At 39.6% G+C, this 72,089-nt stretch overlaps 1 protein-coding gene and 1 pseudogene across 1 annotated transcript; one reads left to right on the top strand and one right to left on the bottom strand.

Annotated features, from left to right (window-relative positions):
• Positions 1-26,713: 26,713 nt before the first annotated feature.
• Positions 26,714-27,056, top strand: LOC115727091 (annotated as a pseudogene).
• Positions 27,057-32,578: 5,522 nt separating this feature from the next.
• LOC115727092 (protein ENHANCED DOWNY MILDEW 2-like) lies at positions 32,579-43,366 on the bottom strand. The gene is made up of 18 exons (XM_048278920.1): positions 42,951-43,366; positions 42,768-42,864; positions 41,728-41,781; positions 41,487-41,623; positions 40,201-40,297; positions 40,002-40,100; positions 39,072-39,319; positions 38,903-38,989; positions 38,265-38,810; positions 38,002-38,149; positions 37,834-37,935; positions 37,173-37,265; positions 36,328-36,369; positions 35,895-36,005; positions 34,187-34,258; positions 33,929-34,047; positions 33,798-33,861; positions 32,579-33,715 (listed from the first exon to the last, which is right to left on the bottom strand). The coding sequence occupies exons 1-18, from the start codon at positions 43,364-43,366 to the stop codon at positions 32,579-32,581; spliced, it is 3,669 nt and encodes a 1,222-aa protein (XP_048134877.1).
• Between the last annotated feature and the right edge of the window lie 28,723 nt (positions 43,367-72,089).

Below are 72,089 nucleotides of genomic sequence, written 5' to 3'. Positions count from 1 at the left end.
ACCTCGGAAGAAAAACTGAAAAAAATCAGGGATCTCGCTCGAAGATCCTCATACCGATCGAAGGGTCATAAGCGTTCATGGCCGATTGGAACTCTCTCCGCCTCATTATATCTTCCTCTTACTTTCAGACGCAGATCTCGAGTTTCTTCCATGGTGACCAATCTGCTCGTGAAATCCAGTCGAGCACCTTCACCTCTGGTTGCTTTGAGTTAGGTCATGTCAGAGGATCACGACGAAGCATTCACGAAAAAGCTCAGGGATTTCTTCTCGGGGAAGTATTGGTCTCTTTCGCTTTTCAATACTCATTTTTTTGTATTCTCAAGATGCCGAAGTTGCGGCTGAATGAAGTCGCTCCTGACCTTCACTGATTGCGCTCCTTGTTCTGCTCTGTTTTTTGTTCAGAGATCTCGAAAACCTTGCACTCACTTGATCCTCCTTTGTCAGTTCCGATCACCATCATCGGTGACCCGTCCCCGATTCCTTCTTGTATGTTCAACAGCTGATCGCAACGGCAATCGCACATCCTCAAGGTAAGTGCTCCTCCGTTCTCAGTCTTGTGAAAATCTGCCACGACTGAGTTTGCTTTTATGATATGATTTCATATTATTGCTAATTGTCGTGATTATAGTAGAACCCATACTTTGATTCTGCATATGAACACCTCGGTTGAAGTACACTTGACTTGTTCTATAAAACGATTGAATGACATCGCAGTGCATGCTCGTAGAAGAAACGAGTTCAATAGCTATTTAGTTTAATGCTTAACCAAGTGCGATCTGATCATTGCACTTCTAGGCATTTTTTTTTTCCATGCTTGAGTTGAGAATCGTTATGTGCATTCGGTGCGACTTGTGATAGGCTTTCTTGCTTGAATTGATTAATGAATCATGCTGATTGTTGGCTCAATATACGACTTGAAAACCTGCGTCTCATATAAAATCGAGTAATCAAGTTGATGTTTGTGCACTTGGTTCTGCCTTTTTCTCTATGCCTTATTTCCCTTCCCATCCTTGTAATTATGTACACTCAAAGCTCTGGTTGTGTATGTGTGGCGGCTGGTGAGTGGTGATAATGATCCTGGGATGAGCGAAATTAATCATCAGAATCAAGATGGAGTGGAGAATGTGTTTGATGTTATCTGAATGACGTAGGGGCATCAGTACTCGCTGTTATGGATCTATTAGTGATTAGAACCAGCTTTGATGATGCTATGATTTGATGATGCTATGATGTGTTTGTTCTGGATTGGTAATATCCTCTTGCATTTGGATCATCGGATTGAAATGCATGCCAATATGCTTGCTGAAATTCCTAAAGGAAGTCGTATACACATACGAGAGGCATTTTCCTGAATCCGAGAATCTTGCTGTCTATCACTTGTTGACATTCAAATATGTGCATTCGATTGATGAGTTTTTATTTCTGATTCCTGTGGCTTAGTGTAGGACCGTGACCCCTATATGCCATGCCTGTTTCATTTCTGTTTGATCACTTATTCATTTCGTTTTATACTTTGGTTCGTTAACCTTTCTCTGTGTATTAAGGTATGCCAACTGATGTACAAAGCATGTAAATCCATATCACGAGTAGTGTTGCATAACTGAATAAACCGTTATAACATATTCATGGAATTAAGACTTGTGTTTCCTGGTAGGAGTTCCGTGCTCTTTTTCCTGTAGTTTTCTGCGTACAAGAGCAGGCTGTGAGGTTGGTGCATCTTAGGCTCTTTGTTACAGTTGCAAATTAGTGTGGGGATTGTTTGGGCTGACTGTTAGCTTATTCCATACTTGGCCGTGACCTTCTCTCACCTAGAGTTTGATTGATATTCGTCCATTCTTGATGCATTCTCTTTATTTGTTTGATGATATGCCCGAGCTAAGTTATTGTGGTTCTGTCCCTATTGTCTATCAATGTGAGTGCATGTGAGCATGATTTACACATTTGTTGTCAACATTTTGACTTGATGATGTGATCCTTTTATGATTGAAGTTCATTTGTGCATAAAAATTAGTTCGTCTTTACTCCTTGCTTATATTTTTTCCCATGCTATGTTCCGATGATTTACCGTGGTGGATGGCGATGAGCATGTGGTTTTTGAATTACCGTTCTCAACTTTCATTTTTGGAGGAAGCCCGTCCCTTGAGGTAAGACAAAATCCTTGCTCTTTGTTGACTATTCCTTGGAATCATGTTTTGATCATGTTCAATGTAACTTTTGGTTGGACTTCGCTAAAATAGAATGAAGATGTGCCCAAGTGTTCATGTGAGTAGCTTCAAGGGGTTCTCAGTGACAAATATTAGGTAGCTGTTTTTGCATTTCTATTGCTTTGATTGCTTGAGTGGACACTTTCGATGTATTGCTTGTTATTTTCCTTTTTAGCAGGGTTAGGGCGTAATAGAAAGGTTGTTTAGACACTTAGTGACAAATAATAAAGTTTAGGTACTGAAAGGGCATTAGCTACATAGCTAGTGTAATCAAGTCCCCATTCCTAGAATTCTGGCTGCGTAGAAACTAAAATGATTTTGTTGAGATATAAATGTGAGTTGTACTAGAGAAATTCCACATTGGACAATTGATGGCGGTGCATAGTTGTGAGTGCATTGCGATGACTTGGAGATTCAAGTTGAGATATCTTGACTTGGAGATTCAAGTTTCTTGACTTATTTAGCACTTGATTGAAAAGTTGATTGAAGTCAAATGAGGTTATGTATGAAAAGAAGAAATTAATGATAATCCAATTACGAGGTAAGTCATTGGATGCTGGTATAGATAACTAATTGTGACCTCATCTACAAATCTTGACAACCTACTAGCCTAAAAGTACACAATGCATCACAGTCAGAACCTCTCAACCTTTAAGGTTCTTGATGAAAATCCGGCAATTGTGCTATGTCTCACCATAAGTACTAAGAAAAATAGCTTTTTATCAAATAGTATATGGCCCTAGAAGATGCCAATTCTTGTAGATTTTACCGACGTTGATCTACCTTAGGTACCAAAATCCAACAGATTAATCTCTAGCTAGTTATTTAGTGTATATGGATGGTAGTGGATCCTACTCTTGATGCAAAGCAGGGTCAGGGAAGTGGGGTGGGGTGAAAATACTGTAGCTAGTTGCAAGAACTCATGAACAAAAACTTATTACTCGATTAATATCTTCAAAGGCAAGTCGAGGTACTCCCCAATTTTAATTTAGATGCAAAATGAGACCGTTTTCTAAAGCTAGAATAGCAAAAAAACTAGTTACCGCTTTTTTAAAAATGTGAACATAACTAAACCAATCGATTGTTTTAGGCTTAAAAAGCAATTTTCTTGAAATAGAGTACCCCAATAAGGTAGTTAACATGTCTTTCAACATGTGTTGAACTTGTATTTATAATGTCCACCAAATGAGCATTAAGGTTGCATATGGATGTAATGCAAGTTAATGCTTTCAAAGAACGAAGAGCACTCACATGCTTTGACACTAGTTGATACTAAGATAGTTGTGAACAAACTTCATCGGATTATGAACATTTTTGTTGGCATTCTCAAAGCCATTATATGCTCCTTATACTAGGACTTGCCACGAAAAATTCATTGTTCCTCATAAGCTCCCAACTGCCACTTGTGGTATTCTTCTTTGGAAAGGCCTGCAAGACGACATTTGAAGTGATTATTTTTTTTGTTTGTGATGCTTCCATATGATGTTGGCGATTGTGATGAAGTCGATGGGGTTTAGTTATGCAAGTGAATAGAGATATGTGCTTTTAGCAAATGTTCACAAGATATGTTTCTAAACTGTGATGCATCGAGGTTTAGATGGTGGTAGAAAAGATGAATATTTTATGATCGTTTTCTGACATACGACAACCAAAATATCATTATTCCGAATATTGTTCTTACTACTAAGGCCATCAATTATTACTATAGAATTCTTGATATGGGAGATGCAGTTGAATTCAATGTGTACATATCCACTGGCTAAGAAGATTGCCATGATGAAATAGAAATATTAGCTAATCCACTTGGCCCCCTTTATTTATCTACTTCCCGCTTTTCCGATAAATCCCGACACTTAATTAGCTAGTCAATAGGAAAGCAGGAAGTAGATAACTAAAGGGGGCCAAGTGAATTAGCTAGTAATATAGCCATTGATCTTGTTAGTTTCTATTTCATCATGGAAATCTTCTCAGCTAGCGTAAATATGTCCACGCAGAATTCAACTTCATCTCCCATATCAGGACTTTAATAGTAGTTACTGATGGCCTTTGTAGCAAGAACACTATTCGGAATATTATCTTCTTGTTGTAGTATATCAGGAAAACAGTTGTTAGGATGTTCATCTCTTCCACCACCATATAAAACACGATGCATCATAGTTTAAAAACATATATTGTGAATATCTGTTGAAAGCACGAAGCTATATTCACTTATATAGCTGGACCCATCGACTTCACAACGATCGTCGATGTCCAATTGATGCATTGCAAACAAGAAGATAATTTGCTTCAAAAGTCAACTTGCAGGTGTTTCCAAATATGAATAACACAAATAGCAATTGGAAGCTAATGAGAAGCAAAGGCTTTTTTGTGGCAATTGCTGGTATAAGGAGCCATATAATGGCTAAGAGGATAACAATTACAATGCTCACCATCCGATGGAGTTTGTCCATAGCTATCTTAGTAACATCCAGTGCCAAAGCTAGTTTTTTTCATTCTCTGAAAGCATTAACCTGCATTAAATCTAAATGCAACTTAAAGCTCATATGGTGGACACTGTAATTAGAAGTTCAACACATGTAGAAAGACAATGTAACTACTTTATCAGGTAGTCCAATTCAAGAAAATTGCTTTCTAAGCCTAGAGCAATCTATTGGCCTCATTATGTTCACATATTTTAAGAAGCGCAAACTAGTTTTTTGTTGTTTAAGCTATAGAAAATGGTCTCATTTTGCATCTAAATAAAAACTGTGGACTAATTTGACTTGACTTTGAAAATACGAACTAATATGTTTTATTCATGAGCACTCACAACTAGCTACAATAATTCCATGCCACGCCGCCTCTCTACCCCTTGCGTTGCATCAAGAGCAAGATTACCATCCATATCTACTAAACTAATTGGCTAGAGATTAATATGTAGAATTTTGGTACCACAAGTTAAATGAACGTTGTTTTAACTTGGGGTACCAAGCATCGGAAAGGTGATATACTGTCTAATAAAAAGTCGTTTTCCTTAGTATTTATGGTGACACATGGAACTTGCTAGATTTTCATCGAGAACCTTAAATGACGATCTAAATATGATCCTACACACAAGGGCTGAGAGGTTCTGATTGTGATGCATTATCTACTTCTAGACGGATAGGTTAAGGTTTGTGAATAAGTTAACAATTAGTTATCACTAATATACCAACACCGAAAGACTTACTTCGAAATTTCATTGTAATTAATATCTTCTCTTTTATACATGACCTCATTTGACTTCTACCAATCTTTCGATCAAGTGGTAAAAGAGTCAAGACAACAACATTAGGCATTTTCTATTATTTCTTACCACCCAATTTTTTAGAATGATTTGCTAATTTTCTGGCTCTCGGATGTTTCTTCAAAGAGACTCATTGTCTTTGCAGCCTCATCTTCCGGCACAAGTCGCATCAATTTCTCTAGCTATATGTGCATAACATATAAACAACAAGTCAAAAGTCCAATAAAAAAAACCAGTAATTAAAAAGGAATAGAGCTTATGAACAAAGAGAACGTATATGGAAAAACACAACATTGATTAATGTAGAATGGGAGGTTCATAAATGTAGCATGCCGGATTATCCAGTTCCCAAAATTTTTTGCAAGATGTTGCCAAAATTGATAGATAGGACAATGTTTGGTGCTTTTTCTCGAATTGTTTGGCCTAGGAATATTATACAAAGCCAAAATGGCCAAGCCAATGACACGGTTAGGTTTGTGCACAAGATCATGAGGACATTGAGAGTACAACAAAATTTAAAAAGATCACAATAATGAGGCATACCAGGATCACAACTGAGCCATATTGTGGAAAATTTTTCTTCACCACTGCTCTTGTTGGAAGTGTGCAATAGAAGCCCGATACAGGACTTTTTTCCTAGGGAGATCACCAAAAGAGAGCCTTAGTCTGAACCCATCAATATATCAAGTTGGATCCACCTTCACGCAAATGTTTAAGCTAATGTGTTATGGTTCAACTAGAATATTTATTATTTACTCCCTACCACACTAGTTTTTCGATGTGGGATTTCTCTAACACAACTCACAATCTCTCCCTCACGTATGAACCCTAGTGTTAGGTTTGCTCTCCCTTAAATTTAGGTATCATTCTATATCAACTTATCTCAACTTGAATCTCCAACACGTAACTTCATTCTTGGTTTATTTTTTCGGATCGGACCATGAAGTCTATCATCGGGCCCACGTTGCTACACTACAACTCCCACCTGCCCCGAAACCGTGTTAGTCACTAGATTCATTTCTTGAGAAATTCACCAACGACGATACATATTGTGAGTAAGCCACCAATCAACCATTGGCTCGGATATCATTTGTTGGGAGTATGCAACAGAAGACTAATAGCTTCGCCTGAGGATATGACTAAGAGGGAGCTCAAGTTCGAGTCCTTCACTTAAGAGCTTAATATTTTGATTTATGAACCAATTTGGACAAGTTAATTGCTTCACACCATACCAATTCTTCAATGTGGGACTTCTCTAACACAACTCATGCATGCATCTAAACAATTCTCATACCCCCACCAAAAACATCGGCCACTTCATATTCCAGGCAAATACATTCTTTGAGCTTAATTTATGCATGTGATCGATAGTAATCCCCCCTTATCCTTTCCTCTAGGACTCTTCTACACTCTTATCACTACCTATCACTCTCCCACCACCTTTCGCTAGCAATACAATCGCATTAAGGTCAGAAGCATGGGCGAGAAATGGTCAAGAATAGCCCTCCGGGCGGAAGAGATGGGACTTTCAAGGAGCTTGCACCCAATACCAATTACTACCCCTTGACATCAACATCCGTGCTATGTCTCCAGTGAACTCGAGCGGCCCTCCTATTGGATTGCACCTCTAGCTAAGTACATGGGTGCAAGGGATTTGTTTTAGTAGAACCGAAGATTTAATTAGAAAATAGAGTGATATGATATTTTACGAATGCCAAAGCAATTTGAATAGAATTTGCTTATGTTATATCTAGCAATAGCACCTAGAAGGGGGTGAATCGGTGCTTTTGATAAAAAAAAAAAAAAACTTAATGCGGAATTAAACAGTTTTAAGTCCAATCAGAATGAGAACGGTGAAGCAACGTGCATGTGATCTAACAAAATATCAAGAGTTTAGAGAAAGAGTGTCACGCCCCGACTCTTGAGTACGCAGCATCCCTACCAAATCGCCTCGGGTCATAAAGGATAACGTCCCAAGTACGCTGTCGACCTATGATACCACAATACGTAAGCAGAAATGTATACACTCCTATTAAAACAAATATGATAGGGATAGCAAGTAGGAACATCCATAACAGTCAAATACCAAATACAACTGTCGATACCATATCAAAAGTAGATGGTAATTAATTATATAGAGCTACTGTCATATACAACCCCATTCTTCGGGGTGGCTCTCTAAAATCAACAAAAGGGTAAGGGGTCGGCGGGGGTTAGCATCACTTCCATTCCCAAAAGAAGCTACCTCACCATGGCCTTCGGTCTCAACATCAAAAAAAGGACCCTATACTCCATCATTTCGAACTTGAAAAAAAGTTAACCATGACGAGGTGAGATAAATCTCGGTGAGTCAACGCCTAAGCCCGGCTAAGGTGTTGATTCATCCAGAACGTCCCGTCCATCAACCATATATTGCAGAGCAATCAATCTCAATTGCAGACAACTTACTAGCCGAAAGACCACACGTAATGCGACATGAACAGAGTATAACAATCATATCGGTCTGACTCAATTATCAAGGCACTCAATCATTTATGATGCATCATGTCATCATTCAGACATTGGACACCACACGAAGTCCCTTTGTTATTGACGATGATCGGTGCGATTAGTGCGTTCAACCCGCACAACCGGCGAGGCTCACACTACGGTAAGTAGTATCATCCGGTAGAACCGGGCATCGTCCCATATCCTCTTGGCGACGCGTAGTACAAGCGGTGACCGTACCAAACACGGCGAGTAGGAATTCCAATAAGGAGCATCGGTCCTTCACAAGCTGGGACCGGCATTCGACAATCCATGAACCCCGTACCAGTGGAACATGGAGAGTCGTGCAACCGACGATTCGTGTAGCTTCATGCACTAGGCATGGTACGAGCTCATCGGGCATTGTATCATTGTCCCATCATATGACCATTCAATCCATTCAACAACCATTCCATTTTTATCTTCAAGTATAGCCACATGCTCATGTAGTCATGATCAAGATTCGACATTCGGCCATATTTATGCTAAATCATGTATTCGATGCCAAACATGACCATATGAACACTCAAATTCATCCACTAGACTTCGTAAGTAATCAAGCATCCAATCGATCAACAGTCGATCAACTCACTCAACTATACAATTGATATATCAACTCAAACAAGTTGACCAATTTAAGCATGGACATCCGTTCGCGTCATACACATTTAAGCTCAATTCCAAGGTAATCACTAATAGCTAATTCGATTAGTCAATCATTCATACGCTCGTTTCTAGCTTATCACTCGCTCGCGATCGAGCAAAAGCAACCATTCAATCAATCAATTCAATCCAATTATCCATAGAATCCTAGCTAATCAAGATTCTTTTATTCCTATTCTTTTGTTCCAGGGAACAAAAAAAGAATAAAAATTTGTTTGGAAATGTAAATTGATTTTTTGTTCCCGAGAATGGAAACAAGAAGTAAAAAATAAAGTAGCTTCTTTATTTTTGAGAATAGAATCAGAAACAATGTCATTTTAGAATAAGTCCACCATCGGTCGCCGCCGATAGTACCAAATGTGTTCATGTTCTTTTCTTTTTTTATTTCAGGAATAGAATTTTTGTGTAATTATCAAACGTGTTCTTCTACTAAGAAATTGTTCTCAAGAACATAACAAAAAAAAAAATCATTTCCGGTTAGAAATTGTAGGGGTGAGAGGTTTGAGGTTCCATAAAGGTTTCACCTGGAACCTACCTATCGGAATAGGTTCTTTATGTTATGGAACTTGGAACCTATCCTAGAACTTGGAATCTGGAACCTACAAGTTCTAGGGTTGGTTTCAAATCCATCCAAGTTTCACATGTATTCTTAATTAAAAGATTGAAGTGAATTATCATCTTAATGACCATCACTTGCTGCTACAATCCATTGATCATAACTCACATTTAGACACATAATATGAAATATTAATAACGTAAAGGTCTCAATTATGAATGTCGTAAAAAATGGAAGCTCAAACTAATGGTTTAAGATTATAAACTCATTATCGGATGCATGAAATACCACAACGCTAATATATATACCTTGGAACTTGGAACCGACAGATTCCCTACATGTTTAGTTCCGTATTCCGGGTTTTACCTTGAAACCATGCTCAACCTTAAGAAATTGTTATGGGGAACAGAAATGTTACAAGGAGAGGCACCTACATTGATTATTCTCCTGATTTTTGGCATATTTTTTAATCCTCATTAGTCATTTATCTTCCATTTAGTTTGACAATATTCATCTCATATATGCCAAACTAGCCAGAATGTCAAAATATTTTTCTATAATTGGAAAATATTGATATATTTCATACATGTAATCTTTATCAATTATAATTGATTTTCATGGCAGTTAGCCTGAAAATTATTGGTTCTTACTAGACTCTTGGATATGCACAATCACCTAACTCCTCTTATATTCATTATAATCCTTATTATTCCATCTACATACAGATAGGAATCAAAGTTTGAAATTTTCAAAAAAAAAAAATGAAATTTGCTAGTTCCTCAGAAGTAGGCTTCCTACAGTACATACCAACACAACCTGAGCATGATCGCGGTGTGTGCGAGCTTTTCCGTGTCCAAGTTGGTTGTTCAGAGCCAGATCAACAACCCAGGTGCCAAGTCTAGATACAAGAAGTATAGTTCCTCAGCGAACAACAAATTGAGTACCGAGATCTCGGATGTATTCTAAACTCTTGTAGTAAAACCTCGTTTGCGAATGTATGGTGAATGAGAGCTTCTTGGAGCAACCTTTTACTATTGAACTTGTATTGCAAGATCTCTTTGACGTCATTGAGACTTGGCTGGCTCTCGGCACGAGTCAATTCTGGCTTGGAACCGCCTTCTGTTCGTTGTATGCCGAGCTCTCCCGATTCAATAATAAGGGCTTCCTCGTCCCCTCCTTAAAAATATCAGATTTAATGAAAATCGAAGTACTCTAGCAACAGGATTGATATTCAGCAATAATTAAAAGGCAATCCATATAGGCTTTTGGAAACGTAGGCAACTCTTTATATTCTCTTGAAAGCAGTAAGACTACCTTATTTCGTAAAAGCAATAAGTGATGACATCTCCCTTACGTTGACAAACGGTGGAATGGCAATGCTCACGCCTGTGGTGCCATTTTTTAGATGCTATTATTGGCAAATATATGTATATGTATATATATGTGTGTGTGTATGTACGTGTATATGTATATTTTGGAGCAAGTGGCGACATTCACTTATTCTTCAATAAAGGAAAATCTCGAGAGTAGGTGAAAAGGAAAAAGACAATAGAGGAGCTCAAATATGCGTTTTCAATTCAAAGAGATGTATCACATCATTTTCCATCGAAGGTCCAATTTGACACGGATATAAAGAAGTCTGTCGAGTCAAGAGACTTCCAAAAATAAAGAAAGGACTGTCATCCAATATTGAACTATCCTTTACAATTGTCCTTTTTTCTCCAGATATGATAAGTTCAGATCTTAAATTATTTGTCACGCATCAAACTAAGCCCACTACTTACGCGGAGGTCAAGGACACATTTAGATTTATTTTGGGTGAAAGGGAGAGTTGTAATTTTAGTTAGACCAGCCGTTAGAGGCGAATTATTTGCTTGTGATTGACTGTGGCAACTTCAATATGGCTTTTTTAAAATTTAAGAAATTGTTGTCTTCGTCAGAAGCTTCATCGATGGCCCATGCGCCACTACTAAGATCAAGTAGAAACACCACTTCTAGCCACTTCATACATTGACTAGTTCATAGGATTCCAAATTATGTTGAACTCATACTTATATAATCATCGGGATGGGTTAACACAAGATCGAGATTGAAAAAGATCCTCTCAATCCGAGCTCAGCCGAGGCTTAAATCAAGTAAGACGTTTGGATGATTGATTGTTGTCGACAAATTGAGCCCCTTGCATGGATCAAGAGCCCCACCACCATGGTACGATTAGCAAATTGTTCTTTTTTCTTTTTTAACATCTTGCTAGATCAATGGAGTTTAGGTAGGTTTATCCATTCTCTCCTCGGAGAAACTCGATAGTTTGAATGATTGAAAGCTAATGGTACTTCATGTGCGTTGAAGTCTCAAGGACTTTGTAAGATTCGAATTGCTTAAAAAAGACATGGACATAATTGAAAATAAATAAGGAAATTGCGAGGAGCTTCTATTGAATGAAAACAAATTACGTAAATTCTTGGACGCTTGCTTGGTTAATGACCGGATTTGAACAATGAACTTATCCATGGAAGTCAATGACGGGCATAGAGGTAATAAAAAGCTTAAAATACGCAACTGAAATGCTTTAATAATCAAAGACAAATACTAAACCTAAGAAATCTAATCTTCTTCGAATTTCCAATTCAAAAGTGAAGCAAAATGTAATCCGAGAGATCTTGTGCAAAAGTATGATAGGTTCCTTGATTGATGCTGTACAATTCTGATTCAAAAGTGTATGTCTATGTTGAATGTCTTGAGAGATATATGTGTCATCATTGATTCTTCCTGTTAGGGGTGAGCATGATCCGGGTGGGGAGGGCCTAGATCTAGAACCCGAAACGGACCGTGTTATAACCGGTTCCCGGTTTTTGACCCGAAACTTACCCTTTTTGTCTAGGTACCTATGTTGGATGTCACCTAATTTTTTAGGTCCGATTCGAGGGTCATACTTGAGAACCTTTTTTTTTTCCTTTTTATTTTATTTTTCCAGCAAAATAATATGAGTAGCAATGAAACGATTCAAAGAAAAAGATAAATAATAAAACTCTCTATCTGCTAAAAGCAATAATCCCTAATTGGACCAATATAAATTATAATTCATAAAAAATAACAATGCAAAACATAGTAAGAGTAAGCCACATGATGCAATTAGAGTAAACACTAGTTACAAAACTGGTCTAGTTGCCTGGTGGTTGGAACCGAGAACCGGAATGGATCTAACCGATTCCCGAAAATTAGAACCTATTCCAAGACCAGCTTGAAGAGGAACTTGTTCCCGAGCCTGTTTTTCGAGTTGTCCGGTTCAATTTCCTAGTAAATCCGGTCTAGTTGCACACCCCTACTTCCTATATTTTGAATAAGACATTTTGTTATGCATCTTAATCGTCCTTGCAAGAATCTCTAACCATCATTTCGACTTGTGCGCTGCTTCATGGATGACTTATAACCACTCTTGATCCTTTAGCTACAGTTATCTCTTGGTTGATTGATCCTTCTTGCCTCATAATTTGACTTTATTTCATGTTTTGGGATAATCGATCCTTAACACATGTGATGAACTCCGCTTCCCTTACTGTTCCAATTCTGGGTTTAATTTATTTTGTGGGAATTATTCTATTTAATTTTGGTGATTTTGTAAAAGGTCATCATCAACGATAAAAGTCATTGTATGGATTTTGCCTTAAATAGGTAGTTCATCAATGAAGTGACCAGAAGGACGGCTCGATGCCAGGGTCTGAGATTGGATAAGGTGCAAGAGGTTTTCTTGGGCTGCACAAAGTTAAAGTAAAAAAGAAAAAAGAAAATAATCGTAGGATTTTGTGTTAATCTTGTCATGTTGTTGCCTATCTATAAAACTTAATTTTTTGGTCAATTATAAAAACTTTTCCGATAATTGAATAAGCACGCATTTCTTTCAACTAGCTTACGATTGAGGAAAATATTATGAGAACGATCAAGCTTTGAGGAATTATAAATTCTTATGTGTTGAATATATTAACAGATTCGTTTATATCATATATGCTGGATAAAAAAAAATATTATTCATTAATATGCAACAACCAGTAAAAATATGCTACACGATCAACATTTTGACTCAGTCACAGAATTGGAAAAAATATACCTGTCTCGGCAATTGCAAAGTGATTTGGAAGCAAAGTAAGCTGCGAGACTCCAGCTCCATAAGGGTATTCTTCATTTTCATTGCCATTGCGGAGACCTTTTTTTCCCTTTCTTGTCCTCCTTTTTCTCCTCCAGTTGAATGGATTTCAGTGAAATCGTGGATGAGCGAAAGTTGCTGGTATCGCATTTGATGGTTCTTGTCGGAACTCGAGTAGACTTCTTGAATCTGGTGCTTTGGTGATCATTGGTTGCATCTGTGGATTAATGGCAGGGTCAGATGCTCCGCTAACTCTGTCTGAAGTAATTATCTTACTCAATTTGAAATGATATCATACTCAAGTTGTGGCCCCTTTTTTAGTGAACTAAATCTTCATATGCTACTGGTTGTCATAAGGGAATGAGAAGCAACAAACAAGGTAACATTGGCCACTTCTATGATTGCAGGTTAATTTGATTTCAGCCAAGTAAGATCTTTTTACTCTAAGCATGTCGCACAGTTTGATTTTCTCCGTTACTAGGATTCTGGAGTCTTAGCTACTGATATACCAAAGATGCCAGGATATATTCTCTAAAATCGTCTTGTATCGCCAAAAATCCGTTCATTTGACGATGCACAACTGTAGAGATCCTTGTTCCCGTGGCATTCCAGGCGTGCACTATTTTGGTGCCAGTAAATCATTGGAATAGCAGTATAGAGCTGGTCAAGCTTAAGAATGTATCTTGGAGCATTATTGACAAACTCCCAATTCAAATGTCCCACTATAATCAGATAGGTGTGGAACTTTTGCTTATGTGCTGTCTTATGACAAACTCTATTTAATTATTCCTCGGTGTGCTCTTATGTACTGTAATTGGAGCACATTCATTATGAACTTTTTCCATGTTTGTTGGTTATAGATGACTCTTGCATCAAATAATTAGTACTTGAGTTAGCCGTTTCTTGTGAAGAGGAAATGTCATTCTCTACAGAGTTGTTATGTAGGAAAGTTACTGCCATCTAAACACCAAGGAAATAAAAGGAGGGGATCCAACTAACCTTCTGAAAACACAAGAAAGAGCTGTTATTTCATTTACATCAGTAACATCACTTCAGAGATTACTGAACTTAGTGTTATATTCTGGTATTGGTTAATAGCTAACTACTCTTTCTATGCACCATGTAGCAGATTCTGGGTTTATACCACGGGTTGCTTAAGGGGTATGAAACGGTTGCTTCAGTGCGGCTTGCAGTTTCTTGCATCAGAACGGCGACGCCCTGATCAGTTTTCGGTAGGGTGGACTGCATGTGTCGTTGGTGCCAATTAAGCTAGACAGATATGATGGTTTATGGATCTTGTTTTTGGTTGAAGTCTTTAATTTTGGAACGTGGGGGCTAAAAAAAAAAAGAGCATCACCTTTGGAATTGCAGAGATTTGCTATTGTTCCAGATGTCTCGTGAGGGCCAACAGCAAATTCGGTTGATGATTTGCGCAAAAAAAGCGAAGATTTTTTAGGCTTCCATTAGTATCACCGTTAACGTTGGGCATTCGAGGGGTCCAACCCCTAGAGTCCAAGGTTTGGGCCTTTATATGATGGATTTGCTCTCTCTCTCTCTCTCTCTCTCTCTCTCTCTCTCTCTCTCTTGTCCAGTAATCTCATCTTTCTTGCAATAAAATATCCAGGCTCGATTTCATTGATTAGGTTTAGCTTCTGCAAGTAATAAACCCGGTTTCGGCATGTGGAGTACATACAGTAATTGTATGAAGCAAAGACCCAGTGCTAATCGACACTATACCATGAAGCAAACTTTTAGAAAAAATGGCCATAATACACTTAAAATTATCAAAAAAGTCTTAAGTCATTTTTAGTTTTGTCAATTCAGTCTTAAACCATGAAACAAAGACCCACTGCTAATTGAGGGTAGCCCTTGCTTGAGGCTGGTGGAGGGAAAAATAAAGAAAAGGAAAAGTAAATGAAAAATAAAAGGAAAAGACATAAAGGAAAAACAGGAAAAAGGAAAAAATAAATTAAAATATTTGAAAACATATTAAAATATCATTAAAAATTGTCCACTTCAGTGCCAACGGTGCCATGTAGAATAAACGGCATTCACATCAGCAATTTCCCAATAATAATTTCGATAAGGAAAAAAAAAATAGGACTAAATCAGTAAAATTGGGAAAGGATTATAACTGAATCGGCAAACTTAAAAAATTTAGGACTAAATTGGCAAAAATGCAAACGTTTTATGATATTTTTTTTGACAATTTTACCCTCTTCAATAAAGTAAAGTGTTTAGAGTCATTATTGGTTTAGTAGGAAAAACAAATATAATGAAGTAAGTTTCCCTCCAATTTGGTAATTCCTCTTTTTCCATCATCTACATTTCTTGTGGAATAGTAATATAGTAAATCAGGATCCACACAAGGTTGCATGTCAAGTAGTTTGCTCACCCAAAGGGATGGAGGATTATGATTGCCTGATTTGAACATATGGAACAAAGTATTTTTAGGCCGCATGATGTGGAACCTCATCAATCGTCCATCGTCTTCCCTTTGGAGTATGTGGGTTCACAACACCAATTGTAAATGCACCCCATTTATGCAGCTTGACAATAAGGGCAATATGGCTTGAAGTTGGCGATGTCTTCTTAAATTGCGACATGTTCTATCGTCGGTTACCCTAAGCTCAATGTACAATTACCGAGATACATATACGAGCTCGGACAAGTGAGACCCCCAGTAGAGTGGTGTAACCTAATTTGGACCAGCGGCATTAGCAAACACAGTTTTATTTGTTGGCTCGTATGCAAAGATAGATTACCGACAGCTCGGATCATCTCACAATGGTTACCTACGGTTGATACCCAGTGTGATTTCTATAGGCCTAGCATAGAAGATAGATCACATTTGTTCTTCTAGTATTGCACCGTATCCTAGCTCAACATGGGATAAGGCCCCCTTTAGGAGGGTGGGATGAGGAACTCCAGTGGATGATTGGGGCAACAAAAGGCAAAGACTTGGTGGTTAGACTTCTCAAGTTATCCTTCCTAGCAATCATATATTGCATTTAGATGGAGCGCAATATGAGACGGTTTCATAACAAGTCAACCGACTTCCATATTATTTTGGCTAAGGTGCATAAAAATGTAAGAGGTCAAGCTTCGCTCTACCAAAATATGAGATCTTCCCAGATGAATGTTGTCTTGGCTACTATATGGAGACTTCCTACCTCTGTCTTTTCGAATTATTAGCTTCTTTTGTAATGCTGGGGATGCTCCTGAACTGTTGTACTTCATCTATTTTATGATACTTACATTTTCCAACCAAAAAAAAAAAAATGCTGCCCCCGCCGCTACACATGAATTTCATGGATTTGCACCAAGGATGATCCACCATATCATATTATAACAACCTCACGCAGATTCTCCTTCCTTAACCACCAAACACGATTTTTGCTTCAACTCCATTGCAGATGCTCCAAGATTTGAAGGTATTTTTACTATTGCCTTGACTTTATCCTACGTTCTATATACTCCTGCATTTCATGATTGAATTCATTAACAGACATAATCAATAAGGAGAATATGGACGCACAAGTAATTATACGTTAGACATCTCTTTTATATTGGTATTTCCTTTGATTCGTGCAACTCTTCTGTTTCTTTCCTGCGATATATTTGGTCGACTTTTAAGAAAGAATCTTTCTTACCTGGTAAAAATTGTCAACTTGGCCATCGCGCAATCTCTTATGGACAATGAGGTTGCGGTCGACATTGGAGTTCAACACAATTGGGAGAAAAAGAAGAAGAAGAAAACATTAGATGTAACTTGTATACTTTTTTGACAACAAATACTCATTTTTTTTTCAATTGATCTAAAGAAAATGTTTGTTTACGTACTAGGTGTTAAATGCTTTCAGTTTTCTCGATAATGGAAATAAGTAAATAACTGCTCTTTCAATTAAATGTAGGGTACTCAATTTTCCACTTTTGTTAAATTAAAAGAAACACATAAATAATTGCTTTTAAAAAAACTTGGCCCTCAATTATTCACTCTTACCGTTCGGTGGTGTCTTAATGTATTGTCCCGTCCTTTGTTCATGATCTTTTCTGCTGGGATTTGGCTACTGTTTTGGCCTTTTTGTTTCGGTTATATATATACCGCTGTCTAGCGGTTGTGTAGGTAGATGCTCTGGTCCGACCAGTGTTGTCTTTGTATAGCTCTCCCTTTTGCCTATACAACCTTGCACCTATTGACACGCGTCTGTGTTTCTATAGGTACGAGGGTGTTATATGGTTTTTTTGTATGTAGCGCTTTTGAAAAGTCAATATACACCTTACCTTACCAAAAAAAAATTATTCACTCTTAAAAAAACAAATGGTTGTTTACGAGATAAGCCTCCACAAACCAATCTAAATCTCGATACCAAGTGTCTTAGAGAGAAATTGACCAAGCTTTGTGAACCAGTGGCTCGTTTTATGAGAGAGAGAGAGAGAGAGTGTGTGAGTTCGAAAATTCTCTCACTCTCTCTGATTTGATAGAATGGGCCGGATTCGCAAGATATGAATGCTAAAGGCAATGAGTTTGGAGATAAATCAAAATGAGGAATATATGATGAACAAGTCAACAGCCCCTCCTCAACTTCAGCCTGGCTCATGCAGATAAGTCGGATTCGGTTCCGCAAAAAATTGGCGTCTTCCGGGGCTCCTCCAACAGAACAGCCCTTACTCATTCAAATCAAACCTTATGTTACTTTAACCGATTCTGTTAAATCAGCGAAAATCAAGCTGAATAAGTCCCGAGGTTCTCTCTCCCCATAACCTTTTGCTCCTTGCTGCTCGCTTGACAGTAAATCATCGTAGAGAGTCAGTAATGTTGAGAGCTTACATACGTTCTGATCCAAAAATACCACGCCAGAGCCAATTCCTTCACACGTGCGTTTGAGAACAATTCAGGCTCTTCTCTCTTGCGTGCACCCTCTGACCAGCCGATGCCTCCCTCTCCTCCCTTCGCGGCGGCGACAACCTCGACACTTACAAGTAGTACACACTCTCTCTCCTTCTCTCTCTAAGTTCTGTGCTTCAGTAAGAATTTCGAGAATTGATGGTTAGCCTTGTTTTTATGGTGATTTTCCTGGGAGGACTCAAATCCGACTGCGCACAGAATCATTTGGTGAACGTTCAGTTTCAAAAGAAAGTGAAGCTCCAGGTTTGATTCTTCATCAATTCCTGATTTTTATTTACCGAAATTTCTCCTCATTGCCGTTGGTGATACGATGCTTTTGAGGGTTACAAGCGTAAATTGTGCTCTTTGGGACTTGATTCGATTTGGTTGAAGATGGTGGCTCTCTCCGTGGATTTTAAGCTTGATGAGAGTTATACGCCTGGTAAGATCTCAATGCGCTCTGGTGATGGATTCCACAATCTGAAGGTTTGTTTTTTCTTATTCTTTTTTTTGTGGGATCCGAAGGAGATTTTGAGCTTTGTCATAATTGATTATGGGTAGTTACTTTGATGAGATTTTATTTTGATTATGAGTCTGCTTTGCCGGTAAATATTTTTGCTCTATCTGGAAAGGATCCTCGGTGAGTTCCGAAAGCACATGTCATGTTCCTCTTGTTATGCAATGCTAGTAGATAATTCACTCTTTCTATGTATGATTTGGTATTAAAATGACATCATACGGAAGACGGGAGCATTTTTAGAGGAAATTTTTTAGCTTCAAAGATAGGGTGTCATGTCCCAAAACACCTTTTTGCTGGTGGTTGTTGTTGGTGCCAATCGTTGTTGTATAGAATTATCTCACGATGGTCTCTTTTCCTATTATGTGATCTAGAACTATCTAACGATAAGCTTGCCTGCACATAATTGCTATGATAGAACTATCTAACGGTGGGCTTGCATGCACATAATTGCTATGAATTTGCAGAAACTCAGTTACTTACGACTCCAACGATGGATGTGACAATTCAAGTGAATTGTGATGTCATTTTCTCATATTTTAAATTATGATGTCACATGCCGCTTACTCATCATTTTATTTCCATACTTATTGTACTTGAATTTGGTATTTGCCATGTCTGTTATCTTCTCATCGAATTTCAAATTTGTCAATGTCATTCTCTCATTATGTGTGCATTCTTGCCATGCCATTTCAATGTCATGTTTTTTTCTTATCATATTGAATCTGAATTTGCTATGTCTTTGTCACATTTGCACATATTTAGATTGAATTTTTATGTTGCATTTGGAGTTAACATTTTATTTGCATCCATAGTCTCTCACACACAAATCAAACACCACAAACGAGAAAATGGCCTTGTAATCAATAACGATATTAAATATGTGTTTTGGCAACGTCCAAAAATTTGGAATAAAAATGATGCCTGTTTGGGAAATTAGATCATGAATAAATTTAGCACTTCACATAAAAATAGAGCTTTGATATTGAAAGAACGTCGTCAAATATCCACCCTACAGTTAACCAAATCCTCGTGTTTATATTCTCTAGTTTATTTTTTATTTTTTTTCACACGTACACTTAGGCAGCTGACTTTTCAAGTATTGCCTAAGGACGGTCGTTTCTTTTGTGATTACGTAATGGCTATAGGGTAGCCATGGCAGCTAGGAATTTGTTCTCCAAGTAGCCCAGCTTCGATTTAAACCATCTCGAATATAGTCTTCAATATTTATCTCTTCAGCTACCCACCCCTCTCTTCTTTCTCTCTAGGGTTTGGTCCCACTTGTCTAGATTTTTATTGGCTTATTTGACACCCTAGGATTTCAATCGTGGCCTTAGGATTGATCTAACGGCTTAGATTCTCTTCTTTGGTCCAAAAAATGCCCTAGAATTAGGTCAAGTTTGGATTATGCCCGAAATGTGAAATTAGAACCACCAAAGTTAAATTGAAGGTGCTCAAACCAAATTTCATAACTCACTCAAAGTAAGAAGATGAAATTACAATTAAATGAAATTATTAAATACTTTTTCAGATTTTTCTAACCATATTTGGTATTTTTCGTATTTTTTACCATTTTTAAATAAAAATAAATTATGAAAATACCTAAAAAATATGAAAAATATATTAGTTGATTTTTTAATTTTATTTATTTTGAAATATTTTTTAATAATTAAAATGACCAAAAATCATATGGTAACAATAATAACTTAAAACGTAATAAAAATTAAAAATGATCATACGGCTAAGATGGTGCCATGGTCGCAGTCTCAATTTTCCAGAAATAAAAATTCTGAAAAAATAAAATGTAATGAAAAATTGAAAATTCTTAAAATGTTAAAAAAGATTATCTAATACTACGTCTTTTTCGGCCAACCCGGGCCCATTTGGTCCAAGTCGGGCGCTTTTGGCGCCGGTCGGGTCAGCCGATCCATATAAATTTTCTTAAATAAAATATAATAAATTCGAAAATCATTAAACAAGGATAAAAAAAATAGAAAACGATAAAAAAATTCGAAAAATCATAAAAATTTGGTAAAAATTCTGAAAAAATCATAAAAATTTCAAAAACCTCAAAAAATAGGAAATAGGTAGTTTTATCTATTTTGATCTAATTTTCTTAGTTTTGGACTTAGATTCCCCACAATTGGACAATTTTACCCTTTGAGCAAATCATGCACATATTTGAAATCGAAACCCTAATTAAACATTCTCTAATCCTCTAGGGCTTTATTAATGTCATTTGATGCTTTTTATCCCTATTCATTGGATCCTTTATTGGCACTTATATTTCTTGATTGTGGTTACTAGGAGAATCTCTCATTTGCATGAAAACCTAAAAATTGGATTTTTACCTTGTAAAAATTCAAAAGTGAAAACCTGTATGAACAAGTTAGGAAAACCTTATTAACTTGTTAGAAAAACATTCGATATAGGTTCCAAAAGGGTGTCAGTGTGACACCAGCATAATCAAGTCTCGGATCACATAATCTCTAGTTGTGTAGAATAGAACGGCTTCTCCCGACCGGTCGATAGGACCCCTGCTATGTGTATTTAGGGAAGCCTCCAAGTGAGATGCCTGTGGATGTGGTGTTCCATAGAAATCCAGTCAGCAAATCGAAAGTGACCCACATGGGCCGGTCGGCAAATGAAGTCATGGTGCAATTGGAGAGGGAGGATTTGGAAAAATCTACTTGACACATTTGACGATGGTACTCAAGTTGCGGTAAAATTGTTATCTCAACCGTCAAAACAAGACTACAAAGAGTTTCACACGGAGGTTTGAGACATTAGTGCAACTAGAGTCGATGTGGCATGTTTTTGATCTTCTGGGTTTTCTACTAACAGCAAGGTTTGATACTTTGATGTGTAGGCGCAACTCCTAATGGTCGTTCATCATAAAAATCTCGTTTCACTTATTGGATATTGTGAAGAATTGGATAACATGGCACTGAGTTACGAATTCATGCCCAATGGAAATGTACAGAGCACCATGTTTTCCAATTCTTCCCAATATCGAATAAGTGAAATCAGGTTTTTATGGTGAATGACCATTAGGAGTTGCACCTACACATTAAAGTATTAGGGCTTGCTATTAGTAGAACACCCAGAAGACCATTAGCATGCCACATCACTCTAGTTGCACTAATGTCTCAAACCTCTGTGTGAAACTCCTTGTAGCCTTGCTTTGATGATCGAGATAACAATTTTGCCGTGGCTTGAGTGCCATCGTCAAGCGTGCCAAAGTTAGACTTTCCCAATTCGGAAGTGGCTTTAATGTAGATAATTGTAGCCGTATACATATAAAATGACAGCAATGGAATGCCAATTCTTCGGCTTTATTTGTAAAGGCTTTATTCCTTAATAATTGAAACCCAAGGATCTATGAACTAGTCCATGCTTGACTAGCTAAGCAGACAAACGTCCTTGCGTCTTTTTTCTCTCCCACATTTTGATTTGTACTTTTATTTGTATAAATAGTTCACATTTATGATGAAATGCAATTTATGAAGATCAGTTTGCTGTTTGTTATTCTCTACAAAGGAATGTTGCCTAATTCACTAATTTGTGGGATGATATTGAACTTTTGTATTTGACAAATGCTTTAGGTGGTATCTCTGAAGTAGATGGTGATTGATAGAGTAATCTTTGATTATAATTTCTAGTATGAGTACTTCGTCAAACATGAAACTTGTGATTGATAGTAAAATACCGATTTTCGTCTTGAGACCTAATTCAATCTTCATAGATTTCCTTATCTATTTTCTTACGAAGTTTTGTTATAGCATATATAACAGCCTCTGGTTTAGGCGGACAGCTAGTACTAAACATCCCTCCTATAATTGTACATGCTACCATAGCAATAACACGTTTGGGTTCAGGCATTTATTCATATAATCTCACTAAATAAGGAGCTATTTTCATTGTTACTATGCTGGCTATTAAAATGAGGTCTGCCTATCTAGGACTCGATCTTGGTACCGGTCCATAACGATATGTTCTTCTTAATAGCTTTGAAAAATCCTTTTGCGCGCAAATTGGCTTTGCTAGCTGGCCTCGCACGCTCGGCACGTGCGAGGGCTAGGTGGTCGGTGTCAATCCTCAGCAGGTAAGGCCCCAGTGAACCATTTGACCTTTGGGTGATGCGAATTGGACCTTAATTTGGTCCTTCTCCTCCCTGGGTTTTGTTCTCTCTTGCGCGCTTGAACGAAGATTCAAAAGCCTGTGCAAATTGCCAGCCGGTTCAATGCTTCTTTGACAGTTTCCTGCAAAACTAAAAGTGCAGATCAATTCTAGGACAGATTTAGGACATATCTATGGTAGAATTTTTCCCAATTGAGGTCATTTGGTGGGATCTTTTTTCCTTTTTTCGCAAGCTAAGACCCCAAATGCGGACGATGATGGTAAAGAGAGGGAACAAACTGGAACAATGGGGCCATTTCCACACAGAGACTACCAGAAAAACAGTGAGGAAAAGAAGACAAAGGGAAGGCGAGCCTCGACCAATGCATAAGTAAGTCTAGTCTAGTCCCTAAAATGGGTTCCAATTCAAGATAACACCTTCCTTTCTTCTGGTTGCTCGATTCAATGTGAACGACGAACAGGAGACGATGTACATTGCAAAAAAAACAAAGGGAAAATTCGAAAATACTGCAATCCCCTTGCGGGCATATGAACGAAAGCTTATATGGTTTGCCCAGTCACTTGGCGACATGGCAAAGCTTGCGGCCCAAGATGCAATTGCGCATGTACCAGTATAAATATAAAATCAAACATTATATTCTAAAGATTGTCCCAAAACTCGACACCCAAACCTCTAGATAATTCCGAAAGGCCCGCAACCCCCAAAAAGAAAATTCTAGTTAATTAAAAAGGCCTTCTCTTCGTTACAAAAAATGCCTTTTTGTGAATTCTTTAGGGATACCTTTGCCTTTATTTATTTCTCTCAAGTTATTTATTATTCATTTATGTTTTGCAGTTCAGACAATTTGACATTATTGTAATGCGTAAGACATACGATATTATATAATGTACAACGTAGAACTATAAATTGGCATATTATTATGTAACATGGTCATCTAAATTTATAGTTGATGAATAATTCTTAGTTTTCGAATGTAGGAAAAAATTAGTTTTTTTTTTTCAAAATGAAGATAAACAGCTCTACCCTTCATCTAGCCATATACTTAAATTCTGCACTTAAAAAAAGGAACAAAAAAACATAATTGATTTCTAATGCTGAAAATAAACGTCTCTAAACCCTTATTTTTGCTATTAGCAATAATTAAAACCTGAGTTTATACACATATTAAAGACCTCAATTAAAGAAATAAAGGAATGGAGACATTTTCTAAACCCTCCCTGTCTCGCCCCTCTTGCGAGGATTATTGCCATATTGTGAAAACGCTATTATATTACTATATGTGTAAACATTTTATATATTTTCATGACTCCACATAAATATTTATCTTTTTGCTAAAATTAGGGGTGATAGGTTCTCGGTCCGGTCCGTTCCTAGTCGAAACGAGGGAATCGGACCGAAGGGACTGGTTCCCAATTTTCAGAACCGGGGTCCGGTCCTGGCCGGTCCTATGGAACAGCTCATCTTCCCAAAGCAAATCTTGATCGAGCAAGATTCCGCGACTCAACAATCTATGATCTCTACCTTCCCAAAAAAGCCCATCGCTCGCTAGTTCCTCTTCTTCGTCCTCTCCTCTCCAATGTTCCTCCGAGCAGTAAAGGGCATCGAAAAGGGGGGGTGCTTTGGAGTCGTTCTTGTTCTTCTTGTTGAGAGTTCGACGGGTCGTGTTGATGAAGACGAGGATGGTGGAGTTGATAACTTGCCTCCATCTTCTCCTTCTTATTCAGTGTCGAGGTATTAGGAGATCATTACTCCATCGGAGAACACACGAGGAACCGAGCAGAGGCGGTGAAGCAGAGGAAGGAAAATTGATATTTCTTCTTAGAGTTATGTATAAGAAATTAAAAAATTAAAAAATCTTTCGGTCCGGTCTGGGCGGTTTGGTCCAATCCTATACCTCTGGAACTGGAAAACAGGCCGCCGCCCTCTAAAACCGAAAACTGGACCATTGGTCTAGTCCTGTCCAGGTGGTTCCTAGTTCCGGAGGTCCGACTTGCTCACTTCTAGCTGAAATAAGTGAATGAGGATGTTCCAAACTTCCAAAAGAATATATCCATTTGATTTGCTTTCTTGAGCTGGCTCCTTTTTCTCTAATATTGAAAGAATTAGTACGATATTAGTTTTAGTGTGAAGAATAAGACTACAAAAGATTATCACATGTTTTCCAAGTGTTATATTCCATTGTCTGTATAGAAAAAGTTTATAATTATGTTTGCGCAACCCTCGATTTCACAATTGGGTCCAATCCGAAGATGAGGGATAGAGTGCTTATATGATTCCGATGGAGTCTAGATAACATGAAAAAGATTAGTCGGCATGGACTCCGTAGTACATTGTACGCATTGAGAGAGATGGCTAATTTACGAAAGAGAGAAGAAACTTAAATAATCCATTCATTAAGTATCTAAAAGGTGATTTGGCCAATCAATTTTTAAATGGTATTTGGAAAAAGCCTCCTATAAAGGAGAAAAATAAAAATAAATTTTTTTATTGGAAAAATAAAATATGAGTATTATGGACGGGTTTGAAATATATAATTAATAGGAATTTAATTTGAACACATGATACTTTACCAAATACACATTAAGGCTTCATCATCGAAGCTCTCAAGAAAAAGATGTTGATGATGAAGCTAATAACTGTTGGCATTCTTGCAATTTCTATCATGAAAAAGAAGACACGGCAATTAAATTACTTTTGGGGGCAAAAACATCCATACATAATATATATATATATAAATATATATATCTTAAATCCCAATCGCCTTTTTATTTTGGTGGAAAATAGGAAGAATAAGGATTCAACAGGTAAAAAATTGCAAAAACCTTAATGGACAGCCGGGTTGTCCTGCGGTGCTTATAAATTGGTGGACTTTGCTAGCATAATAATCTTTGGGCAAGTGTGAGAACAATAGTAGATTGCGAGTCACTAATTCTTAAACGAGCGGATTCCACAACAACTTTATTTCATTGTTATTTGTTTCTTCTGTGGTAAAGGTCCCATTTTCAGGGGAGTTCATACTAAGTGATAGTCTTTTCTTTTAAGGTCATGTAGATGTCATCTGTTCAATTTTATGCGGATGAAATGCTCACAAACGGTACACAAACTACTTTCCAACAACAATCATCAAATAATTGGGAAGAAATTGAGCGCTTCCAGTCTGTCTCGACTTACTCAAATATCTCTCGACCGGGTCAAAACAGTTGCCGGCAGCCACCAGCTCAGCCATTACCTGCTCTGCTTGACCTTCGCAGATGCGACGCCTTGGACCTCGGCACTTGTGGCTGAAATCCAAGAACTGCTGACTGCCATCAGATCCAACGAAAACTACTTGTCGCAAGGCGTGAGATCCTAAATGACGCTTAAGGGCTTAAGGACAGCTCTTACAGGTCGAGAGATCGAGAGAGAGAGTGTGCGTGTGTGTTCAGGTCAGTCTCGGAAAATGAAGCATTGTTCGTACCTGAGAAGCTTCCGCAGCTCCGCCATAGCCTCCTCCTACTTGTCGTTTGCCATGTCTTCCTTGAGCGAACATCATGAGAAAAGTCAAAACGAAATTCCGCACAATTCCGCGTCTCATTAACACTAGCACGAGTGCAAATCAATCATTCTCAGGACTCGATCATCAGGCACTGACAGAGATTGCCAAGATCCGATCGATCAGAGATCGAGCTTGTCATAAGCCTCCCTCTGTTTAGGATCGACCATCGCAATTGAGTGATTCATTCAAATTTGCTTGTTTATCGATCTTATGATAGCCTGTTCATTTTGTAGTGAATCTTTGTAATGGTGTGGCTGAACTGATTATCTGCAGCTTCCCAACGTCCGTGTTTTGCAGCTAGAGGCTCGTTGCAGAGAAGATGGCCAATCATCATCCTGATTTGATCATGTGCAGGAAACAGCCAGGAATTGCCGTTTGCGATTCCTTTGTCCGCCCATGCTCTCTGGAAAGTGTGTGCGACGAGTGCAACTATGGTTCTTTTCAGGGCTGCTGCGTCATCTGTGGCCCTGTGAGGGAGTGGGAATCTCCGATGCTTACTTCTGCAAAGAGTGCACGCAGCAGGAGAAGGACAGGGACAGCATCCGAAAATCATCAATCTAGGAAGCGCTAAAACCGATCTCTTCTACGAACGCAACAAGTACGGATTTAAGAAGCGGTGACGGTTGCGCGATGTTGCGATATCAGCTTGCTGCAATCAATCCCAAGTCATAATTACTGGCAAACGAGGTATTATCTTCCTCTGACCATCGTCTTCGGCAATATTTTAAATAAACTAAACTGGTTCACACCTAGCGTTTTCGGTCGCAACGTGTGCCGAATATAGTCATCAGGGGTGCAACACCTTTTAGATTTATTCAGTTAAGACACATACTGCCAAACATGGAGGCAACCAAGACGAGGGAAAAAAAAAATGGGCATGAAATGACCTTTGCTCATGTTATTACTGCCCAAGTGCTGAATGTTCTTAATTTTGGCTCATCACAACCGATTAAGCTCTTCATTTTGTGTATGGGGAATAATCTGACTTAAACTTCTACTAAACGCCCTTCACTTCACTGGAAACTTCCTCGGATCAAGCCAGTTGAGGTGCCTCCTTTATTGAAATCTCAATCAAGTGTGGGCCTCTAGACTTATAGTAAATGTACTCATGTTTTTTGGTGTGCACATCCGCAATTTCCTGGTACATTTCATTATGATTAAAGCGTGAATTTGTGTTTCTTGATATCTTCCCCACCTCTGATGAATTCCTGTCAATATATTCCAGGTGTATCTGGTTTTGACAATCCTGAGGTTCATTAAACGTGCCTGATAGGATTAAGTTGGTAGCAGGGTCAACCCCTGCGTCGCATGTTTATTATTCGAATGAACGGGGTGTCAAAGAGGGTTTAATCTGTTTATGCGATGAACATGAATGCAGCTAAACCAGAACTCTCTTATTCGTGTTTATGCGATCTCGGCTTCGTATCTCTCTCTCCAGTATTCCATCCTCTGAGCACTTCCCGGATCTTCCTCAGCGACGGAACGCCTCCCTCAACAAGGTAACACCCCTGCTATGTGATGCCCTGTTCTGACCTTTGGAGGAACCGGGTTTGTGTCCTTTCCTTTATAACACGATCCGGATGTTACTCGGAGGCTATTTTGTCTATTTCTTTTTTTCCCCCAGTTAGAGCTAAAAATTTCGCTGAAAGTTATATTTCTTTAGTTTCTGCCTGCTTCGTTTCATCGGAAAAGTGGTGCAGCCAAGGATTATCTGCTCACAGTAGAATGGGATTCAGCTTCATAGCCTTGGCTCGCGTGGAGTGAGTTGATGCAGCCATTTCCGTCATGATCTTCGTCATTAACAAGTTCCGAAACCTAGAACATTGACGAGGGTTTGATTCACATTTGAAGGAGCTAGCAATATCATCTAGAGGGGGGATGAATGTGTGATTTAACCACGGGGAGAAGAGAAGTTAAATCTACTATAGAAATTCGAGGATCGCAAAAGTTTGCTCAAAATGATAAGGCTCTTTCTGTCTGCTTATAACCAAAAAAAAAAAATTTACCCCCCCCAACCCCTCACTATGCCCCAAACCCATAAAGAAAAACAACAAATAAAATAAGGGAAAAAAAAGCTCTGCCCCATCTAAAGTTGACCGATTTTCAGAATCTAAAATACAAAATTGCATTCTATAAGGGCACATAGAAGAGAAGATGAGCATGCCCTCCTCAACCATCCCTGCTCTTGATGGGGTGATTATTATGAAGAGAGCACATAGAAGAGAAGATGAGCATGACAAGACCAGGCCTCTATCCGCTGATTACGATGCCGAATGCTCCTCACTTCAACGCCATTGCAGCACCAAAACCAAATAAAAAAGGAAAGAACCTGTAAACCACGACAATGCACGAAGAGTGGGGAAGTGAAGATTGATGGGGAAGGAGGGGGCATGGGCAGAAGTAGGGATCTGGCAAGGGCCATTAAAAGCAATCCCACAATGGCAGTTCATTCAGGGAGGAGCCTGTTTCTCTACTAAAGATGGTAGGTTCAAGATGAAATTCAAATACTCCTCTGAATCCAATGACTAATCATTGCTGATGCTTTATTCTTGCATTTCATCCGTGGTGTGGAATTTTTACGAGTCGAACAACTTGGTTGAGGCCGTCGACTCCTGCTTGATAGGCGATTTCCTGTGGGGACTTACTGTCCTTTCCTTTGGCATGGATGAATTAAATTTCACCAGTTATAAATCTTGAGAGCAGCCTCAGAATGCAAAGCTCAAAGAGCGCTGTTTTACCACTTCCAATCGGCACAGAGATAGCCATGCTTATGTTGGAGCGGAAACAACTAGCCTCCATAATTAAGAACAAAATGCCACCGCATTCTTTAGTAGGTGCCGTTTGTCCAATTCCTCTCTGGTACTCATGCACTTCCTTAAGCTTTGCTCAATTCTGCAGATGCCGCATCAGATCAATCATTTCGGTTGCTGCAAATATTTACAATACCCATAAAGTGAAAAAAAGAGGTGAAAATAGAAAACTATCTTTCCAAAGCTTGAAGAGTTATCCAATTGTCTGGATCTTCAAGGTTTTCAAACCTTGTGCTGGTGATCAACTTTGCCGACACAACGTCTTTGTTATAGCGAAACCATGATCACTGCTCTTCATCAATTTCAAGTTCAAGCAATGCCGAATTTCTTTTGCATAAAGCGAGTAGTCCGTAGATATTAAGGAAGTGCACATGACTACCATAGAGGAATTGGACGAACGGCACCTACTAGAGAATGCGGGGGTATTTCACCACTTCCATCGGCACTGAGATAAAAGGAACGGACATTTTCAATGAATCGCGACATGCATTCAAATCATCGTGATCAAAACACAGCATAGTAAGACAACACAGGACTCAAATATGAGAGAAGAATGATCAACACAGAAGATAGAATAAATAGCCAGTTTCACATAATCTGCAAAAAAGAAAAGATCAGTACCACCTCTGCATGCACCTATTCATGAAGCCAACCGAAAGTATTGTATCGAGAGTATGGCCAATGAGGACCAGCAGCAAAGCCAAAAGCATCGCCGCCGTATCCAGATTGCAGTCCCCCGTTAGGATCAAGAAGCCCGTTTCCACGAATCACGGGTGCCTCCGGCCTCGTATTGTTCGCTCTCATTGGATTCAATCCATCCAAACGGGGAGCATATTGTTGCATCGCAGACGCGTCACAATACAGTGATGGAACCCATGAGTCCAAGACCGTACCCGGGATCATGACCTGCCATGCAAAACAGATTCGACAACTCAAAGACTCATATGGCAATCGGATAATACAATAGGCATCAGACAACTACCTCATAAGCGCCATATCATACATCTTCATGACGCAAGATGGGATAATACAATAGGCATCAGACACCTACCTCATAAGCGCCATATCATACATCTTCATGACGCAAGATGGGGTACTTCTGAGGCTTAAAGTCGTCAAAAATAATTATGACTTGAGAAGCATACGGCGAGAAGCCATTGATGATGGATGGAAACAGGGAGAGTTTTTGCTGTTGTGCCTTCTCCCTCCTCTCGTGCAAGCGATTTTATAGAGAGAAAAGAAAACTGGAGAGCAGAGATTTTTTTGGGATTTCGTCCCTCCCTCCGTCCTTATCCACTCAAAAACAGATTTTATGTTACTTCTCTCCCCTTATCTTTCAGAATTTTTTTTTTGAACTTTTTAATTTATTTTTATACTAGACTAATGGAAATTTATGATTTTTTTTTCTTATTGCACACAGTATGTATCCACAATAAAAGATGTTGCTTAGTGAAGTCACTGTACAACGATAGTATTTATATGGTCTAATCTCATCAAAATTAATTGCTAATCTTCTTAAGCTAATTAAATTAGTCTTCCAGGGACCAAAATTTTATTTCGTGCGACAAAGTTTTTTATTTTGCACGCACAAGTGATATTTAATAATACAAAGATAACACCTTACACGAATGGAAGAGGGATTTCTATTTTTATTTTTCGCCTTTCCTTAGATACAATCTTGAAGGTTTCTTCACCATTTTACAAATAGGAAAAAATTAATTTTCAAAGTGTTTAGATCAAATCAAGCTTAAGCATAGATGATATATGTTGTTTCAATGAATACTCCAATCGGATAATTATACGTCTTATGGAAGAGATAACCATTATCCTAAAACTTACGGATTCCAAAATGCCAATAATGACCTCTAACTTAACTTCAAAATAGAAACGCGTACTAGACAATATTGATTGTTAGCAAAGAGATTAGGCCTCCCAAATTTTCTCGCAGATTGTCAAAGAAAGCGAAGAATTTTAGGGTCTTTGCTTAGGCTTTGACTAAACACTATGATTTGAATTTCGAGCAAACAATGTAAAAATACAAATTTTCGACTTTTCTAGTGGTAGATTAATGCATTAAGCTCTCGATTATCTGACGTTGTTGTTTTCTCTATCCATTGACTAGGGAAAATATAACTGAAAATTCATGCAATATTTCTACCTTTAAATTATTAGATTAAACTCGATATGCAAGCAACTGTTATTATCATGACCGAAATTTCTATTTCCGAATAATGTCTTTGTCATTTGATATGATAGCCATTGCATTAGATATTAGAGAGAAATCTTTTGTCCCATGATAGCTTGCTCTGACCGCCTTAAGATGCTTTCAATATTGGGTTAGCCATGCAGTTACACATGTTTCTATCCACTCACAAAAACAAAAAAAAAAAAAAAACCCTATTTGCAAAATCAATCTACAGCTTTAAACCGACTTCATAATAATAAAATCGTCGAGCTCCTGTAGGGACTTACTGCCTTAAGTGTTCCTTTGGTGTCGATGAATTACAATTCTGTCAGTTATAAATCTTGAGAGCAGCCTCAGAATGCAAAGCTCAAAGAGCACTGTTTTACCACTCCCAGTTGGTGCGGAGATAGCCATGCTTATGTTGGAGTGGAAACAACTAGGGTATTAAACAGATCAGAAATACATGAAGTATCTTCCTTACAGCTGATTTTAAGAAGTTCTATCAGACAATTACCAGATAAAAGGAATAGATATATTCGATGAATTGCGACATACATTCAAATCATCGTGATCAAAACACAGCATAGTAAGACAACACAGAGCTCAAATATGAGAGAAGAACGATCAACACAGAAGATAGCATAAATAGCCAATTCCCGCGGGAATAGTTGCACATCCATCTCGTGATTAACAGAGGCTTAATAACTGTTACAGAGCTGAAATCTGAGATAAGAGCGATCAGCACAGAAGATGAGTGGAGAGCAGTTTTCGCATATTCTAGCACTTGAACTGACGCTAGACAAAGCTGGAATCGGCGATGCAGAAACAATGAGCCGATTCCACATGATCCAACTTTTGAACTATTCAAAATCCTTCTTGCGACAACTAAACCGGAGCTGAAATCCGACAGAAGAGGGAGATCAATGCAAAAGACGAGCCAATTCCACGCATAGCCAACTTGAAGTCCAAAGATGGGGAGAGGGGAGGTTTTCTTCAACCATACACTATTCGAAGTCAAAAGAAGGGGGGAGGGGGGTTTATTCAACTCGATCATAACTTTAGTGGGTAAGGCATTCACTTAAAGAAGAAAACAAAAGATTAGTACCACCTCTGCAAGCACCTATTCTTGAAGCCAGCTGAAAGTATTCTATCGAGAGTACGGCCAATGAGGACCAGCAGCAAAGCCAAAAGCATCGCCTCGATATCCAGATTGCGGTCCCCTGTTAGGATCAAGGTGCTCATTTCCACGAATCATGGGTGCCTCGGGCCTTACATTGTTCATTCTCATTGGATTCAGTTCATCCAAACGGGGAGCATATCGTTGCATCGCAGACACGTCTCCTCGCTGGGACGATACAGACATGGAACCCATGAGTCCAAAACCATACCTGCAATCATGACCTGCCACGTAATTTCTTGTAGACACATTCAGAACTTGCTGACCATGCGAACACATCTCCAGGTCCCTCCAATATCTCTCTTCAGGTTCAGAGACATTAGGTCTGTAGTTAGCAGTGTACCTCATATGAGCCGCCGGTCCCTCCAAGTTCTGAGTTGAATAATATCTACTGTCGTTCAGTCCGTAGATCCTGCTGGCATCAGCACAGAGAGTGGATCCTCGCCCACCATAAAAGCTCTCAGCATGTGACGTAGACATGCCAGGTTCAGCATGTTGATAATTCATGCCGCTAACTTCCTTCTCAAAGGGAGCTTCATGTGATCTTGAGGATCGGTCATTGACTGACCACTTGGGTGAGGGACGATGAGAGGTTACCTTTGCCGGCGGCTCCTCAACAATTTCTCTACCACCTGCCTTTTCTCTAGAGGACCGATCATTGGACGAAGACTCCCCAATCTTCAAATTGGGTGAGGGATAACAAGGTACATTGGCCTTTCCCGTACAAGTACCAGTAGACTGGCTCTCCCTGCTTTGTCTCCTGCTGTCATTTCGAGAAAAACACCCTTTTTGATCTTCAGCTATATTGACTCTGTCTTTGGTTTCTTCAGGCCTACCCATTGGCATGGAGGTATCATTTGTAAGTGACGAAGAACAGACGCAAAGGGTCCGGTCATCTTTCAGATAATGAAGATCTAGTGATCCTTTGCAGTCATCACTTGACTGTGGCTTCCTACTCTTCGTCGGCAAGTGACCATGCTTTTGGGCTATGGTCCTGTGTTTTGCTGTCCAATCACGACGGCTCCATAGATACAGCAATGGTGGCTTATTGTTCCACTGCTCAATTTGTTTATCCTTCACATCCACGGAACCTGGCAAATAAAATGACTGAAAATGAAAAGGTTACAGTTAATCCATCAGACGCAAACATATGATCAGAAGGAAGGATGAATAGAACCTCCCATTTCACCTTTCCAGACAAGAATAGTTCGTCTTCCCACACCAGATCATACCGAAATTTTTTCTCATCTAATCTGCAATGCACCACTAGATTGAAGTGTTTGCAAAGCCAAAGGAGAGGGTTAATATTAAAGTAATTACCTTTCAGTTTCTGATGGAACAATCAGAACAAGGAGCTTTGGTTTGAATTCAAGAGCTTTATCAATAAACTTGTTCGCCAAAGCTGCTCTAACTCCAAAAGGAGGATTTAGCCCCATGATCTACTAAGGAAGCAACATAATAGAATGACAAAACATTCAATAATGCATGGATATGTCAGAGAGGGGGAGAGAGGAGAGCGAAAAGGGCCAATAAACCCAACGAAAATGCGGAAAGGTAAAGCAAAACTCTACCTCTTACCAAATTTGACCCAGAAGGTAGCTCTTTTAGTTGGACAGCCATCCAGTCCCTTGGTTCAAACTCGAAGTTATTCTGCAATCAAAAGAAGGAGAAAGCATAAAAAACCAGGCTTACACGAAGGCAAGTCCAGGTTCAATTACAATGTACATTTGACAGATATCACAGCAGCACCAGCATTACCAGCAAATGCTAAGTCGACCAATTATTCTTCTTCATGGCATTCAGTGAAAACTGAATTGCTCAAAGTAAATATGCTAAAGCATCAAAAGGGTTAACCCATGCCACAGCCTGGAAAGACCCTAACAGAGATGATGCTATCAGTCAATCTCAGCAGCCCAACATCAGTCATCTTCCCAGGACCCTTGTTGTGGTCCACTTTCTCAGGACCCATGGATTAGGACCCTCCCTCTGATCTCCAGAATATAGCCAGCTGGCCGCAACCGACAATTCTCTATAGCATACACTTCTCCTATGTCTTTCTAAGCACTTTCCCTCTTTCCTCAAGGTCTGATGTCCTTAGATGTTTGGAGTTGCACTGTTAGCTTGATGAAGTGAATTGGTGACGTGAGTATTTCCTCCACTTGCCACTCTGTAGATCTTGTGGATCAGAAAATTTCAGAGACTGGAAAGTTTTATGGTATGGATTCGTGATTTCTGGAGACGACAAGGCAGGCCCTTGTTTAAGGCCTAGGAAGGGCAACGTTTGTAGGGTAGGATATTTGTCTCAGATATTCATGAGTCTGTTCCATAGCCCCTTCCTCTCGTATGCCAAGAACATCTGAAGCGAAGTTCTCTGGTCTAATCCTTATTAGAGCCACTTCAAACAGTTTTCTATGAATACACTTGTTTCAACTTTATCATCAAATGTGCACACACTCATCGACGCATTCTTATCTCAAACTTTCCTGTTTCACAAATATGTTAGTACTTTCTCATCCAAAATTCATCTTTCCAGTCGGTTTTAAAGTCTTGCATTTGGGAACACTTTCCTTTGTGCTCCAGCTCGCATTACAAGATTCCTTCACTTTCCAATGCTCTTAACTCTAGCCTCTACTTTTAGATGTTTTTACCTAAACTTTTTGTACCTCTTTCTTTGACTACCAAGGCTCCTTAAAAGCTCCCTCCAAATCCCTTTTGACCACTCGTCAACCATAACCAGCCACAGAATTGCTGGTGTTGTTTGTTCCATAGCTCCTCCAAATACTGTTAGCATATCCTAGGATCCTAAACCTGACTTGAGCTTTTTAAACCATTAGGAAAAAAAAAGAAAAGAAAAAGGAAACTTCCATGAGTTATACAATCACACTGTTTGACTCAATTGTATTACAAAAACATATTGGATGTGATCATGAATGAAACTACTGCTTAGTAGAACAAATTGCATGATGACTTGTACAAATGGATGCTTGAGACAGCACAATTATTTCATAGCCATCCTAGTCTAACCTCGGCTACTATACTCCGTAACTATGGCAACCCTAAATTTCCATTCCACAATCTAAGGAATTGTCTCTTCTTTATTACCAGTGAAACAAGTGAACAACCACTAGACACGAGCTTACCAACTATAGCAACAAAAAAACCACACTTAAAAAGATTTTCATGAGTTAAAAAAAGGATATACCATGCTGCAGAACCATCTGCAAAGACAACAATTACATTCTTCACACATAAAACTTAATGAAACAAGGTAGCACGCGTAAATTACCTTTGGTGGAAAAATATCATAATTTTTGTAAGAGCACTTCTTTCCGGTCTCTTCAAGCTTCTTGGCCATTAAGCGACTAAAATCATTAGCCCCACAACAGAAGTCAACAATCTGTTCAACACAATTTTTGTGAGTTGGATGAGTGACATCATCGTCGTACGAACAGAGCCATAGATGGGGGAAAAGTGTAAGAAGCAGATTTCCTTTTTATGGCAAATACTGGTGAAAGATTAAATATTCACACGAGGGGGTGTGATGATTGTCAAATTCATTTGTAGGAATATAAGCTCAAGCGAAGCAATCAGAATTTCAATCCCTCAGGAGAAAACTCGCCAATCATATTGCCAATCACATACAAATCATCATGATCTTCTACATTTAAAATTCTCAAGCATCAAGGTGGAAACAAACTACTAAGCATTACGTTTCTTACCATGTCACCATCCTGAACATACCAATGGAGCTTGTTAACAATCTGCATCCAAGGATGTATCATTAAAATTTGCACTTCACCACAATAACCATACAGTAATATAAGATGCAAGCTTCTATCAAGACATATCACTTCTTTAAACCAAATGTATCTGACGAACAAACCCACAATATAGATGCACATTACTCGCCAAGTACAAATCTGTCACCAGTTCAAATAAGTCAACAACTGCTTATGAGCAATTTAAACCTAGTGGGCTGTAATATAAACGTGAAATATGTTAGCCTCACTAAAAAGCCAAGTAAGGAAGCTAAGGAAATGAAAAGATCCATCTTCGTTTCTTAATTAAGAAAATCTGACCTGTAATGAGGTATAAGGGGCCACAAATATATTTTAGAGAGAGTAGTGATTGATGAAATCCATATGTCCTACATTTTCTTGTTTCAAGAAGTTGTATTTCACAAAATTAAGAAGAATTTCCATGAAATGGCAACAGATTTAAGTAAATCTGGAGATTCCACAATAGCTTTCGGCAAGCATGAACAGAGCAACAATTTGCAAGGTGTTGACTCCCCTAGAACTTCATAGAAGTGTTACTTTGCATATGGGGCTGGTGCACATTTGGTTCCTTCTATGTTGTAAGTACTATTTTTCCCTATCAAATGAAAGGTGGTCCATAAATCTTTAAATCTCCAAAACAGAAGGTCAAAAATCAATTTGTTGATCATTACTTACATATTTCATTTTCGTGTGTAACAAGTTGCCAAAAAAGAAAGTAAAACGAAGCACATAAAACCAACTCAAATTGCCAACCCCAAAAAGGCTTCTGATTCACAAAACATCACCTCTTGAAGTTTATCCACTTTCGTAAAATGTCGACCAAAGGAAGTGTAGCGCATACCATATTTGAAGGGTGCAAGATATACTCCAAGCTTGCCCTGCAGGCAATCAAATCAGCATATGAGAGATTGTTCATCAAAAAAAGAATTGCAGCAGGATGTAAAGCATTCGATAAGAAGTATAGCAAGGGCAACAAATATCAGGAGTTGGCTATGTGAGTGAACTAACGTACTTTCCTTTTCTCGAGTATCGGCCAAAAAAAAAAATTAAAGGAGATAAATTATGCATGAATCTCCAATGGTTATAAAAGATAAAGAAACAGCTGAGTGCACGAACATAATATATAAATAAATAACTGATGAATGGTCAAATCAAATAACCAATGCAAGCAATGCTAAAAAATAAAGGACCACATCAAAGCTAAGAAGCTTAATCTACAGTCTGAGCTCACAGTAGGCCACAAATGGAAGCAATTTGATAACTTAAAAGCCTAGTTATTTTTTCCACTTAAGAGAAAAACTTGAGTACAGCCGCAAAGTGTTGTTTCAATCAAGCAGCGGTGCACATTACACCAGACATTAGAGAGAGAGAGAGAGAGAGAGCACATCTCGAATGGGAAATAGTCTCAAAAACGAGTACAGAAAATAGAATGTGAAGGTGCCAAACCTTCCACTTAAATATCTGGGCTAGAACATATGGGTCACAGATTGCTTTTGCGTCTTCATTGCTGTCTCCTTCCTCTAGCCTCTGCAAAGCTGCTCGAACAGCCTGCACATGCGATCTTTCAATTAAAGTATCCTTATTGACGCATTGAGTTAGTGCATAAGTATGTACCTGAACTGAACCCTCCACTTTCCCAATAGTGATTGCCTTATCAACAGTTGACTTCTGATATTGTGCATGAGTAGATGGCACATTCTGCCTTTTCATAACATCTGCCATACTTATCGAAGATTCAGCCTCTTTCACTATATTCAAAAGCCTGCTTATCGTGGGAACACATAATTGAAGAATTAAATAGAATGGAATACATCCTACAGTTGCACATTTGCTTATCATTAAATACCAACAAAGATTACAGACGAGAACAAATATACCTCCTCTCTGTGTCAGCATCTAGTGTAGGAAGCGAGTCATCTGACTTCTCGAAAGCGGGCTGCACTGCTCTTTTCTCTTCACTATCTGGTACAACTTGTTTTCCAGGTCGTATTTGCTCAGATGGTTTTGTCATGAAGGTATACAGCCTTTCACCCAAAGAAGTGTGCTCCCTCGTGGTAAAAGATGTGCTGGGCTTCAAAGACCTGGGCTTGGCAGTATCCTTGTGAAATTTCTTGGATGCATTTGTTGCTTTGACTGTCTTGGCTATATCTTGTCCAACTGATAGTTTCACTTTTTTGTCTTTTTCACCTTTTTTCTTTGCAAAAGGAGATTTCTCCTTTCCAAGCCATTGTTGTTCTGAAGCTCTTTTCGAGGAGTCTTCTAAAGCCACAGGTTTCTTCTTTAAACCTTTCCCTCCGGCAGAGAGTAATTCCAATGCCGGTCTTTTCCTCTTCAGTTCGACCGCATCCCTATTTGCTCCAATAGTAGGAAACTTGATGTGGTTTCGAACTGGAGTCTCAATCTCTTCATCAATATCATGCTTTCTGGCAAAGTTAAAGACAGTTCTTTAGCAGGTGATGGCCAAATGCTTAAGAGTTAAAGGCTGAAGAAGCTTAGCTACTGAATTAGTACTCACAAACAATAAATTAATATGCGGTTCGGCAGTAACTTCTCCCACGCCCTTGTTATCCCATCTTCATCTGAACCTTTGAGAATAATTTCCCTGGACACAAGCATATGAAGCATCGTAGATCAATTACTACGAGACTAAAGCAATAATAATCTAAACATTCAGTAGAACATACTTGGGCAAGCATTTTCTATGGTAAGAATCGGGGCATTGTCGGCATACAGCAAATTGAGTATTATGTTCCTTCTTGTTTTCTATTTGGTTGCAAACACAGCATTTATGTACAGGACAAGTGAAACTCTCTCCTGCAGCAATCCTCAGCTTAAGTGTTTCTGCACGAACTTTATCTCTGCGATGGACCAATTTTGCTACGCAATGGGGATGGTAGAAGAGGCCGCATGTAGCAGAAATGCATTGGAAGACCTAATAGGGAATTAGAGTCAAAAAACATATCCAAGCAACTAAGCTATAGAACAATCTCAATCGACATCTAATAGCACTTGAATAGAATCCTAAATGCCTTGAGTCAAGTAATGGGTCCAATGAATCCACGTCAAGCCCTGAAAACTTGATGATTGTCATATTCTTTGTGTTAAATTTGCAAGGAGGGAGAAGGAGGCATGAGGAAGCTCATCTCAGTCACAAGTCAAGAGTATGTTGAAGGGATAGACCAAGCAATTCCTAAGCTAAACGACCCACACATTCTCTTTTTGAAAATATTGAAAGTTCTTTTTTCTCCCATAAAAAAGAGGGGCTTGATTAGAACATGTTTTGAAAGACTTCTCCAGCTCAAAATAACAGTTGCAAGACGCGCTTCACAGGTTAGCTCGTGTTATGCCGAAACGTGCGCTATGGGGCACAAGCATGGCTGACTTTTACGAAGTAACTAGATAGTGTGGACAAGCATGAATAGTAGATTTTCCACCTGAATCAAACTTGGAAAAAACCATATAGCATTCAGATTCATGTGCAAGCTACAAAAGATTTAGCGTAAGTTTCCAAAGCAACAAAAAACTCGAGCAAAATTTAATGCTTTCATCATGAAAATCAGATTAAGTGGTAAAATATGAAGCCAAACAATTGCATTTTTCCTACTGTCACATACATCAGCACCAGAAGACTTGTCAGAGGACCCCAACTTCCCACATGCAAAGCATTGGTGCAGGTTGTGTATACAATTTTCGCACGTAAAAGATTGCATTGCCTGTCAACGTCACGACAAAAGTATAATAAGAACCCAGAGCAAAAAGATAACATCTAAAAACAAAACGGAAAATAGAAATAAAAATTAAATATCATCCTACATCAACTTCATGCTGTGAAAATCCAAGAGAATCACAAAAAGAGCCTTCACCATGTTCTTCAGCAGCATGAAATGACCTCATACATTTTCCCTCACAGCTGTATTGCTTACAAACTGTCAGATATATTGCATACCAAACTAAAGTAAAAGGTGCAATGAGAACATCCATAAAACTTCTCTAAAAGAACACAAACTACCCAAAAAGAAAAAGGAGCATTCATCCGACATACAACAAGTAAAATCACGCACTCACACTTACCCAAAATTTTATTGTCTAAAGCCCATTGGGACAAATAATCCTTGGGCAAGATCAGAGTTAGAAAAGAGAATTTTCATCAAAGCTAGTACACGATAGACCAAGTTGGATTTTTCGAGTCCACGCTAATGTTTTTAAAACCAGAGAGTAGTTAGATAGTAACAGGACAACGCTTAGCTGGTGAATTGGCGTTTTAAAAGAATACTTATATGTAACCACTTGATCAAATGCAGCCCATTTTGTCAACGCATGCAGTGGTTCACATATGAGTCCCAGGTTTGATTTCCAAGCTTGTGAAGCTTCGGAATTTCAATTTTAGCTAAGAAGCATAAAATATTTAAAACATATAGCACACAGACAAAAAGGATCGCCCTTGCAAAGTGGCAAAAGCTTATGTGTCTATCCTAGGGGTAGCAGTAGGACTCTCTCCCTCAACAACGCTGACTAACTTCTAAAAGCCAAGCCTGGTCAGAACCAGATTGACTAGTTTACGGGGTCAAATCCAATAGTCTCATAGTTGTTAAAGTGAGATGAATATAGAAATGGACTACACTCATGGCTGATTCCCAGTTACCATTGCCACTATAAGCAACCACCCTCATAGGGAGAGAGTGTGTTTCTCTCATAGGAACTGAAGCAATACAATAGCATCAAAACAATCGAAAGACCGTCTCAGGATTAAATTGGAAGACTGGGATAACTAAAAGAGAAACTATAATTCTAGTCCAAATATTTTGGACGTTCTTTATTCTGTTCCCTATACCTTCACTTTCCCATTGTAGTCCTTAAGCCAGTAATTTAAGACCATTTTGGCCCCTCTATAGAAACCAAAACAGTACATTCAAATGCCATCAGGGAGATGAAAATGGTAGCAAAACACTCATTCGGGGACTAAAATGAGAACAGGGACCAGAATGAAGAATGCTCTAAAGAATTGGAACCAACAGTATTCTAATCACTAAATTTCTTGAAATTAACAGACCAAAAAAGCATATATCGGAAAAAGAAAACTGACGGAGGAAGACAGGTACCATAAAAGGTTACCACCGTCATCACATAGCGCACAAACAGAATCAAAACAGTCATCCTCCTCAGCGGTCCCATCTTCAACATCTTCCATCCCAACATCTTCGGTATCATCCACGACAAAACTAGGGTTTGCAACATTCTAAAAGATCCAAAGAAAACCTTCTCAGAGGAACTGATAATAGGAAAATAGCAGAAAGCACAGAGAAAAATATAATAAGATAAAGAAAAAGCACAGGACCTAACCTTGCCAGATTTACTCCTCTCCCAGGGCTTCTCTTCCATTAATTTGTTCAGAACCTGCATGAATTTTGTTTGCGGCAATTAATGAACATCCAAATGAACAATGGCAATCTGACCCCAAAAAGACTCCAACTTTTCACTATTCAATTCATAAACTTCAAAAGTCCTAATTGTTCCTAACAAGACATAATTACCCCATCGCAGACAAAGAAGGAAGATCCAAGATTTTGTCATGAATTTGAATCTAAAATTCCACTTCAGTAAGCAATCATCTCTTTCACATTCTTTGGCAAAAAACAAAGATGATCCCCACTTTCTTGAATAGGCAAACCCAGGTTACTGTACGCATGCAACACCGACCTACAAAGACAAATCTCTGAAGCCTCTTCTAATCATTTGTTACGAACATAATATCCATGGATATCCCAGCAAAGAAAAAAAAAATTTTTTTTGAAGCAGCTTTGGTCCTTTGCAGACAATCCTGACAAAAAAAAATGTAGTAAAAAGAAAAGAAAAAGCAAGGCCACTTGTATCTTATAGCACTGGAGTTATAGACACTAGACAGTAGTAAAAAACTTTCCAGCCATTGAGAGCTTCCCTAAACTAGTACAGCATTGAAAGTCCATCAACATCAGACCAGTGTTGAACTCTAATTGCAATGGACTCCAACTTGATCAACTTCAAATCAATGCTCAACTTTAATTGGAAGGAACTTACAACCTAATGAAAATATCGCAAGCAATTCAACAGCGGTCTGTGCATTGACGCTTGCTTTGTAATAGAGGAGTCGTATGAACGCCTAAGCAACAACTCAAACATTTCTCATCCTTGACACAAGCTCATTTACCTCACCAGGGACGCACAAAAATCATTAACAAAAATGGTGCTCCAGAATTCTGGTCCCAGTTAAACTTTTTGTCACGACAATTTGAAATAGACAAGCAATCTACAACTTCTCTATAGCGACCACATGTCAGTGGCCAGAATATCACCACAAGAAGGGGGTTTATGTATCTAAAAGAAATGATAGGAACAAGAACAACCTTGGATTTCGCCAATGCATCATCCCTTCCTATAGCCTCTTTAATTAACTCCACATGGTCTTGCAAATCCTTCGCAGAAGGCCGGACCTCATAGAACCTTTAAACCAGATTGAGAAAAGGCAAAATCAGAACACGTGCAGATGTCAAACGGCAAATTCTTAGAACCCACTGATAGGAGTGTACCCCAAGGTTCTAGCCAAGTGCGTCCACAGCGCTCGTCCGGATGCGTCCGGGTGATTCCTGGCGTAGTGCAGGCAGTGCAACGTGATCAGCACGGTCCTGATCGTATCCTGAAAGCTCCTCCTCGGCTTATCGAGCTTGAAACAGACGTTGTCCTTGGAGAGCACCGACACTTGAGGCCTCGAGCTGCCGAGATCAAACCTCCAAGACTTGACCTCCCTGTAAATCTTCCTGAGGCCATTATCGGCAGTCCCGTGCAAGAATATGGTCTCCACGGCGGCCGCATCCTCGCCGCCCTCCCCGTCGCTCCACCTCACCGGGAGGACGGAGAACGAGACCGGCTCGTCATCGTGGTCCTCGAAGTAGTACGTGGAGACCCTTTCCGGCAAGTTCTCCGCCTCGTCGTCGGAAGACGCCATGTCGCCTGGTTCTAGGATTACAGTTGGAAGAGAGAAATCGGCGAAAAGCAGTGACGGGTCTGGCCCAAATCAAACTGGTGATTGCTCTCCTGTTGAGAAAATATTGGGTATGCCGTGGCCAACACGTCACCATGCGCCCCGGCCAATCGGGAGGGGCCATGTCGGTCGGGTGGGCTCCACCGCGTCACAACTTCGCTTTTGAGGAAGCGAGAGAGGATCAAACGATGATGAAGATGATGCAGACGAGTGACGCCCATCGACCAAAAGGAGTAGAGGGAACGGAGGGAGGGGAGGGAGAGACAGAAAGGAATGAAGTTGAAATCTCGCATTGTCACGACCTAAAAAATAAACAAGTTAATTTTCGGGCTAATGGATTATCGGGTTAATTAATTAACTAACCTAACTCGGACTCTCCCAAGTCCATACCAAATCGCAACTTAAGGTTCAAATGATTAACATGCAATATATTTTGAATTTGGAGTCGCCACTAATCATTTTCGGTAGGTTGATTAGAAACCTAAATAAAATAGCGGGAGAAAACTATCTTATTTCCGCGAACCGGAGATTTTGAATTCGGGGATTTGGTTACGCTAGATTACTCTAACGCCCTTTCGGTACCATTTTCATGAAAAAATATTTGATTTGGCAATTTTGATGGATTTTACTTGAAATTCAAAGATGCAATTTTTTTGGTTTTTTCTTCTTTTTTATGGGGATGTAAAACATTAAACTTTGTACGATATACACCATGGGTGATTTAGAAAGAAAGAAAACGCAGCCAATCACGAGTATTTATAAAAATAAATTAACATGTAATGATGCTAAATTTTGAGACACGTAACATGTCTAAAATAAACAAACAAATGTTCACACCAAACGATTACATTTTTGTAGATCGAGATGGAAAGGGTTACCTTCTATTACACAAAATCTTACTCACGTACACGTTATGGCTTCCTTCAAGATCTCGGAGTTGGAAGAACGTGGCTATCGTCGAAAAAGGCAAGCAGCGGCGTTGTTGGATGGCGAGAGGCGAAGTACGTATCGGGACTCGTCAAAGATGATGCTCGACTAAAACTCTTTTCTTCACTCTCAAATTTTCTCTTCCAACTTTTCTCAAGAACTCTCTTTTTCCTCTCTAAAGAATTTCTCTCACAAATTCTCTCAATTCTCTTCCACTCTAAAACTCTCTCAATTCTCTTTCACTCCCCAAAAAACTCTCTCAATTCTCTTCCTCTTTTATAGGCAAAGTTCTTCATCCTTCATTCTTCATCTTCATTTCTCCACCTTCCATTTTCATCTTCTCTTCTTCATCTTCATTTCTCCACCTTCCATTTTCATCTTCCCTTCTTCATATTCATCTTCTCTTCTTCATCTTCTCTTCACCATCTTCCTTTCATTATCTTCCCTTCTTTATCTTCTCTTCACCATCTTCCTTTCATTATCTTCCCTTCACCATCTTCCCTTCTCCATCTTCTTTTGGTATTTGCAATGCGGTCCCTGAAGTTTCAAGTATTTGCAATACGGTCCCCGAAGTTTTAAGTATTTGCAATACAGTCCTTGAAGTTTCAAATCTTCTCGGTGTATTTTTTCATCCTGTGCCTAGTCTAGACGCATGCTAAATTAAGTGTTCTGCTTGCCCAATTATATGCCAATGCAATGTACGCTAAAAATAAATATGTGAGATGATTTTTATTTAGAACTAAAATTAGTTCTAATTTTTATGCAAAAAATAGATTAGTCAAAATTTAGGCGTCAACAGCTGCCCCTCTTTGAGTGGAGGCTCGTAGAGGTTCCGCTCAAAGACAAAATTGAATCCTAAATTTTGACAATGCAAATTATGGATGAACTTTTTGGCGGGAGTTTTAATCCCATTTTTATGAAGTGATGCATGATATGCAAGACTGTAAATAACATGTGCTAAAATTTCTCCTCCTCTCTTTTTGTTAAAGAAACCTGCACATGGATCGCATACGAGAATACATGTTTTATCAAATACCTCGTAGGTGACGATTCCCTCAATTTCCAAGTTTCTTGCAAACATGAGGACCTTAAGGTATTTGGCCTATCCGTTATCAGAGACTTCTCCCTAATGCGAGACAGCGCAAGATATATGTGTCCTTCGAGATCACAAGAGCTACGTCATTGTGAGTCAAAAGAAGTGGGATCAAGTTCACAAGAGCTACGTCGTTGTGAGTTGATTAAATGTCGAAATCGCCAGTGCATATGTCTTCACGATTCGACAAAGGGGAATCAAAATCATAAGAGCTACGTCGTTATGATTTGGTTTGGATCAAAAACATGGGTGCTTATGTCTTCATGATTTGATAAAGGAGCCGAGAATCATAAGAGCTACGTCGTTATGATTTGATAAGATGTCAAGATCGCCGTGGCATATGTCTTCACGACCCGATAGAAGAGGCATATTGCTTGAATTGAACAATATTTGATAGGAGCACCATCGAATGGAATCGATAAGTACAAAAGGGGCATATTGCCTGAATTGAATCATAACAACTATCATCAGAAGAGTTGTTAATTTGAAAAGGGGTTCGAAAAACTTACCCGGGTTCTCCAAACGATTAATCAAGGAACGAAACAGTTGCTCGTATCATACCTGGTAGGCATTTGCCAGCAAAACTTGCTCATTCAATAATCCTTGGATGAATTTCGAGACCTTGGGAGGGAACTCGAACATCGGGAATGTATTACGTATCATAGAATGTCGAGGTAACACACACAAACATATTCAACAATGAATATAATGCAATCACTCATACTATGGTTCATGCATAACCATTCCGTCAAGTTTGCATTACCAATTTTGTCCAGGGAGGTTCTCACATGACGAATACCTCGAATGTGAGCTGAATGGGGGGACTTCGGTCCGAAAGGGCTTTCTCTCACTCTCGAGAAAAGCTATTTATCCCTGTCTCAGGATTCAAGAGAAATCACTCAATCTTTCCATCATCGCATTCGATAAGGATCCAAGTAATCTCGCAATTGATACGACCGAGCCGATCCGGAGGTCTTGATTAGGACCGTAATGAGGGCTAGGTCAAAGGTTTACAAAGGGGACTCTAGTTGAGTCAAGGTCGCTGAAATGAATTTCTTCATCATTTGCTCCGGATTTACAAGTCAAGAATCCTGTAAAAATGAGAGAGAAATAATCTTGCTCGAACTTCTTCGAGTGATGCTTAAAATCATTTAACTCTACGTTAACTCAAGTGCCCTAATCAGAAGAGACTTTGGATGGTTATAACGTAGGCTAGGATTGGGGACCGAGGAACGAAAAGGCTCGTTTTGGCTCATAAATTAAATGAGAAGGGGCTTGACGTTGGTGATCGTCGCCGACTAGTCACCGATCATGGTCTTCTGAAATGTCTTCGAGAAAGAATTCCATCATTGAATGAGGGATGGTAATTTTCTATTGAAAATTGCACTTTACAAACTGATTTCTTGGGGAGTCTTCTTCACAACAAGTGTCTCTCAAGGATTTGCAAGAGACACAATGCAAACATGTACATGGAATTTACAACTTAACATGCAAAAATGTACATTCAAAATTCAGAAGTTCTTTACAAATGAATGTGCATTGGCCTTACTTTTGGTAGGCACTTTGCTTTTCCTATGCTCGAAATTTTCATATGAGATCGGCCTTTGCTTTTCTTACTCCCGACTCTCATTTTTCTTTTTTTCTTCTTTTTTTTCGAGAAGAGATTTCTTTTCCTTTTTCTTTGAGAGCTCTTCGATATCTCTTTATTTTGCTTTTTTTTTTTTTTTCGAGAGCGGGCCCTTCTCCTTTAAGTTGAGTTTGCCTCTCCTTTTTTTTTTACAATCCAATGATTTTTAACCAGGAATTACAACAAACATAAACATTTACAAAGAAAAATTATGTAAACATAAAAAATCTAGCATACAAGAAATGAGTCCATTCGGGAATTCTCTGTTGACCCGACCATCTCCAATTCTAATCCTTGGGAAAATGCTATCTTCGTCTTTGGAATGAGCAAATGATCAATAACAGGGGTTTAAGAAATGAATTTGCAGGCTCAAGTGGGCTATGCAAAGAATGAAGTGTATAGATAGAGAAGTGAATGCTCTTCATCATCCTAAGGCACTTGAATTAAAATTCGAGTATAAATGCAAAGAAACACACGAAGATTAATGTTAGTCCGAGCAAGAAAATTTCTAACCATTTACCTCGTGTTGTTGCTGGAATTAACTCGTCTGGACTCCGATGTGGGGTGGTTCTTGACGGGGGTGAAGAAATGAAACCACCGCTCAAAATGGGTAATCAATGGATAACTTTGTAGTGTTTAGGATAGAGAAATGAACGCCTCCGTCACTTCGGTTATCGTACCTTTCATGCGAAAACTCTTTACCTCGGGAATGCGGAATTTTGCCACCGTTCATCTCGCCTGAAAAAATTGGACGTGTTTGGGAAATGATTGCCTTTCATCATCCTGTCATGCCCCATTCCATACATTTGATGTATCTTATGTAGTTCATGTTCCTTATTCAGAGTTGGTAAATTAAATACGAGGAACAGTCATGCACAAACTATGCAATGTATGAGTGTTTTCGAGCATATAAAATGTAGCAACTTTTTATCTTGGTGCAAGCACGTAAGAAAATTCTTAAGGGCGTGAATTGTGAGTTGCCCTTGCTCATGCAAATGAGTTGCAAAACTTCATTATCTAGTTTGAGACATGAGATTGTCAAAGGCTCAAGGAATTTCTCATTTCATTAATTTTTCGGGAGAAGGGATACTTCCCTATCTGGAAAGGCGGTGACCCCTGTAAAAATCAAAAGGGAAAGCGTCAATGTACGTTCTCATGTTCTAAACGAGTTGAAACGATACCGCTTTACCCTTGTACGAATTTCTTGTGAACTTTGAATTGAAAAGATTAACTCATCTGGATCGGATTGTATGTCCGGGATGTTATATCTCCGGTTTTGTAACCATTGGGCTGAGCTTCAATCGGCATTGAACTGCGAAGCAAAAAGGTTTTTATTAATCTTTGTACATTGATGCCAAATCCCAGGATCGAACCCGGGACGCCTCGGACCACTGTCATTCCCCCAACCACTAGGCTATGGTGATGTTGGCGTCCATGGTTGGTTCGCTTTTTGCTATATTGTCCTCAAAACAGTTGACAATCCCCTGTTGAGAATGAAATAAGATTAAATTAGAGTTTGAAACGACTAAAAGCCAATTGGGACGATACGGAGTTACCCATCTTTGAGCCCGCTTGGTCTTTTACTCGTATTCTCCCAAGTAAGGCTATTCGGAATCTCTCTTTACGGATGTTCGGGGCGTCGTCCACAAATTGATTTGCTACGGGCCTAGCTTAGTAAGGAACTTACGCATTTGACAAGAGAGGAGAAAATTCGTCCTTTAACTCTAGGCAAATTCTAGACAGGTTAGAAAGTAAAAAATATCCCACGTGGGGAACTATACATGGAATTAAAGGAGTATTCATGCGAGATTGGTTCCACCTCTCTTGCTGGCCACTTCAACGATCAACCGATTCTGTCTTGGACTAAACACCAACAATCGTTGTTTGAAGACCCATAATAACTTGCTTCGGATCACGGCTCGGAGGTCCTTCATTTCCAAACAGGCTCATCAAGGTAGCAAGCTCATCATCAAAGTAATCTTCTGATTTTTCGAGCAATTGATACTCGAATTGGGCATTGTTACTTGCTAACACCGGTGACGATTCTTGTGTGACGATCGACTCCTTAAGCTTGAGCCTCCGTCGTTGCTCGGGAACTTGTAGGGATGATCAACTGGTCCGCTACTAGAACCACCAGCGGAAGGTTGGTATGACTCGTATTCTTGATTGGGAAGTGGCCGGGTACCTTTTGCTCTGTAGATTTTCCCGAATTGATCTTCCACCAACTCTACGTCCGGTCGCCTTGGTCCCAAGCTGCATCGTGCTTCCTCGGCTTATCTCTAACCCTTTGAAGGTGATTTGTGACACTTTGCATGGTGAGTCCGTCTATATTCATCATTTTATGTACAGCCGATGGTCGTGCTTGAATTGATTCCTAGCTGTCGAACCGCCTCAATGAATATAGAATGAAGCTTGGCGGACCAAAGGGGCCTTTTCTTTTGGACAAAATCGTCGTCGTCGGCTTGGTCGTGGTTTTTTTGTACAAGTAATTGCTTCCTTACAGCATGCTGCCAAATGTTTTGGAGCACTTGAACGCAGACTGGCTTCCGCAGGACGTCTCGAGCACCATGCGATATGGCCCTCGTTATGAACTGCTGATCATTACTTGCTGATACTACGATGACCTGTATGTCCAACTCGGAATCAATGATCTTTAAGAGACTGAAACCGTCCATGTCGATCCCTACGACGGGCGTGACGACGATGTCAAAATCATATTTGTACTGCCTCAGTCCTTGTAAGGCATCCGTTGCTTTCGCATTAGCAAAAACCCCGTACATGCAACTTCTCAGCATAGCAACGAGGATTGAGAGGGAAACGGGGTTGCCATCAATGACCATGACTCGCGAGATCTTCGGGATAGGAAGGTTCCCATACTTCCGCTTGGAATGAACGTGTTTTTCTTTTAAAACCTTCCATATGTAGATCAAAAATGGCTGTTTTCGACCCAGAGCGAGCTTTAGATGTTCTCGGACTTGCAAAACAATCCGTCCGAAAATCACAAAAGTGATGGTGGTCTTTCGTGACGAGTTCCTCGTGGTCATTTATAAACTTTTTCTGATCCGTTAGTCTCACATATAGGTTCTCGCTTTTTCTACGAAAGAGGGCAACTTTTTCTCTCCTTTCCGGTCTTAGTGCCTTGGATCCATTTCGTAATAACTCTTGCCTCTCACTCAATTTGTCATCTTTTTCCTTTTCTGATATGTAGGAGCCCTCAAATCTTTTCGCTTTCTCTATGAACGAGGCAGTTATTTCCTTCCTCGGATCTTTTCGGTTCCCCCTATGAACGAGGCAGTTATTTCCCTCCTCAAATCTTTTCACTTCCTCCCGAGGCGCTTATTTCCTCGAATCTTTTTGCTTTCTCTAATAACGAGGCAGCTATTTTTTTCTCAAATCTTTTTGCATCTATCTATGTGAAGGCTTTTAATGCTTTTCCTTTCGGCGTTCAGTCAAATCTGACAAAGAATTCACGCATTTAAGCATGAAGATATTTGCGGATAGTACTGTTCTTTGCCCCTTGATTAACTCTAGGCGTAAAAGGAAGAATGTCTCACATGGGGACTTTGTAACAAACAGTACATTCATTCACGCATGTCTCTACTTCTCTTGAGAATTCATAAGGGCTAGCTAGTAATGCTCAAAAGAGTGATATTTTGAAAGCCCATAATAAAAACTCAAGCTTCATGTAGGCTACAAATTCGGAGTTTCATCGGTGTTGAATTGGCCGATTGTGACATCAGGGAAACTCCAATTGTAGTGATGCATGTCGCTTCCCTCGAAGGGCATCGGTTCTGTCTCCGCAAGGCCGACTTTCCGGGATGTATCCCCAACGAAATCCGATTGTGCGAGAACTTGCTCGGGGGGATGAATCGATAAATGAGCATTTTCAATGCTCGGATGTGGCTCATCAAGGAACATGCCACCAAAGGTGATGGGGTTGTTTGCGAGACATGGCAAATAGCGATGTTAAGAGCATCCCTATACCTCTTGATCTCTGCTCGAAGCTCTTCATTTTCTTCCTTTAGAGACGCAAGTTCATGACTTTCACTTCGAACCTTCACTCGGGCCCGCTTGTTTTGAAACCAAAACCCGACCTTCAAGGGCTCCATTCCTAGCTTCCGGCTCAACTCATTTTTTTCGTTTCCCGTTCACGTAATGGCACTCCTTAAAGGCAGCTTCGAGCTCTTTGATTTGATGTTTTCTTTTAGGGGGTTGACTACGGCTGCTGCTGCTGCTATTGTTGGTGCTGTTATCGAGATCTTGAACTTCACCGCCAAGGGAGTTGGGTTTTACGGCTTTTGCGCTGGATCCGGCCTCGAAATTCAGCGAGTTCATTCTCGGGGATGTCTAGGTTGGTTGCCTCCGATAAGTGCTGGTAGCCTCCAAACATGTTGGATTGAAATACTTCTTACCGCCTTTTGTTCACTCTACTCTCCGCTGTATGCTTACTCTCTCCAAATTCTTCCGAGTAAACATGCATGTTCCGGAGCCTCCCTTTTAACGTGGATGAAAACCACTAAGCCGGTGCTTCTCCCAAGATTTTGTGTTTCCCGCTCTGTCTTCTTCATTTCCTTCGACACGGTGGGACCCTCAAATCTTTTCGCAGTATGCTTGTCCCTCTTTTAATATGGCGGAACCTTTAAGTCGTTTCGCAACTTTTTCGAATTCGTGAGCCTCGAGATGGTAGATCCGTGATTCACGGACGAAACGTCTGTAGTTTCACCCGGATAATTAACTCGGCCCCCACAATAATTATTGCTATGACTTTTCCCGCCCTTTAAATTAGGATTTAACGCCGAGACGATTATCGCTTTCATATCTTCATCTCCAACCTTCTAAGCACTCTTTCGCATCCATTCTTTTTCGGTTGCTTCAACAACAATGGCCTCCCTCCCCGCACACGTCTTCTCGGGCTGAGGTTTTGGCCAAATGGGAGAAACTTTATAATCTCCTAGGCCGGGGCTACTCTTATATAGCCAATCATCCGGAGGTCGAAACTGAAATTCGTCTTATGTTTAGGGATATGGACACTACTTCTATTCAAGGTACCAAGTTAGAAGAGGAATATAGGATCTTCCCTACCCTCTTTACTAACTTCCCGGAGGCTTACAATCACGCTCATCAAGATGTTACTTTGGCCTATCTTGTGAGGGCACGCTATCGAGGATCGGACGAGATAACTTGGTGTTGGCCGATCTTGTAGCCGACAATTATAAGAAGGCCCTTGACTACGGTAATGATCAAGTCTCCTTGCTGGTTCGTGAGAGGGGAAACTTGGTGGAACGTTTGGCCATGTCTCGGACCATCTTTGAGCGTGATCCGCTCAATATTGTTTTGAAATTCCAATGCACATGGCTGGAAGAAAGGATGGACGATCCGACCCTGGATATAGCCCGCGGGAGAATGCCGATCCATGACTTGGAATCTGTTGTCGAGTATCACGAGGACAAGGTAGCCGAGCTTAAAGAGAAATGTGAGCTCCTCCTCTTTAAGTCGGGCGGATCTTGATTCTCGAAGCGATCGATGTAGGCGGAGCATCAATTGTATGGAGGACCGGTTAAGCTCCTTTGTGATGCTCATTAGGGCTCGGTTTGGCTTTTCGTTCCCACCTCGATGATCTATTTGTAAGGCTTTCTGATGGATGAAACGAATGCAAGTTTTTACCGATTTCATCTTGGTCATCATATTTTTTCGCAAGATAACCCCTTTTACTCCGTGAATATGTAAATCTCACGCTACTGATGGCTGATTCAATTGGGCCGGAGAGACCCCCCATTCGAAACGATCTCTCGGCAAAAATTGGTAGCGATGAAACAAACGAATGCCCAAATGTGAACAACTTGTGAATCAGTATTAATATTATAAAAACATCAGAGTAAATCAAGTATAATATTTCTTTACAGAGTCGAAATTCACTGGGTTGGTAAATACACGACCATCCATCTCGGCCAGAATCAAAGCACCACCAGGGAGCACCTTCTTTACTATATATGGACCACCATAGTTTGGAGCAAACTTCCCTTCCGGGAGTGGGACTATTGGCAACAATTTTCGCAAGACCAGGTCATTAATCTGAAAATATCGAGGCCGAACTTTTTTGTTGAATGAATTAGCAACTCTCTGCTGATAACACTGGCCATGACATATAGCCTTAATTCTCTTTTCATCGATCGAGATTCAATTGGCTTGCCTTCTCTGTGGATCCATTCGGCTTCCGTCAAGATAGCTTGAGACAAGATACGTAAGGAAGGAATTTCCACTTCAACCGGTAGAACAGCCTCCATTCCATATACAAGAGAATACGGGGTTGCCCCCGTAGATGTCCGGATCGAGGTCCGATACGCCATAAGTGCAAATGGCAACCTCTCATGCTAATCGCGATAATTTTCAGCCGTCTTCGCTAAGATTTTCTTAATATTCTTATTGGCGGCTTCTCTGCTCCATTCATCCGGAGGACGATATGGGGAAGAGTTCGGATGCTTGATCTTGAATTCCTTGAACAATTCGTCCATTAACTTGTTGTTCAAGTTTGAGCCATTGTCGGTGATTATGGCTTCAGGTGAACCATATCGAGCGATGATATCTCGACGGATAAATTTCACGATATTTCGTGCTTGTGACCGCTAAATAGGATGCGGCTTCGATCCATTTAGAGAAATAGTCAATTGCTACCAAGATGAATCGATGCCCATTGGATGCTTTAGGATTGATAGGGCCAATAACATCAATGCCCCACATAGAAAACGGCCATGGTTCGGATAAGCGATGCAACTCATTCGGAGGGACATTAATCTTGTCACCATGAATCTGACATTTGTGACAACTCCGGACATGCTGAATACAATCTCTTTCGAGCGTGAGCCAATAATAACCCATCCTCATAACCTTCTTAGCTAACATGTGGCCATTCATGTGTGGACCACGAGATCCCTTCATGCACTTCCATCATCGAACTGAATCGCCGGTTGAATCAACGCATCTTAGCAGGATAGAATCGAATGATCGCTTGTATAAATTTTCTCCATTTAAGAAGAACTTCGAAGCCATCTTCCTTATGTACTTTTGGTCATATACGGTACTTTCTTCAGGGAACTACTGCCTCCGAATATAAGTTTTGATGTCATGGTACCACGGCTTACTATCGGGTTCATCGATCACGGCCATACAATATGCCGGCTTTTTTAATACCTCGATTTTCAGTGGGTCAACCTCAAGTCCATTGGTGATTTGTAACATTGAAGACAAGGTAGCCAATGCATCAGCGAATCGATTATGAGTCCCGGACAGATACTCAAATGAGATATCCTCAAATTCCTCCACCGGTTTATCCAAATACTCATGGTAGGGTAGCAATTTAGCATCTCTCGTCTTCCACTTTCCAACGATCTGAAGGATAATCGGAGCGGAATCTCCGAACACCTTGAGTCGGGCTATCCCCATTTCAATCGCAGCTGCGAGACCGAGGATGCATGCCTCATATTCCGCTATATTATTTGTGCAAGGGAATACCAATTTTGCGGCCACAGGATAATGCTGACCACCTGGAGATATCAGAACCGCGCCCGTGCACGATCCCGATAAATTGACAGCTCCGTCAAAATACATAGTCCGGATGTAATCTTCCACCGACATGATCCGATCCTCAGAATAATAGGCATCATCATCTCGCCCCGGATTTTCAGCTAGGACATCCGCTATAGCCCGTCCCTTGATTGACTTTTGGGACAAATATTGAACATCAAATTCGGAGATGAGGATCGCCATTTGGCAAGTCTACCAATCAAGGCGGGTTGATTAAGCAAGTATTTGATAGGATCGCACTCTGTCACCAAAAGTACCTGGTAATGCAAGGTATATTGCCGAAGCCTGTGCAGTACCCGGACTAACGCCGCACATGTTTTCTACGCTTCGGTGTACTTCATTTCCGAAGCAGTGAATTTCTTGCTCAGATAATAAATGGCTCGTTCTTTTCCATCCTCCTACCTCTCTTGTGCTAACATAGCACCCAAAGACTCACTAAGGATTGTGAGGTAGAGGATTAAAGGTTGCCCGGTGTTGGAGGAATAAGCACGGGTGGACTCATGAGATCTTGCTTGCTTTCCCAAAAGCTTCTTCACATTCGCTATCCCATTGGATTAGCGCATTCTTCTTTAACGGCTTGAGGAATGGCTTAGCGGTTTCGATAACCGAGAGATGAATCGAGCAATATAGTTTAGCTTTGCCCATCGGACTTCGAACTTCTTTAACCGTCGTCGGCGGCTTAAGCTCACGAATAGCCTTGACTTTAGAAGGGTCGACTTCAATACCCTTATTGCTTACCACGAATCCGAGCGGCTTGCCCGAGCTGGTCCCAAAGACACACTTGGCGGGGTTGAGGCGTAACTTGTACTTTCGAAGTCTATCGAACAATTTCTTGAGCGTTTCGACATGATCTTCTCCATGCCTTGTTTTTGCTATCATGTCATCAACGTAAACCTCAATCTCATTATGCATCATGTCGTGGAAAAGGGCAACCATGGCTCGTTGGTAAGTAGCTCCAGCATTTCTGAGACCGAACGGCATCACCCGGTAATGAAACATTCCCCATGGTGTGGTGAAAGTGGTTTTCAACTTGTCATTGACATTCATCAGAATCCGATTGTACCCGGAAAAACCATCCATGAATGAAAACAATTCAAATCCGCGATCATGTCAACAAGTACGTCGATATGCGGGAGGGGAAAATCATCTTTGGGACTGGCCTTATTCAAATCTCGATAATCGACACAGACCCGAATACGCCCATCCTTCTTCATGACTGGGACTATATTGGCAATCCAATCAGAATATTCCGTAGTCTCAAGGAATCCGACGTCAAGCGGCTTCATGACCTCCTCTTTGATCTTCGGACCAATTCAGTCCGGCCCTCCTTGACTTTTTGCACCACCGGCTTAGCCGAAGGATCTATCGGCAAACAATGTTCGACAATGGAACGATCAAGACCGGGCATATCTGCATAGGACCAGGCGAAAATATCCTGGTAATCCTTCGGGAGCTTAGTCAAGCGATCGATCATCTCTTTGGAAAGGTTTGCCCCGATCTTAACTTCTTTAGGGTTTTACGCATCGCCTAGGTTGACCGAGACAGGTTTGTTCACCGGTCAAGGGCTTGATCTCCTCATGTCGTTCGAAATCCCGACGAATTTCCTCATAACTGGATTGCGCTCATCTAGGTCGTATACTTGAATCCACTAGATTTCCCTCCTCATGTATCCCCCTGAAACATAAAGTAACAAAATCAGAAAAAACAAACAAGGTTTAATTGCGGTGTTTTTTTTTTTTTTTTTTTTTTTTTTTTTTTGAAGAACTTTATTTATTTATTTTTTGTTATTATTTTTTTTTCAAAACCGTGGGACATGAATTCTTGAAGAAGCCCAACCCTCGGTTCTTACCATGATGACAAACTTGTTGGTCGTTGGTTATCGTCATCGGGTTGGTTTGGGATACTTCAACAAGATTCGAAAAATAGTGCAATTTTATTGATATGAAATTACATCTTCTAGGAAAAAATTCAAGAGTGCAACACGTAATAGAAATCCCAATGTGATCCAAAACCTAAAGGAAACGAAAAAGGTCCCACGCAGGGGATTGCATAAACATAAAGATGTTACTCTGAATCTAAACCCTCCAGTGGATCATCACATATGGCATTGACGAATGATTTGGAAGGTTTAGGTGCTGGGTAAGGTTCCTCTTCATGCGCTCCGTCTTCGGATATAGCAGCAATGGTTACATCGTCAAAACAACCAATGATATCGAAGACCCCTTCATCCTCTTCAGACCCTATTGGCTCAACTGGAATATCTCGGTCTTTCGGTGTGTCGGGGAACACAATCCCCAAGTCTTCTTCGAATTGGGTCAAATTATCGTAACCTCCAACCACTCCAGGTGATCGGAAAGTGGTATATAGAGGTGGGGGTAAAGGATTGCATGCCCGCTTACCGCGACCCATTACGCCTCTTTTATGTCCACGTCCTCGACATCCCGGACCAGCTGTATGAGATTGGCCTTTGGGTTCAATTGGGGCGCGAATCCCTTGGCCATGCCGACCTAAACCCATACCGGGTTTGAAGTCATTGCCAACCATTATCTTAGCCACCATAAGAGAAGTGGCTGATATTTCGGGAACCGGTAAAGGACTTTCCGGTGATGCATGGATGGTGTGTACTATCTCAAAGCGTGGTAGGAATCTTCTTCAACATGAGTCGGCTCGATGTAAGAGATGGCCGTCTCATTGAAAATCTGGTGATCTTCCTCCCCATGGACAAATACCAACTTCTGTTCGACCACGAACTTAATTTTCTGATGAAGGCTTGATGGGACAGCTCCGGCATTATGAATCCAAGGTCGGCCTAAGAGAAGGTTAAAGGCCGAAGGAATGTCTAATACCCGGAAGAGAATGTCAAACAAAGAAGGCCCGATCTGAATCTCCAAGTTGATCCGCCCCAAAGACATCCTTCTTTACGCCATCGAATGAGCGGACGGAAGTCTTGGCCGTCTCGCAACCCGGCCGTGTCGATTCCAAGACGATTCAATGTGGCTAATGGGCAAATATTTAGTGCCGACCCGTTGTCAATAAGTACCCGAGCTACGTGAGTTTGCTTATGTTTGACTGTTATGTGCAAAGCTTTGTTATGACCTCGCCCTTCAAGAGGAATCTCATCGTCGCCGAATGCAACCTCGATCCTTTAGAAGGATCGTCCCCACAAAGTTCTCTAGTTTGTCATGTTCAACATTCTCGGGTACGTGAATTTCGCCGAGTACCTTCATCAAGGACTCCCGATGCTTCTCGGATGACCGTAGAAGTTCGAGTAGGGATACCCGAGCCGGTGACTTCCGCAAATCGGGTCGACAACGCTGTACTCACTTGCCTTGATTACAGCCAAGAATTCCTTAGCATCTTTCTCGGTGACTTGTTTAGTCGGTTGGTCATCACTATAAGCGCGTCCCGATCTTGTTATCGGGGCAAGATCGTAGGACCAAGGAACCGCCTTATCATTAGCGTACGGAAAAGGCTGAGGCGAGGCAATGACTATTCCAAATTCATCATCCACTACATCTTCCAAGGCGGGCATGTCTCGCTAACTCGGGTCATTCTTGATCAAGTTAGTCACTTTAGCATCTTCCACCCGAGACTCTTGAAAAGTCCCGGGTTGGGTCAAAGCTGCAAGCTCTCGATCCCGATCAATGACAATCCGGGATATAGTGGCCACTTTCCCCGGTTTGACTTGCCCGGACTATGAATCCATTCTTCGTGAGAGTGGAGACCTTTTCCTTCAATCGATCGAGTGATATCGGTTCACCGACCTCATAATATCCCCGCCCGATCGGAGCATTGAGAATATCAGCTACTTCCACCTTAATAGCACCAACCTTGTCTAATTCCCAGCCCGAATACAAAGCATTAACTTTACTTGAATGATCCGGCAAAGGATTATTCTCGGACATTCGGCGGTTTGTTGCCTTGGAACGAGAATGCCTTAGAATCAAGAAGATCTTGGATCCGATGCTTTAACACGAAACAGCTGTCGGTGTCATGTCCAAGCTCCCCGCAGTGGTAATCACATTTCTTTGATGGATCATATCTTGGCGAGCTCGTGTTACTGAGTCGTAGAGGCTCGGAAGTCAGTAAACCTCTCTTACGGAGAACCGCGAGTACTTGCGACGGGGTTCCCGGTAGAGGGGTAAACTGCCGAGGGGGCCGTTGATTCCCTCTTTGTCGTTGCACGCCGAAATTGGCCTCTTGCTGATTTGGAATCAGTACGGCGGCGTGCCGGGTCGTGGGTTTTTGGCTGTAGGTCATGTTGACCTGTGGGGCCGGCTCCTTGTCTTTCCTTACCGCAAACCTCTTAGTTGTTGTGGTGACATCATCGTACCAACCTTTCTTCATACCGTTCTCGATTTCTTCAGCCATTGCAATGAGATGGCTGAATGACGTAGCAAACGGATCCCGAGTCGGGTTTTCATAATTCGCGGCAGTGGAAACAAACAACTTCATGAGCTCCCTTTCCGGAGGGACCGGTTTTAGCCGAGATGCCACATTCCTCCACCCGGTGGCATACCGCTTGATTGTTTCTCCTTTCTTCATCTCAAGCTGTTCAAGATCTTCTCCGGTGGTGAGCACGTCCAAGTTAAAGCTGAAATGTTTGATGAAGGCATTAGCTGCCTTCTCCCAATCATCCATCCGATAGATCTCGTAGTCCGTATACCACCTCATGGCAGCTTCTTTTAAACTAGCCTGGAAAGTCCGGACCATCGGGGGCCGTTGGTCGCGTGCTTATTCATTCTTGCCTGGTACATCCGGACGTCTTTGAACCGGGTTAGAAGTCCCATCATACTTCTCGAAGTCGGGCATTTTGAACTTCTCCGCACTTGTGACCTTTGAAAAGACAGACAAGTCAATCAAGGGTATGTTGTGAGTCCCCTCGACCTTTCGGATCCTCTGTTCCATTTGGGCCAACCGCTTGGCCGTATCACCATTCAACCCGGGGCCACGGGGCTGGCTTGGGGGATTGGGACTACGGGCGGCGTGCTCGAGCTCACGCCCGTGAAGATCACGTCTTCTAGCGGCATTGTCTGATAGAGAGCAGTTTCCGGGGCTTTACCGGAGTTGTCCATAGGAGGAATTGGAGCAGGAATGGTTAGCGGTGGGCTGGTGGTGGATGATTGAAGTTTGGCGGCGAAGGCAGCCATCATTTCTTCCATCTTTCGGGACATCATCCCTTGAAGCGCTCGGTCAAGGAGCCAAGTTTCTCGTCTAGGGCAGCACCGACGGTGGCGTTGATGTCGGCCATCTTCCTCGCGACCGATCGAGTAATATGTGGAGGATCCGTGATAAATTACCTGTACGTAGTAACAAACGCAAAATGAGTACAGAGAGCAAGAATATCGAGCCGGTCCATGGCATCCCTCTAGACTCAAACGAACAAAGTGATTATAACCAAAGGATTGAAACATGTAATTTTCAGTTTGTCCGCTTTTACGAAAAAATCCGTATCAATTTGCACGTTGATCAAAACATGTCCAAATTTTACGAGCTCATAGTTGAGAAGATGATGAACAACTTTTATGTTGGCCAATCGGACTAGAAATGCACGGATCAAAGCAGTTTAATGTGTCTTTCCAAAAAATCACGTTCAGAAAACTGTTATAACCGCATGTTGTTGAAAAAACGAAGGGCCATCTTAAATTATGAATTTAATTCTGAAATTTTGTAAGACATTAGTTGAAACATAGGTCTACAACTTTCGTGTTTGGCACTTACTCAAAACTCGATCATAGAATTTAGTAAAAATCGTACAACAGGAACAAGCCAAATCAGAATTGAGGACAACCGATGAAATTGTAAAAACTACATAAGCAAAGTGTGAAATTGGAAATAGGACGATGAGATTCCTAAACAATCAACCTATGAAAGTAAATACATGACTCAATTTAAGCAAACCAAGAAATCAAACGGTTTTTCCTTTTTTAGAGGCCACGTGATCTATAGACGAATGGGCCTTCAAGGCGCGCCGCAATCGTGCATTCTCCTTTGCCAAAGCATCTGCCTTTTCTTGGGCCTTCATCGCCTTCTCTTCGCTGGCTTTGAGTTGAGCTTGACGGGTATGCTGCATTGTCACGATCGGGATCTTCGGGAGTATCTCAGCAGGGATGGCATGAAACTGAATATACTGAGTTGTGGCAAAGTGACTCCTCATTTTTCTGGTGAGCTCCTCTATGGGCCAAATCAGCTTCTGATTAGAACACTCCTGCCAAGCCTCAGAATGACGTCTCGGTTACGCTCCGTAGTTCTCGTCCTTCTCAAATTGAACTTGGAATTCGTTGGGCCCAAGTGAAGGCGGGATATCCTGCAGAACCCGAAATTGTCGTGTAACCCGAAGAGGCTGATAGCTGGTTGCTCCATAAATGCCCATCAAAGGCACGGGTTTCTGGTCGCCATGGCACAATCGAGCTTCTACCACTCGAAACCATACAGCTTGCCAAAGGAAAATCTTAGGATTTGGATTCTCGAATAAATGGACCCACTGCGTATAGTGCAAGTTCTTAGTTCGATCCTGTATTTGTTTAAATCTTAAAATAGGGTTGTTAGTCATACCCATTTCAAATACAATCATGTTTTCCCCGAATTGAGAAAGGTGTGAGAAAAATCAGATTTGTAAAAGCTCAATTGGGGCTCGAAAAATCTTATCTTTTTCTTTCTCGTTTTCTTTTTGGAATGAGCGAAACATGTTAGTGAAATGAAAGTTTCAGCAAGGATGGTGTTTACGAAATTGACCCCACCACAAACTTGTTTTACCGTCCATGCTATCACGGGATCTATAGCGTTCTGACGGAATGGAAAAATGATAAGTCCGAAAAAGGTTAAGATAAAAATCTTAGATCTCATGAGGTCGGAGTTATTTTCAAAACATCCAATGAGGAAAGATAAAGGGCATGCCCGGCGCTTACCCTTCAGACACTTTTTCAATTTCTTTTTAGTCGAACCCAAAAATTCAGCAAGCACTACCACCGGATCTACCCGAATAGGTGGTTCAACCACATCCAACTCAATTGATTTTCCAATGGCAATCTTGTATTCTTCCGAGTAGGTGTGAGCTCAAACTTACCTCCGAACACAAACGTGGTCGTCTCGGGGCACCAAAAATGAGCAAGTGCTTGCATGATCCCGCTTTGAACATCAATCTCAAGAATTGGCAACATGAACCCGATACGCTTGAGCACGTACTGCTGGCCATCCGACTTCAACTTACCCCATAGCTTCTTGAGCTCTAGCTTCGGAGTAGGCACGAAACGGATATCGTTGCGACCCATTCGTATATAGATCACGTGCCAATTAAATCAACCTAAACCATGGACCAGCCCAGAATAAAAATGAGATAACAAGGCATAAGAGACAAGAAATTACCGCTCGTAGGAAGAAAATGTCAATCACAAAGACATGCACATGAAGTGTGGATTCAGATTTTAGTTCTTTTAGCAAAATGAAATGAAAGACAGAACGACATGTCGCAGCCTCGCGTACGTTCATCATGACTAGTTGCTGCCTCGCATACATAGTCACGACTAGTCGGGTCCAATCATCTCGGCTTGGTTCGGTCGACAAGAGCAACTCTCATGCATCATAGCCTTACGTGCATGAGAATAACTCTCGAGCCATTTTTTTGAAGAATTCGGGATCCAATCGGGATAACCTTTAGCGAAGCCTTACCGCCAAGGTTAAAGAACCACATAAATACCATCCTGAAACTATCGGGTGACCCGGGTTCGGTCACAAGTCAAGGTGGTGTAGTGCAATTATATAGAGGCATGCACGACATTTTAAAAGCAATCAGCACTCCGATAGTTCAAAAATTAAAATTCTCATCACCAAGCACGCAAAACAAAGATTAGCCACGAGACTCCTCCCCTTATAACTCCCTTTCCCGCAAAACCATTTAACACCTAAGGATTAAAATTCAAAAAAGATTGCCGGATCAAGTGATTTTATTTTTCATGAAATTATTCTGGCCTAAGTCCTCTTTAGTTCCCCAAATGAGTCGCCAAGCTGTCACGACCTAAAAAATAAACAAGTTAATTTTCGGGCTAATGGATTATCGGGTTAATTAATTAACTAACCTAACTCGGACTCTCCCAAGTCCATACCAAATCGCAACTTAAGGTTCAAATGATTAACATGCAATATATTTTGAATTTGGAGTCGCCACTAATCATTTTCGGTAGGTTGATTAGAAACCTAAATAAAATAGCGGGAGAAAACTATCTTATTTCCGCGAACCGGAGATTTTGAATTCGGGGATTTGGTTACGCTAGATTACTCTAACGCCCTTTCGGTACCATTTTCATGAAAAAATATTTGATTTGGCAATTTTGATGGATTTTACTTGAAATTCAAAGATGCAATTTTTTGGTTTTTTCTTCTTTTTTATGGGGATGTAAAACATTAAACTTTGTACGATATACACCATGGGTGATTTAGAAAGAAAGAAAACGCAGCCAATCACGAGTATTTATAAAAATAAATTAACATGTAATGATGCTAAATTTTGAGACATGTAACATGTCTAAAATAAACAAACAAATGTTCACACCAAACGATTACATTTTTGTAGATCGAGATGGAAAGGGTTACCTTCTATTACACAAAATCTTACTCACGTACACGTTATGGCTTCCTTCAAGATCTCGGAGTTGGAAGAACGTGGCTATCGTCGAAAAAGGCAAGCAGCGGCGTTGTTGGATGGCGAGAGGCGAAGTACGTGTCGGGACTCGTCAAAGATGATGCTCGACTAAAACTCTTTTCTTCACTCTCAAATTTTCTCTTCCAACTTTTCTCAAGAACTCTCTTTTTCCTCTCTAAAGAATTTCTCTCACAAATTCTCTCAATTCTCTTCCACTCTAAAACTCTCTCAATTCTCTTTCACTCCCCAAAAAACTCTCTCAATTCTCTTCCTCTTTTATAGGCAAAGTTCTTCATCCTTCATTCTTCATCTTCATTTCTCCACCTTCCATTTTCATCTTCTCTTCTTCATCTTCATCTTCTCTTCTTCATCTTCATTTCTCCACCTTCCATTTTCATCTTCCCTTCTTCATATTCATCTTCTCTTCTTCATCTTCTCTTCACCATCTTCCTTTCATTATCTTCCCTTCTTTATCTTCTCTTCACCATCTTCCTTTCATTATCTTCCCTTCACCATCTTCCCTTCTCCATCTTCTTTTGGTATTTGCAATGCGGTCCCCGAAGTTTCAAGTATTTGCAATACAGTCCCTGAAGTTTTAAGTATTTGCAATACAGTCCCCGAAGTTTCAAATCTTCTCGGTGTATTTTTTCATCCCGTGCCTAGTCTAGACGCATGCTAAATTAAGTGTTCCGCTTGCCCAATTATATGCCAATGCAATGTACGCTAAAAATAAATATGTGAGATGATTTTTATTTAGAACTAAAATTAGTTCTAATTTTTATGCAAAAAATAGATTAGTCAAAATTTAGGCGTCAACACGCATTAACACGTGGAAGTCCAAACAAGGGTAAAAGGACAGCCCCAATTGAAGACATTATAGCCACAGAACACGTGGAAGTCTGTTCTTCGAAGCAAACTACTCTTTGCATTAAATGAAGGGACCCATGAATTGCAAAATAAATGAAAAGAAAAATATATATATCTTGGCTACAGTGCAGTCGATTAAGTAACAGGGGAGTTAGAATTATGTCTCCATCTCACATTTATATTTATATCTCCAAAGTGGAAGCTTTTCATCCTCGTTTGTCTCCATCTCAATAAATGTGCAATCAAAATAGACGTTGACGGGAAGCAATCATGTCCTTCCCATATTTTATCAATGTTACACGGATTTTAGCGATTACCACTTTATTTATGTGATATAACTGACGAATTTTAGTACAATACATAACATATATAATCCTTAGACTATTAGTACATGTTCAATTTAGCTCTTAAACTATATGAAAAAATATTCAATATTATCCCCGAACTCGAATTAAGGAAAGGACAATATCGAATATTCTCATATAGCCCAAGGATAAAATTGAAAGCGTGTCAACAGTCAAAGAACTATGTTGAACAAATTAAAAATTTATGAATGACTCGTTAGGCTAAAGTTTAAGGATCACATTGAACAAATCAAATGCTTAAATATCACATTGTATATCGAATCGAAATGCAATTTGCGACATTAATCCTAAGAATTTCGATTTAAGGAATTTCTACATCAAAGCTCATTCTTGGCCTGGCATTCAGAGGTTCATTCAAAGCTCTCTCTCTCTAAATCATTAACGTGCCATTGGTGGCTCAGCTATAAACCTGCCCTGGTTATATAAACATTACAATTTTGCTTTTTGACGAAGCAAGAGAGAGAATCAAAGGATGATGAAGATAACACAGACAGGTTGGTGGGCTACGACTGTGTCTTGCAATGGGCTCCCCTAATTATACAAAAGTCCCTCTAATCACAATTATTGATCTTCTACTCGATATAACGGTAGAGAATGTCAATTCTCGTCTACTTGATTCGAGAGTGGAGACCCTTTTGGCCTAACAGTAGAGATGATGATCTTCGTCACATTATTCCAACAGTAGTGATTATCCTCATTCAACGGTTGAGAACTTCAATCCTTGTCACACAAATCTGAAGGTGAAGATGGAGCCCCTTTGCAATCTAATGCCTTGGATGACCTTCCCTTGGATTGATGACATGTCAATCTTTAATCCGTGACATATGCAGAGATATAGTGGATGATATGGAAGTGAAACGACCTGAAAAATTGGCATTAACAAGCTGAAAAATTGTTGCTCAATGCTTAATCCGGTGAGTGAACTCTTTTTCTTCTTTTCTCTCTCCGCTTGTAAGTTCCTCACATTTAACAAGACCACAGTATCATTAACAAGTATCTACTAAACAATTAATTGAAAAACATTTACAATTTTCATTTGCTGTGGCTCTTCTCGTGTTATCGTGGATCTTAGTTGTTTTATTTTCAAAAGTTGAGATTATGGGGCTTTTCCCAAATCATCATCCAAAAAAGGGTAAAAGGACATAGTCCGATTTGAAGAAATTATGGCGACGGAGTACAAAGAAATTTGTTCTTCAAAGCAAGATAAAAGAAAAGAAATATATTTATTTATTTATCGGCCAAAGTGCAATCAATTAAGTAAATGGAGAGTTAGACTTATGTCTTCATCTCAATAAATGCAGTATTATATCTCCGTTTCAATAACTGCACAACATAGAATTCTATTCATGCATATATATTCATATCTCCAAAAGTGGGAGCTCTTCATTTCAGTTGCGAGTGAGTGACTCGTTGTTTGTCTCTATCTCAATAAATGCACGGTAGAGGCACATTTTATGTATACTCTACGGATATTAGAGACTACAATTTCATTTTTGTTATAACTAACGACATTAGTCCGATACATAATGTCACCTTTGAATTTTTAATTTATTTAATGTGATCTTTAGGCTATTAGTATATGTTTAATTTAGTTCCTAAACTATATGAAAATATTTAATATTATCCTTGAACTTAAATAAATGAAAAAAATATTGAATATTTTCATAAAGTTTAGAGACAAAATTGAACACATGCAAATAGTCTAAGGGCCATGTTAAACAAATTAAAAGTTAAGAATGACTCATTGGGCCAAAGTCTAAGGACCATATTGAACAAATTAAATATTTAAAAACCACATTGCATCTTGAGTCAAAAGACTATTTGTGACATTAATCCTAAGAATTTTGATTTAAGGAAGTCTTGTATCAAAGCTCATTCTAGGCCTTGCATATAGAGGTTGATTTTTTTTTTTTTTTTAAACATATGGAGGTTTTTTTTCTTGGTTGAAAAAAAATAAATACAGATTTTTTTTAAAAAAACACACATATAGATGTTGATTAACTTGAAAATTTATGTGATTTTTTTGTCCTCATGTCTTTTTCTTTCTTTATTATTTTTATTTTCTATTCCACATGGATGCATTTATGATTGAAGTTTTTCATTTTTTTTAATTTGTTCTCTTAGTGTGATTAAATTTATTTTCTGATTATGATAAAACTGCCCAATATTTTTCATTTTTTTTTACGTTGCTTTAATGATATCTTACTTATTTTAATGACTCCAGAAGTACATATTACAATTGTATAATCTTCCTCTATCACGTGACAAACGTTTCTCCCACATGAACAAGAGGTTAGCATTTCTCTTTTTCATCACTCGGGTAATTCTATTTTTATATTTATCACGAAATTCATCAATCCACTCAGTTTCAAGAAAAAAGAAAAAAAGAAGGAGGAGTGAAAGAGTTGGCAATTTCCTACACGAATTTGCACGTTCATGCACTTAATATATATCAGTATTGTCGTAATCAACAAAATATGGTTTTTTCTAATGACACAACAGAAAAACCTGATTATAAGCATGAACTTGAAATGCTAGCTAGTCAATTTTTTTTAATGGAAATTACAGATTTGGTTGTCTAGATTGAGCGAAAGGAGATATTTAAAAAAACAAAACTCGTCTACTCGCCTTATTAGTGCTAACAAGTACACTCCAAATTGATTACTTGAACATCACAACGGCAATTTAATGAAATAGGGACATGAATCGTTGTCTTTCCGGGGAAAACCGATACTGAAGAGAAGATAAAAAGAATTAGCCACACTAACTTTATCCAAAAGTGTATATTAAGATGTGCATAGTCTACCTCATCACATGACAAGCATTTCTCTCATATGAACAAGAGATTAGCATTTCATTTTTTTCATCACTCGGGTAATGCTATTTACATTTATCACAAAATTGATCCATCTAATCGGTTTCGAAGTACCAAAAAACATTGTATTTTGTTCTGCCGGTACACCTTTGCACCCACTATGACACTGCATTGTGTCATTTGGGGTATGAGGTTTTTGTGTGCGGCATTCTTTTTGTAATTAGCGCTGTGGAAAGTTATATACATATTTACCTTTACAAAAAAAAAGTACCAAAAAAACATCCTTGTCCACCTTGCAAACTAGTAAAATTATATAGAAAATATGAGGAGTGAATGAGCTGGCAGTTTCCTACATTATTTAGCATGCTCATACATTTGGGCTCATTCGTTTCGGAAAATAACTTTCAGGAAATGTTTTTTCGGATTTTCCAATATTTGTTTCACAAAAATAACTGAATTAAGGAAAGCATTTTCCGCCTATGTAAAAGTGCATTCAAAAGTAGAGAAATCATTAGTCCTTCCTCCACTCCTTGACATTACTTTTATTTTTAATTATTTAAAAACATTCCAAATTTTTAATATTCTAGTATTCAAATATTTTCTAACTTTTTGTATCTTTTTTCTTTCTTTGCCGATTGCCGGCCATCGCCATGGTTGGCTACTGACTAAAGAAGAAGAAGGGAAAAAAATGAAATAAAAATAAAAAGAGAAGAATGAAAAAAAAAAAGAATTCAGAATCTCTTAAATTAAAAATTAAAGAACATAAAAATAAACAAAAACATTAAACAGATAGTATAGAGGAAAATCAAATCTGATTTTCAGTATTGAACCACGGAAAATTTTTTCCAGTCCATTCTCGGGTTTCAGCCAAAGATCGGAAAATATTATCATTTTTTTGAAAAAAATTTCTTGGAAAAAAATTTTCGGAAGCAACTCATTTTAATGTGCATTGATTTTATATCGTAATTAACAAAGTATGGTGTCTTCTAATGACGCGGCAGTAAAACCCGATTACGACACATGAACTTGAGATGCCAGCTAGTCAAATTTTTTTCTTGCCATAGAAAGTACATATTTGGTTGTCTATATTGAGAAAAAGGAGATTAAAAAAAAAGATCTCATCTACTCTCCTTACAAGTGCTAATCAAGGCACTCCAATTTGATTACTAATGGCAATTTAATGAAATAGGGAATGTGAGTTGTTGTCTTTATGGGGAAAATCCATTCCAAAGAGAAGATAACAAGAATTAGCCACATTAACTTTATCCTTAAAAAATTTGGTTGATGCTATTTCTTAATAGAAGTGTCCATCTATTTAGTTAACTAAAAAAGACGAGGCTGTTATGGCCTAGGAAGCATCGACACTCTACAGGAGTCTTCATGTCGTGTCCAACACTCCCGGCATTCTTCAACGCTCTCCCGACATTCCTTTTATGCTCTCTCGACACCCTTCGGTATGTGACCGACACATGGTTAGAGCCCTAGACAAGCCAGCGAGCAAGTCCAACATCCCAATATGCCGTTTCAACACGTATGTGGACAATTTTAAATATTATTATTAAATTAGGAATAAAAATGTAAATTTATCAAAAATATTTATACTTAATTTTTATACCCAGCGACCGCGATATTAATATACCCAGCCAGCTCGAAAAAACCTGATTATGGATCCCCAACATAATAAGAATTAGAAAAAACTCACTATTGATATTTTTATAAGTACATTATAAATATAACATGTCCCAACGTGTTATAACTCTATTTTTTGAGAAATGACATGTCGACATATGATGTCATGTGGCGTGTCGCGTGTCGGTGCTACTTAGTGTATAGCAATTTGAAAAAAAAAATCGAGATGGTAAAAGGAGCTAAACGTATGCAAAATGGTCAATTTATCATAAGAATACTTGTTAAGCATATACCCCCAACGAAATCCTCAAAACCCTTCCTTCTTAACAACAGATCTGGCACAAGAAAATTTTGAGATATTGTAATCCAATCCTCGAAACTGCAAGACATGAAATTGTGACAGTATTATGCAGTTTGCAGCTTTAATTCGGATAACCTTCTCAAAACATCGCAAAATGCAATTTTAGGACAAGTATTTTCAGTTCTCAAATGAAAATAGAACGGGGCAGAACTTAAGCTGGCTTAACCTTCTGTTTCCTCCTATAATTTCTCGCAGCAAATTCATTTCAACCTAAACTTTTTCGTGTTGTTCATTCACGAGCTTAGTGGACGAACGCATGTGGACTCCATGGTGGTCATCTCCCTCAGATACTTCCTCTCAACTGTGACATTGATCTAGTCTCAACAGCTATCCCAGGGTCTTCCTAAGCCAGTGGTGGACCTGCTCTTTCCGGGAATAGTGCTTTTCATGATGCGGATAACGGGCAACTTATACCCCCATATCCTCGTCTTCAAACTGAGAAAAAGACCTCAAATCGGCACACCCATCAATTGTCACGTGTCATCCGACTCAGTAATTTCACGATAAAATTTAATAAAAACTAAGAAAAGTAAATTTGTGTCAAATATACCAATTTGAAATTTTTATTGATAGAAAAACTAATTTGGAATAATTTTATTCCAAGTACACCGATATGGAATTTTCGATGGTCAAAAAATAAGTTTGGGCCAAATCTATCATAATTATTTTAGTTTGGGATAAACCCGTCATAAGTGTATTAGTTTGAGATTTTGTGTGGTAAAAAAAATTGGGTGATTTTGTCATATGTGTACTAATTTGAGATTTTTTGTGATATTAACCTAATAAAATAAATTAAAAATTAAAAAATTACCTGTTTCTTTTGACTCATATATTTGGCTAATCCATTTAATACCCATTAGCTTGTCAAGTAATCCACCGTCTTCCCGCTTTTAATCTCGACCAGCATTGTTTTCCCACTTCACCTGCGAATGTCATGGTCCTAGTAGCGACTCGTGTCCATGTGCATTCATAGCCACCTAATTCGAGACCCTTCAATTGTAATTCTGGAAGTAATTGTAAGAATCTGTCATGCTATGCGTATCCTCGTTCCATGCTCGAACAGATTGGTCACATTGCGTGTATGTTATGCTTGTTTAAGCACTCGAAATGACCTTTGAGCCAAAGAAGTTAGGGGTGAGCATTGTTCCAGGGTAAAACTAAGAACTTGAAATTGGAACCTATAGGATCCAATCCGATTTCAGGTTCCAAGGTATGTATGGTAGGTTCCAGGTTTCAAAAATTGAGGAACCTATTCCAATAGATAAGTTTTAAGTTCCACTATTTAGAACTTGAAACTTGGATCTTATATCTTGAAATAAAATTTTATATTTTTCTTGGAATATGTTTTTGTACGATCCTACAATGTTCTATGACGTCCAATAATGAGTATATAATCTGGAGTCAAACAAATTTTTAAGTTTGAGGTTCAAAAAAATGATAAACGTGTTCCAATGTATTGGTTTCGGGTTCTAAATATAACTTGTACGGAACTTAAAACCACTCACCTCTACTTTTTCTTAGATGTTGTAGCGTTCACCCTCATTTTGCTTAATTAAAAATGAAAAAAATAAAAGAAAATAAAAGAAATCGATAAGTTCTTGGGTACCCTAGAATCGATTTTAGAACCCGTGACAGGATAGTTTCTAAATTTCAGAATATGAAGGGTAAGTTTCAGGTTTCAAAAAATAAAGAATCTATTTCGATGGGTAGATTTTATGTTTTAAGTGAAATCTATAAGGAACTTGTAATCGCTCATCCCTAAAGGAAGTTGTTTGCACATGACCAGATAGAAGGAAGAAAAGAAAAGAGGAGGAGGAGGAGAAGAAGAAGAAGAGGGGGAGGGGCTGGTTCGGTCGCACGACGGGGGAGAGGAGAGAGAGGAAAGAAAAGGTGAGGTGACACTTTGACTTTGGCGGTTGGGGGAGCGGTGGCCAATATTGAACCGGGGCCCGGAACCGGCCCGTTAACCGGGCCCACGGTTCCGACCCGATTTTTAAAAAGAGAGAGAGAGAGAGAGAGAAGGCCCGCGAAAAAGGGTTATTGGGCCTAGGAACCGAAACCAGAACCGGCTCGGAACCGGCGGTTCCGTTGAACCGGCCATCGCTAAGGGGACAAGACCCATGGAGCCCACAAGTCAACTCACCATTTGAATCTTTTGTCCTGTATGCATAAATGTGAGAGCAAAATGATAATTTGGCAATTTAGGACTGATTGGATATTTGGCTCAACTGACAGAGAATATTTTGATCTTTTCGCAGGTCTAGCTCAATCAAGGTTAGGTTCGAGTGTGCGGATTTCAATCCTAAAACGTGACGAATAATCTAACCAAGCCTAATATAAACCGATTGACGTCTCGAAAATCATCCAATCATTGTCACTTAAATATTCAAAACCCAATTTTATTCAACAAATTGGAATTCACCGTTGGACCTTAACCGAGTCCAGTTATCTTACAAACATAAAGGTTTTAAGGCGTCACAACTAATTCGAGACCCTTCAATTGTAATTCTGGCAGTAGTTGTAAGAATCTGTCATGCTACGTGTATCCTCGTTCCATGCCTGAACGGATTGGTCATATTGCGCGTATGTTATGCTTGTTTAAGCACCCGAAATTAGCCTTGAACCAAAGAAGCTGTTTGGACATGACGATGCTCAAGCATGGAGGTGTAATCAATTGGCCTGGGAAGCATGAACGATCGAGTGCTTTGACAAGAGGAGCAGAGCTAGGATTGCGAACCCCGAAGAGACGTGAAAAGATACAGAAGAAACAAGGAAGAAAGCATG

The sequence above is a fragment of the Rhodamnia argentea genome, chromosome 5, assembly GCF_020921035.1.
Source record: "Rhodamnia argentea isolate NSW1041297 chromosome 5, ASM2092103v1, whole genome shotgun sequence".
Lineage (NCBI taxonomy): Eukaryota > Viridiplantae > Streptophyta > Magnoliopsida > Myrtales > Myrtaceae > Rhodamnia > Rhodamnia argentea.
Note: the sequence above shows the minus strand (reverse complement) of the source record. Positions and strands in the feature narration are given on the sequence as shown.

Excerpts from the sequence above, each read along its gene's own strand:
- LOC115727092 (XM_048278920.1), bottom strand. The coding sequence starts at position 43,366 with ATGGCGTCTTCCGACGACGAGGCGGAGAACTTGCCGGAAAGGGTCTCC. Across the intron at positions 36,006-36,327 it reads ATGTTCAGGATGGTGACATG|ATTGTTGACTTCTGTTGTGG; the intron begins GTAAGAAACGTA and ends TGTGTTGAACAG. Across the intron at positions 33,862-33,928 it reads GTTCCATCAGAAACTGAAAG|ATTAGATGAGAAAAAATTTC; the intron begins GTAATTACTTTA and ends GGTGCATTGCAG.